General features: G+C 40.0%; 5 protein-coding genes and 1 pseudogene across 5 annotated transcripts; 1 reads left to right on the forward strand and 5 right to left on the reverse strand.

The window, feature by feature from the left end:
* Positions 1-12,964: 12,964 nt before the first annotated feature.
* On the reverse strand, positions 12,965-20,403 carry KRT39 (keratin 39). The gene is made up of 8 exons (XM_012186079.5): positions 20,375-20,403; positions 19,584-20,064; positions 18,650-18,732; positions 17,461-17,617; positions 16,582-16,743; positions 16,341-16,466; positions 14,787-15,007; positions 12,965-13,417 (listed from the first exon to the last, which is right to left on the reverse strand). The coding sequence occupies exons 1-8, from the start codon at positions 20,401-20,403 to the stop codon at positions 13,156-13,158; spliced, it is 1,521 nt and encodes a 506-aa protein (XP_012041469.2). The 3' UTR covers positions 12,965-13,155.
* A 1,219-nt stretch (positions 20,404-21,622) lies between these two features.
* Positions 21,623-22,733, forward strand: LOC101107115 (bax inhibitor 1-like; annotated as a pseudogene).
* Positions 22,734-29,929: 7,196 nt separating this feature from the next.
* Positions 29,930-36,695, reverse strand: KRT40 (keratin 40). The gene is made up of 7 exons (XM_004012877.6): positions 36,247-36,695; positions 35,329-35,411; positions 33,752-33,908; positions 32,789-32,950; positions 32,584-32,709; positions 30,936-31,156; positions 29,930-30,121 (listed from the first exon to the last, which is right to left on the reverse strand). The coding sequence occupies exons 1-7, from the start codon at positions 36,691-36,693 to the stop codon at positions 30,022-30,024; spliced, it is 1,296 nt and encodes a 431-aa protein (XP_004012926.2). The 5' UTR covers positions 36,694-36,695; the 3' UTR covers positions 29,930-30,021.
* Positions 36,696-40,829: 4,134 nt separating this feature from the next.
* On the reverse strand, positions 40,830-41,878 carry BIIIB4 (high-sulfur keratin BIIIB4 protein). The gene is given in 1 exon segment (NM_001009475.1): positions 40,830-41,878. A coding segment is annotated over 1 exon segment (297 nt). The 5' UTR covers positions 41,589-41,878; the 3' UTR covers positions 40,830-41,291.
* Positions 41,879-48,049: 6,171 nt separating this feature from the next.
* LOC101111893 (keratin, high sulfur matrix protein, IIIB3) lies at positions 48,050-48,518 on the reverse strand. The gene has a single exon (XM_004012878.6). The coding sequence runs from the start codon at positions 48,453-48,455 to the stop codon at positions 48,159-48,161; it is 297 nt and encodes a 98-aa protein (XP_004012927.3). The 5' UTR covers positions 48,456-48,518; the 3' UTR covers positions 48,050-48,158.
* A 12,688-nt stretch (positions 48,519-61,206) lies between these two features.
* Positions 61,207-61,503, reverse strand: LOC101112404 (keratin-associated protein 3-2). The gene is given in 1 exon segment (NM_001308573.1): positions 61,207-61,503. A coding segment is annotated over 1 exon segment (297 nt).
* Between the last annotated feature and the right edge of the window lie 10,238 nt (positions 61,504-71,741).

Here is a 71,741-nt window from a genome sequence, read left to right on the forward strand (position 1 = left end):
ATGAGGGAAACTGGAAAAGGCAAGGGAACAGATCCTCCTCTGAGACCTCCAGGAAGGAAAATAGTCCAGCCAACACCTTTTTTTTTTAAGCCCAGTGAAATCCATGTCAGACATCAGACTTCTGAAATAGAGAACTGTGAGACAACAAGTTTATGTTGTTTTGTGCCATAAAGTTTGTGTTAATTTGTTACAGAGGCCACAGAAAATTAATACAGCTTGTATATATGTGGGTATAACATTGCAAATAGGAATTCTAACAATTGATTTTGGCTGAAGATTAAATTAAGACTGATAGATAATTTTTCCATGTCACTTATAAAACATATATTCTCAATACACATATATAATATGGAGTTTTAAATTATTACCGTGGCAGCAAAGATGATTGCAGTGACTACTTCATAAACTCTACATTATTCAAATTATAGGCAAATTTTTTAATTTACAAATTAATTTGTGTAATATACCTCACAGAATTAGAATTTAAATCATATTAACTTGAACATTTCACAAGTGAGTTTATTGAAAAGTATAAAACTAATAAAAATCAAGGTTTTTCTTGAAGATGCAAGGTATACATGGGTACCATGATTAGGGTGGATGCAAACATGTTTTTCTTCACACCCAAGTCCACCTCCCACCTGATCTCATTCTCTGTCCACAGCTTTTTAACTCCCCTGTGGACTTTGCTCTCAGACAAACCTGAACTGTGGGTTTCTCTGTGACTAATTACTGTTTACTGCATAAGCTTCATATCATTAGTATGAAGAGATGGTGCTCTAACTGGGACAGGGGACATAATACCTGCATTCTACTCCCACTGAATATTCAGTTCTATTTGGGTGAGCTCCAAACCATCTCTTGGATTATCTCACTCTGTGGCCACCAGACCATACGTTTTTCTTCCTTATTTTTTTCTGTTTCTTCCAATTTCTCCCCTGAAGTCACAAACATAGCGTCTTCTACTTTTACTATCTAAGTCTAATATTACACTTGATTTCTTTTCTGATAACTAATGCCCCCAAACTTGCAGCCTTCATTAAACGTGATTCTGGGGATGGATTTTCAATATCCTATCCTATCTCCCCTTTCCCTGTTAATCTCAGGATGGATCAGAACCAGAAACCCCCTAGAGCTTTAGCGGCCCCTGATTGCTGATGAAGCCACAAGTCATCTGTTGGAAACATGAGTGTCATGTAGTCATTGTTTCAACCCTGTATTTATCATAAATATGAAAAGGATTAGAATGAGATTTGGTTTTGATATGCACTTCTCTAATAATTAGTGATGTTGAGCATCTTTTCAAGTGCCTCTTGGCCATCTGTTTGTCTACTTTGGAGAAATGTCTATTTAGATCTTTGGCTTATTTTTTGATTGAGTTGTTTGGTTTCTCGTGATATTGGGTTGTGTGAGCAGTTTGTATGTTTTGAGATTAATCCCTCATCCGTTGCAAATATTTTTCTCCTATTTTGAGGATTGTCTTTTCATCCTGTTTATGGTTGTCTTTGCTGTGCAAAAGCTTTTAAGTTTAATTAAGGCCCATTTGTTTATTTTTGTTTTTATTTTCATTACTGTAGCAGGTGGGTCAAAAAAGATCTTGCAGCTTGGTTCTCTGTGTTGACCTACATGAGTGGGATGGAGGAGGGCAGAGGGGGGTCCAGGAGGGAGGAGATATATATATAATACAAATAGCTGATTCACTTTGTTGTACAGCTGAAACCAGTACAACATTGCAAAGCAACTCTACCCCAATTAAAAAAAAAAAAAAAGAAATGAGATTTTCCTGATATTTCTCCAATCAAGACCTCTTGGTTTATGTCTGGTGGAGTTGAACCATTGCATGCCAATCTTCAAACAATAAACTTTAGATGAACCCAGCAAACATAGCTGCTGTGGTTAGAATGAGATGAGGTGGAGGTGCTCTTTAGAAAGGCTCTGTCTGATTACCAAGGCAAAGCGTTTCCGGGGAGACACTCTGAGCAGTCACAGTGGTCCATCTCTGTTCTCAAGCTGGCGGGTCCAGAAGCATCAGTGTACCAGAACCAGAGGGATGTCCAAGAGCTGATTCGTAGTAACCTAACTATTAAGTGACAGTTGAATGAGCTAGAATGCCAATGTAATTAATTTACCATTGAGAGATGATCCATTCTGCAGCCAGAAAATTCCTGCGTACACCTTCTTTATTGTACCTGAGTACTGGAGAAACCAGACTGTGGCGTGGAGGTTGTTCAGCAACATGGACCCAGGTGAGAGATGTTGGGTTTTCATAACGAAGCCTCGGGAACCACCCCGACTCTCCATGCGCTGTGACTGTGCTCAGTGTTGGTCTTTCATGGATTGGGCTGGTGATGGACACCACTGATTTGCTTTTAGGGGTCCCCTGCTTCAGACCTCTATGACACACACATTATTTCTTTAAACATTTATGCCTTTGATTGGGCCACAGATACTGTGTTGTCCAACTTCAGTGATTAAGCTCAGGTCTTTTGGTGTATATTAATGGAAGACTTGAATTTATTCCAATTTTAACTTGAGTGATTAATAACTGTATGACACTGAGCGAGTTGACTTCCATAAGCCTTGGTTCACTTACCAGTAAGGTGAGAATGTTAATAATAATAATAGTATTACAGGTTAGTTTTGAGATGGAGAGACAAAATTCATGTAAAGCTCTTAGTACAGTTATGCCAGGAGAATGTCCACCAGTCCTATCTGAACTGCTCTGTTACATCCGTATTCCGCAAGAGTAATCCTATTTATAGGGCTGGCTTTAAACTATTTTCCATCCTCCTCTTGGGCCATCTTCTTCCTATTGACTGCCACAGACTGTGAAGGTTGACATATTAAGGAGAAATCTTTTCCATCTGAGTTCCATAACATTCTGCAAAATAGAAGAGTTAGATCTCTATGTGGCAATCATTCACTATGTGTATGTAATACGTCAAAACAACAAAATAAATGAAAAAAAAAGAAAAAAACCAACTTGAATGCATTTAATGTTTATTAAAAAATAAAACAAAGGTTTCATCTTAAATCTAGAGCTTTCATTAGTTACGAGGATGGCTTTCCATGTCTGTACCATTGTCAGATCAACGGAAATACTTCATTAGTTCAAGTGTGGGTATTTGGCACATTGAATGTGCACTTCTCAAAGCAACGCAGTGAAGTCATACTCACAGTGTTACCAGGTACTAGGCATGCTTTCAGAGAACCGCCTATCCCTAACTTGCGTACGTGCTTTGCGTACATTAATTAGTTTCATCATCTCAACCCTATGACGTCGAAGCTATTAATAGGCAGTGGAGGTAGAGAAATTAGGTAAGTTGCCCAAGATCTCATGGTAGGTGGCAGGGAAGGGCTGGGAATCAGACCTAGCTAGTCTAACTTCAAGTATCTGTTCTTAATCAGCATGTGACTCTGCTTCTTAGCTAGAGATGGCCAAGGTTCTCTTCTGGCTTTTTCTGATGCTTTGGTAGGAGTCATGGGTTCTGAATTTTTATTCTAGTCTCTTTTTCTTGATCAAGTTACAGAGTCTTCCTGAATGCTGTAATTTTTATTTGCCTTCTACTGTGAGACTTTTCTCTGCACCCACAAAGCTATGCTGAGGGATGGGGAGGAGTGTTCTCTTGGACTGTGGTAGTTGAGGAGGAAGGCACAGTTAGTTTTTTCAGATGGGTCAGTAGAAAATGAGTTGACAAACACTTATTCTCCACTGAGATGCAGAGAGAAGACCTTTCTATTGTTACATACAAGTTAGGGATAGGCGGTTCTCTATAACCAAATACATGACTTTGGAGAAATTCAGTCCCAGGTGGGTCTTCTGGGCCTGTAGAGTTAAGTTGCTTCTCCAAGGGTGACACGTATCAAGTTAGTAGGTACAATCCTATCCAGTGTAACTCACAAGCACCTGCCAGGACCACTGGGCCATCACAAGGAGGTGTAATACCAGAGATCTTTGCCCCTGGCTTAGAATAAAGGCCTTCTTATTTTTTTCAGGGTACCAGTAGTATGTCCAAGTTGATTGTTAACCTTGTTCTAGGTAGAGAGGGAAGAGGGAGAGAGAAAAAGAGAAAGAAAGGGAAAGGAGAGAAGGAGGAGAAGACAGATGGAGAGGAAGAGAAGGGGCAAGAGAAGAAGGAAGAGGTGGAGGAACAGGAGGAGGAGGAGAATATGAAGAGAACAGTGGGAGGGCCAAGAAAACAGGTTCAGAAACTTGGCTATTGGTGACATCACCTTAATTAGAATATTTAGAAACATTGGCATATTACATATTTTCTTATGTGCATGTGAGTGGTGGTCTACGTCTTAAATATATCACCTAAGAAAGAACTGCATATATAATGTTCAACCCAAAATGATAATTCAATTAAATAAACCTTTTCAATATTGCCAGATAAGGTTGTTCCCATTTGAACTGGGTGCGTGGGTTGTTCCCATGAAACTTGTGAATCATGCATGAACACACTGGCCAGATATTTCTAGCCAGCCAAATAGCCAAAGGATTCATTTCCTATAAAGTCATTTGATCACAGTGTCGAAACAATGTATCCCAGACTTGCTTGACTGATACTAACCCATGGCACTGTCTCATGGACGCTGGCTGCCTTGGCCTAGAAACTCTTCCTAGCATGGATGGCATACCTCCTTTCTCTTTTGGGACACTTATCTTCTCTCCTGAATTTTAATCTCTCTCCCTTCCTCTCATTTGGAAAGGGCATTTGCTTTTAAAATACCATTTATTATCAAAACTTGAATTTAATTTTTTCTTTATTTTCTTTATTTTTTTTTTAAGCTCTTTATGTTGTATTCAATTATAGCCAATTAACAATATTGTGATCATTTTACGGGAACAACGAAAGGACTTGGCCGCGCATATACATGTATGCATTTCCCCCCAAACTCCCCTTCCATCCAGGCTGCCACATAACATTGAGCAGAGTTCCATGTGCCAAACAGTAGGTCCTTGTTGATTATCCATTTTAAATATAGCAGTGTGTACATGTCCATCCCAAATTCTCTAACTACCCCTTCCCCTTATTGTTCCCCTGGGCAACCATAAGTTTGTTCTTTGAAAACTTCAAATTTTAAATCAAAACAGACAGAATTAGGATAAACCGACTCAAGCAATGAGTAAGATAGTTTTCTCCACTGTTTGAGAGATGGAAATTAAGGGAATGAATAATAATAACAACATACAATTATTAGCTTGTAAAGAACTTAAAGAGCTTATTGATAGCATCAAATTGCTTTGGAAAGAAATCAGAGAGAGGAGTTGGAGGACATTTTGTCAAGCGTCATTTCCTATGTACATATGCAGAGGACTAGACACAATGAGTGACGTCAGGAATTGTAAGGGAAACTAAAGAGGTTAGAGCAGAAGATTCCTGGTGAGCATCCAGAGCATACGGAAGTCAAATGATGCTCCTAATGATTAGACCTGAATGGCACTGTCTTGTGGCCCAGGGCGGTTTCCATCAGACCCAGTTTCACCTCTATCTACTACAGATGCGACAAAGAGTGAGAAGCAGAGAGAGAGTACTGGATTCTCTTACTGACTGCGTAGTGATTGATGATGGGCCAGTCACCTTTCTCTGTGAGTTGCAGTTCCTCCATCTCTGATATGAAAAAAAAAAAACCAAAACTATTAGATGCCACAAAAACACTTTCCTAACTTTCAAAGAGATATGAGCACTCTCATGTTCATTGTGGCAGTATTCTCAATAGCCAAGAGAAAGAAACAACCATCTCTGCTCATTGATGGATGAATGTGGATGAATGTAAAAAAAAAAAAAAAATCACACACACAGACAAACACTCACACACTGAGCCTTAAAAAAGGAAATCCTTCAGTATGTGGCAACATGTCTGAACATAACACTAAATGAAATGCACAGAAGGACTGAAAATGCATAATTCCATTTATACGAATGATTTTAAATAAAGTCATCGAAACAAAGGATAGAAGTTGCCAGGGGCTTGGATGAGGGGAAAGGGAGAAGTTACTAATCAACAAGTATAAAATTTCAGCTATACAAAATAAATACGTTCTAGAAATCTACTGTATAATAATGTGTCTAACAAAACTATTGTTCACTTAAAAAATCTGTTAAGAGGGTCGATCTCATGTTAAGTGTTCTTACCATAGTAAAGTAAACTTTAAAATAAATGCACTTAATCTACGACTTTTTGGACAAAGAGAACTATCAGTGCTAATGACATGAAGACTCCTGGGATGGTTTCTCACTAGAAGCAATGACAAGCAAGCTGGAGAAAGGTGCTTCGAATGGTTGAAAAATAATCTGTTGCTGCTGTGAATTGTTTCTATTCTTGGACACTGATTACATAAAGTATCAGGTGCTATTTTGACTTTAGGGAATACCAGACCACCTGACCTGCCTCTTGAGAAATCTGTATGCAGGTCAGGAAGCAACAGTTAGAACTGGACATGGAACAACAGACTGGTTCCAAATAGGAAAAGGAGTATATCAAGGCTGTATATTGTTACCCTGCTTATTTAACTTATATGCAGAGTACATCATGAGAAATGCTGGACTGGAAGAAACACAAGCTGGAATCAAGATTGCCGGGAGAAATAGCAATAACCTCAGATATGCAGATGACACCACCCTTATGGCAGAGAGTGAAGAGGAGCTAAAAAGCCTCTTGATGGAAGTGAAAGAGGAGAGTGAAAAAGTTGGCTTAAAGCTCAACATTCAGAAAATGAAGATCATGGCATCCAGTCCCATCACTTCATGGGAAATAGATGGGGAAACAGTGGAAACAGTGTCAGACTTTATCTTTTTGGGCTCCAAAATCACTGCAGATGGTGACTGCAGCCATGACATTAAAAGACACTTACTCCTTGGAAGGAAAGTTATGACCAACTTAGATAGTATATTCAAAAGCAGAGACATTACTTTGCCAACTAAGGTCCGTCTAGTCAAGGCTATGGTTTTTCCTGTGGTCATGTATGGTTGTGAGAGTTGGACTGTGAAGAAGGCTGAGCACTGAAGAATGGCTCAAAAGAAGGCTTTTGAACTGTGGTGTTGGAGAAGACTCTTGAGAGTCCCTTGGACTGCAAGGAGATCCAACCAGTCCATTCTGAAGGAGATCAGCCCTGGTGTTCTTTGGAAGGAATGATGCTAAAGCTGAAACTCCAGTACTTTGGCCACCTCATGCGAAGAGCTGACTCATTGGAAAAGACTCTGATGCTGGGAGGGACTGGGAGCAGGAGGAGAAGGGGATGACCGAGGATGAGATGGCTGGATGGCATCACGGACTCGATGGACATGAGTCTGAGTGAACTCCAGGAGATGGTGATCAACAGGGAAGCCTGGCATGCTGCGATTCATGGGGTTGCAAAGAGTCGGACACGACTGAGCGACTGAAATGAAATGAACTGAACTGAACTGAAGGAAATCAAAGTACTTAAAATTCAGCCTTATTATTGTGTGGTGGCATTGAGTGAGTCACTTAACTTCTCTATCTGTTGGTTTTTTATTTTTTTATATTTTATTTTTTATTTTCTATACAAGTTTGAAAGCCTATTTTCCCATTGACAGTTATTACAAAATAACTTTATTTTGTTGGTTTCTTTATCTTTTATATGGGAATATTAATAGTAACTACTTTATGGTAGTGTTTTGATTAAATGAGTTAATAACACTTATTAACAGATTTATTATTGATGAACCCGCTGTATAAACAGGTGGATGGATATGTGGAGAAGGAGCTGTCTGCAAGTGTGGTCATCTAGCAAGTTCATTTCAGAACCTAAAAGAAAGCCCCCGACAAAGGTATCACGTCATCCAGAACTTTAAATCATAAGGCACTTGTCAGATAGAAAGCAGTGGCTTTTAGTTCAGCGTACATGCTTCAGCTGAGGATATTTGTTTAAATTTGCATTTCAGGGTCCCACACCTGGAGATGCTAATGCAGGAGGTCTGGGATAGGGCCCCCAAATTTGAATTTTACAGCTCTCCAGGGGATCTAGACGTAGATAGTTTCTGGGTCAACTGGAGAATTCCTGGTGGAAAGTAATGCAAGAGGTTATCACTAACCCAGTTCTTGGGGAAATTATTTTAGGCTGCTTCTTCTAACTAGAAATTTCTGTTAGTAATGGCAGTATTGATAATAATATCAACTAACAGGTACTGAATACATGCTGTTCATCAGCTACTCCTCTAAGCACTTTACATGCTCTATAGTTCATTTAATGTTCAGAATGATCTGGTACTGCTAATACCCTCCTTTCACAAATGAGGAAAGTGAGGTCCAGGAAGGGTCAATAAATAGTCTGAAGTCTCACAGTGAGGAATCAGAGGTGGGATTTGAACTCAGATTCCAGAGAACATGCTGTTTCCTGATTTATGACTGATTTTTGAGCTGTGCTAAAGTTCTACTTTAAATTTTTTGTATTTTGTTGAAGTATAGTTGGTTTAAAATGTTGTGTTTGTTTCAGGTGTACAGCAAAGTGATTCAGTTATACATAGATATATATCTATTTTTTCCATCTTCTTTTTCCTTATAGGTTGTTACAAAATACTGACTTTAGTTCCCTGTGCTATACAGTAGGTCCTTGTTGATTATTTTATATATAGTAGTATGTATCTATTAATTAAAAAATCCTTATTTATCCCTGCTCCCTTCTCCTTTGGTAACCACAAGTTTTTTTTTTTTTTTTTTAAATGAATCCCTCCTTTTCCTCTCCATTAGACCCTTATGTACTGTACTCCTGGCCTATACCTAACTAATAAAAAAACCCTTTAACTCCCTCCTGTGGCTGTATAGGATATTAATTTAGCTTCCTGGGAAAAGTCCAGACCCACTTATGACCCTTGAAAGGTTTGGCCCCTCATATACAAAGTCCAGTAGATAGTTTTACCTTTCCTTATATAGAGAAACACTTAAGAAATCCATTAGCTGTTGAGTGGTCAAATCCCCTCTTCACCACACAGTTTATAATAATTTACTTCAATCATGGAAGGCGTGTGGGAGACTTTGCTCTGAGCAGAAGGAAGATGTCCTATTTCTGGGAAAAGTTGACAATGGCATTGCCGTATCAGCCCAGAGTTTCTCTGAATCCAGCAAGGCTCCTAAACCCTGAGTCTTGTTGGAATCAAACCTCAGAGCAGACCGTGCAGCTCCAATCTTTCCTTAGTTGGTTTCCCAGTTAGTGTTGATAGTGTGTACAGGGTTGACTGGGGAGTACCTCTGAACCAGACACAAAGGAAGAAGGTATGGAAGGAAATGACATATGCCTAGATTTCAATAGAAGGAATAAAAACTCCCTTCTGCACAGCGTTTTACAGCTTACAAGACCCTTTCACCATCATTATCTCCTTTTTTAAAATTTATGGCACATTTTATTGAATATCAATGTTGTCGCTATTTGCTTAAGACATAAGTCCCCATCACCATGGGATATTTAGTGAGATCAGAGAGGAGGGAGCTTCCCTTGAAATCTTATAAGATTTCAGTTTTAATGAATTTAGGAAAAAACATTGATTTTAAGGGTCATAGACCATTTGCATGGACTAAAGTTATGTTGATCACAAGATTGTTAAGGTGATTTTCATTCAGTTCAGTTCAGTTCAGTCGCTCAGTTGTGTCCGATTCTTTGCGACCCCATGAATCGCAGCACACCAGGCCTCCCTGTTATCACCATCTCCCGGAATTCACTCAGACTCACGTCCATCGAGTTCGTGATGCCATCCAGCCATCTCATCCTTGGTTGTCCCCTTCTCCTCCTGCCCCCAATCCCTCCCAGCATCAGAGTCTTTTCCAATGAGTACACTCTTCTCATGAGGTGGCCAAAGTACTGGAGTTTCAGCTTTAGCATCATTCATTCCAAAGAAATCCCAGGGTTGATCTCCTTCAGAATGGACTGGTTGGATCTCCTTGCAGTCTCAGGGACTCTCAAGAGTCTTCTCCAACACCACAGTTCAAAAGCATCAATTTTTCGGTGCTCAGCCTTCTTCACAGTCCAACTCTCACATCCATACATGACCACAGGAAAAACCATAGCCTTGACTAGACGGACCTTAGTTGGCAAAGTAATGTCTCTGCTTTTGAATATGCTGTCTAGGTTGGTCATAACTTCTTCCAAGGAGTAAGCGTCTTTTAATGTCATGGCTGCAGTCACCATCTGCAGTGATTTCAGAGCCCAAAAAGATAAAGTCTGACACTGCTTCCACTGTTTCCCCATCTATTTCCCATGAAGTGATGGGACCGGATGCCATGATCTTAGTTTTCTGAATGTTGAGCTTTAAGCCAACTTTTTCACTCTCCTCTTTCACTTTCATTAAGAGGCTTTTTAGCTCCTCTTCACTCTCTGCCATAAGGGTGGTGTCATCTGCATATCTGAGGTTATTGCTATTTCTCTCGGCAATCTTGATTCCAGCTTGTGTTTCTTCCAGTCCAGCGTTTCTCATCATGTACTCCACATATAAGTTAAATAAGCAGGGTGACAATATACAGCCTTGACGTACTCCTTTTCCTATTTGGAACCAGTCTGTTGTTCCATGTCCAGTTCTAACTGTTGCTTCCTGACCTGCATACAGATTTCTCAAGAGGCAGGTCAGGTGGTCTGGTATCCCCATCTCTTTCAGAATTTTCCACAGTTTATTGTGATCCACATAGTCAAAGGCTTTGATTTTCATTAAAATGTGATTTTCATCATTATCTCCATTAATTCTTGCAGCTATGCAACAGACAGGGCCAAAGTTATTATGTCCTTTTTGTTCAAGGGTGCGCACACACACAAGCTGATTTAAAACTCTGTCTTGGAGTTTCTGACTCTAAACTGCATGCTCTTCCCACATTTCCATCCTTCAGTCTGAGATAGAATGCAAGGAAGTGCTGCTGCTGCTGCTGCTGCTAAGTCGCTTCAGTCCTGTCCGACTCTGAGAGACCCCATAGATGGCAGCCCACCAGGCTCCCCGTCCCTGGGATTCTCCAGGCAAGAACACTGGAGTGGGTTGCCATTTCCTTCTCCAGTGCATGAAAGTGAAAAGTGAAAGTGAAGTCGCTCAGTCGTGTCCGACTCTTAGCGACCCCATGGACTGCAGCCTTCCAGGCTCCTCCATCCATGGGATTTTCCAGGCAAGAGTACTGGAGCGGGTGCCATTGCCTTCTAGTGCTGATCAGGGGTAATTTGAGCATTCAGAGTTAAAAGAGATTATTGATAGGAAAGAGATCCCCCCTGAGAGTTCTGCAATCCATTTGCTTAGTGTAATTTGCTACTTGTCTGGAGGAAGTGTAGGGCTAAGCTATGAGCTAAACAATGCTTTCATCTTTGATGTGGCCACAGCCATCAATTGATACTGATATGTGCTCTAAGACTTCAAAGATGTTTTATTGAGTAGAACTGTGGGCTTGATCACAGGAGACCTTATTCTATTCTTTTTATCCATCAAAGCCAAACACTATTAAAACTCTAAAATCATGACTGGAGAGCTAAACTCATGCAGAAAGAATTTTAACATGAAATAAGATTGATAAAATTAGTTCTAGGGCTTATATAACAATAACATTTGCATAGTACTTTTCAGCATACAGAGCAGCTTCACATAGAAACTGCATCACATAGAAACTTCATTTGATCATCAGAACAACCCTGTGAAGCAGGCATGAATCTCACTTAACAAACAAGGGAATTAAAGTTGATGATGGCTCAAGATTTGCCAGAGACATGGTTAGAAAGAGTATAGGACTTAAGGACTTTTGACTTCACATTCTATGTGTGGGTTGAAATTATTTACTGAAACCTCTGGAAAGGTAAAAAAAAATTTTTTGTACAGACTGATTTAAACACTCTAGAGACCCTACTGTAAGAAGCTCTGATAATGGCTGGTACCTAAACGGTGCTTTCTCACACTGGGACTGCTTGCCAGCAGGAATTATTCTTGATTACTTCTCTGTAAAGTTTGTTCCTATTGAGTCCATTTCTCTATTCTGATAGATTGAAGCAAGCATCTAAGTTATTTTTTCTTGGCACCTGTCACCGGGAGATAGAGGAGCAGGGTAATGTCTTGAGATTTCCAGCCATAAGTGCTTTGTCAAACAATCAGAACTAAAGCCCATTCCCTAAAGAATAGAAAGAGAAATAGTAAATATTTAATGAAAGGATCCAAGATATTTCTTCAAAATGCTCTGGATTCACACCCCACAATGATTTCCGATTCTTGATGAAAATATTTGGAGAGCCTGATAATTTGCAAAGTTTTGGAGAATGTGTACATCTTGAAATATATTTTTGTGCATGACACTTCCCTGGCAGTCTGGTAGTGAAGACTTGGTGCTTCCAATGCAGACGGTGCGAGTTCTATTCTTAGTCCAGGGACTAAGATGTAGCATGCTATGCAGGCAGACAAAATACATACAACAAAATACATTCACACAAACAAAAATAAAAATGAGGAAAAGCTCCAGTCTTCATCTAGAAGGGGTGCACAGAGAGAACAGAGAATGGGAGATAAAGGACTTGAACATCCTCAAACCCATGAGTTGTAAAACTTAAGATTCAAGAAGCCCCAAAAATCTTGAGCAGAATAAATAAAATAAGTAAAAAAATTCAAAAAAATATTTGAGAGCAGGCAGAGTCTGTATGTGTGGATAAACAGTCATTGAGACAACAGAGGTGAATAGGATTCAGACTCATGACTATTCAAGGAAACTAAGTATTAGAGACTTTTCTCTGTTCATTCCATCCCCACATAAGCTTCTTTCTATATACAAAGAAGGAGTTTAGAAGGGAAGATTTTAACTTTTCACCTTCATGTTCTGCAGCCAAAAACAACCCTGAAACTTGTCTGACTGGCTCTAGAGAGGAATGTAAGTAAACAAGGCCTGAATAAACACAAGAGAACCTGCCCATCACCTGTGGAGTCAGGTAATGTAGGTTACCTTGTCACACCTACATATCAGTGCCTGACCTTCAGATACATGGGAAATGTGCTTCCAGAGAAATATCATTTATTGTCCTGTTGGTGGCAATGATCTAGAGAAGGAGCAGAATAAAAGATCTTATATCTAGCAATGGGGACCCGATGTAGTAGCAAGAAACTAAGTACCTCAAGGGACCGGGGGGTTCTGGCAGAAACAAGGATTGGCCTCTCTTTCATGAATGAGAGTCATTTTTATCACCTTGGGATGTCAGGCTTTGGCAGCTCTGGTGATGAAGCAAGGCTGCACGTGCTCATAAGAAGAAATGACTTTCCCATCCTTGATCTCCTCAGTGATGGTGCAGATTTTAACCAGAATTCTGGGCAGGATGCTCCAGGCACTGTGGGACTCATGTATCCCACAGGGGCCTAAGGATGACGTGTGAGCTGGGGCTGTGCATTCCATGGTCCTGGCCTTGTTGGATATGCAAGCAGAAGACTCATGCTTGATGGCACACGGGTGACAGGGAAGCCTAGGAAAAAACAGAATTTTGCTTGTGATTGAGGGAAGGCAATGGTGGCTATGGAGAAACATGGCAGTGGTTAATTTTTCAATATGTGTCGCTCGAAACAAGTACTTCCTAATACTTGTGTATTCATTTTGCACAAGCACCAGTGGAAGAAAAAGAATCAGACCAGAACCATGGGAAAGCAGCATCCTAGGTTTAGACGTGCTAGATTATGTAAGCTGCCGTTACAGCCAATGCCACAGTGTTGGATGAACAGGCCAGGCATCCAAGACGGGGGTGGAGCCCAGGTCTGGCATTTGCCAGCTGGTGACCTCAGATAAGTCAGTTAACCCTCCTGAGCTTTAGTTTTTCTTCTGTAGAATGGATATAGGGGGGACTCAACAGTGAGAAGGGACAAGTCAGAGGGCTTACTATCTGAAGAAAGGAAGTTAATCTGGTATTTTTCCTAACGAGAATGTTAGTCACAGTACTTTTGGTGACAGATCTCCATCTATGGAAGAGTCCTCAACGCTTCATCCAAGATCTCTGAAGTACCTTCTGGGTGTCTATAAGTGACTAATCTTAAAGGAATTAGAGTTAGGAGGAGTTACAAGTGAAAACTCTTTAAGAAAGCATTCTGTCTCTTTGATGGATGATTCAAGGTACTTTGGTATGTTACAGCTCCTCAGAGTGATCACATAGGTGAGCATTATGCTAATATAATGTGGACATGCCAGTGAAAAGATTGTTTCTGGGAAGGAAGTCTCCTTAGCAGTTGTAAACTAAGCCTGCATTTGGGGCATTAGTTTGGATGGAGTTGATTCAAAGAGCTCATACTCCTTATCAGTTCTTTATGAGTTGGTTAGTTTCTTATCATTAACAAAATTATAGCTTCTATAAAAGATGCTGATACACATGTGTACATGCTGCTCCTGGCCATCAAGGGCAAGTGACTGGACAAGGCTGGGAGTTTCATCCTGAGCAGAACGTTTCTCCTAAGGAAACATGGTTGTCCTATTTGATCTCATGACAGTCAGATTTTCATCTCATTGGGGAGAAACCTGTAAATCACCAGAAATGTTCATCTTTGGGGAAATTATTTTTACCCCTAGCAGTTTTTAAGACTTTAAGAAGCTAGCCAGCTTGAGGGCATCAATCTGGAGCACTGGCTCTTCAAAAACAATGCAGTTCAGCTCACTCCTCAAATTTGGACTAGGTTATGATCGTAGGCCTCCAAACGGCACAGCTCGAGAGAGAGTGGATGGAATGTTTCAGCCAAAGCTCCCCATCACTGACAAGAAGACCAAGGCGATTGTTCCCCCTTGCTGGTGGCAGCGCGCATATGTGCGTGTTTGAGCCTTTTTCTTACAGATACTGCTTTTATTTTACATACTTGCCATCTGAGCTCTCCAGAAGGCTGCGGTATGTGGCAATCTCACACTCCAGCCGGGACTTGACATCTAGCAGAATCTCGTATTCTCGGTTCTGTCTTTCCAGGGCCCCCCGGATCTCTGCCAGCTGAGCCTCTAGGTTATCGATCAGACACTGGGTCTGGGCCAGCAAGGCTGCGTAGCGGGCTTCCGTTTCTGTCAGGGCACATTCCTGGGAGTCTGTCTATCACAGAGGAGGAAAGGAGAATTTCTAATGATTACTTCCTTAAACCCAAGTCATTTGTGATCAGCATCATTTTAAACAGTGTTTTTTTTTTTTTTTTTATGACAGGTACTAATGATTCTCCAAGCCCTCTTATTACTTCCTGACCAAACAAATCTAAAAATAAAATTATCAACTATGTTAAAACTCGCTTTTGTCTTTTTTCTTTGGGCATCTCTTTAAATAATTATCTTCCTCTTCCTTAATCACCTGACAATCTCCTACCACATTCTCCTACCTAAAACAGAAAAAAAATTCCAATATATTTTACACTTAGGCATTAAAAATGCATTACCATGGCACCTTGCTTTATGAGGATTTGTACCTTAAAAAGGAAAAAAAGGAAGTGAGCAGCAGTTAGCCATAAACAATTCTCTTCACTGGAGCAATTCCTTTACATGTAAAATATGAGAGTTGAATAAAGTTCTTTCCTGATCTATCATTCTGTATGACTATATATAATGGGATTTTAGTTTTCAATAACATATGACTTGCATGATTATTCCAATTTTTACAGATGAGAAAACCGAGGCTCAGGAATTTAAATGAGTTGACTAGCTGGTGACAAAACCGGCTTTGGGGCAAGGTCTTCCTAATACCCTTCATACCAGAGCATTTAAATAATTTCCTACTTCAGGGAGGTTGTAGAATGAGGAAGAAGTGGTTCCAGCTTTGGAACCTGCATTCTGGCTCAGACTTGAATTTCTTGTGTGACTTTTAACAAGTTACTTAATGCCTCAGGAGCTCATATCTCCATCTACAAAATAAGTGAGATGAAACTTCTCTTGGATTTGACTTGGTAAAGCCACCTTAGCTCTCTGAGCCTCATCTGTAAAACTGGCTTAATAATTATGCCACTTCCTCCATAAGATTATTTTAATAAATTTGATAGTTTGTAAAAGTGTTTTGCATATAATAAAATGCTCTTATAGAGTTTCCCAAAGTGTTCCCAATAATTCCCATGGATTATCATTGCTGTGAGATGCTCTTTAAAAAAAGGAGTCTATGGTCAAATGAGTTCTAAAATGCTGAATACTATATATCCCTTTCTTGTTGATTCATGGTGAACATCAGCTTACTGAAGGCCTTTAGGAAGGTACCCTGTTTTACTTTTGCTTAATCCAGGATTTCTCTGGCTTATTTGATCACAAAGTCTTTTTTTTTTTTTGCATAGACCCTTAGGAAACAGAGAAGCTATTGTTCTAGGGACACACGTTGCGCAACACAGCACCACACAGATGTCAGGGACTATTGCCACCACTGCTGTGCTGGGCTTGGTCACTGTTTCAGGTACCATTCGGTGCTGGGCCTGCAGTTCAACCTCCAGAGCATTCATGGTGCGTCTCAGCTCAGTGATCTCCTTCTGGTAGCACTGCTGTTGCTGAGTGCTGGTCACCACCTGCTGGTTCAGCTCCTCCATCTGAAACACAGTCAAAGGCCATCAAAGGATATCATGAAGGAAAACTTGACTGTGTTTCAAGGGCCCCCTGGAAGTAGGGTTAACTTTCTGTTTTTGAATTTTTGACCCTCCCTACCTGTGTGTTGAACCACTCTTCTACATCTTTGCGGTTTGTCTCCATGATCGACTCGTATTGACATCTCATTTCTTGTAGAACCCGGTTTAGGTCAACAGAAGGGGCACTGGTCACTTCAATGTGGAGTCTGTCCCCAAGCTGGTTCTGTAAGGAACTGATTTCCTAAGGAGAGAAAAGAATGTGAAGTCACTTGATGAAGAGATGACCCTCTTGTGTTCTTGTTTCAGTCTAACAGTGAGAATTTAGCTTAAGTGCATCTGAAAGAAAGCCCACAATAAAGGAATACATGATTTACAGGTGCTATTGTATGGCAAAAACCACGACAATATTGTAAAGTAATTAGCCTCCAATTAAAATAAATAAATAAATAAACATGTTATAACGTAAGGCTGTTTCAGATACGACTGTGTGTTCAAGTATGTGCAATATTACAAGGAATTAACTAGCAAGATCAGGATTTAAAAGAATTTAGATCATTTCCATGGATAACAGGTGAAGTGACATAGAGGTGAAATTTATAATGAGAGATCATAGTCTTTATAATGCCAAAATGTCCTTATGCCAATATTGGCTTATACCAATAGTGGCAGAAGTCTGTGCAGAGTTGCCTATAAAAAGGTGGGAAACCTGTGAGCACAGGAAAATTGGGTCGCTTCCTTTTCCTGGAAAAACTAGAGAAGACAGTGGAGGCTTCAGATATTGTGTTATAGGCAACAGATTTGAAACACATTGAATCAATGAATGGTAGTAGTAGTAGATATAATCAAGGTAAAACAGAGTAGTCGCTAGTGGGGACAACTTTTGTCAAATTCAACTCAGAAAAATTGATGCTACTTTTAGAGGCTTAGTTTGTAATAACTCTGTTGGTCTTTCTCTAACCTGTTCATGGTCGTTTTTGAGGCAAAGGAGCTCCTCTTTCAGAGACTGGACTTGTGCCTCCAGGTCAGCCTTGCCCAGAGTCAGTGCATTCAGGATCTGCTGTAGGCCGTTGGCATCTGCCTCCACTAGCTGGCGTAGGGACATCTCAGCTTCGTACCTATAGAAATGAGACATGAAAAGGCATTAAAATGTAGATGGTGTAAATCAAGCCAAGAAGAACTTTCTTCTGCATTTTTCACTAGGCTTCTCATTTCTTATGTTTCTATCAGAAGTTTTATTCTCTTTAGAGGTGGAGTCATTTGAAAACATCACTACTCATTTATGCAGCCTGTGGATTCTCAAATTATACAGTTCTGCAATTTTGCAGTCCATGAGGTCGCAAAGAGTTGCAAAGAGTTGGACGTGACTGAGCAACTGAACTGAACTGAACTGAGTTATGATTCCTTAGTTTGCCAGTGATGCTCCCTTGTTATTTAAGATGAATGAGTTTATCATCCTTCTCCTTCCACTAGAGGCAGTGTAGTGTAAGTGCAAAGAGCAAAATTAAGATACAGCAAGCTTGCTGCTGCTGCTAAGTCGCTTCAGTCGTGTCCGACTCTGTGCAACCCCATAGACGGCAGCCCACCAGGCTCCACCATCCCTGGGATTCTCTAGGCAAGAATACTGGAGTGGGTTGCCATTTCCTTCTCCAATGCATGAAAGTGAAAAGTCAAAGTGAGGTCGCTCAGTCGTGTCCGACTCTTTGCGACCTCATGGACTGTAGCCTACCACGCTCCTCTGTCCATGGGATTTTCCAGGCAAGAGTACTGGAGTGGGGTGCCATTGCCTTCTCCATTAGCAAGCTTGGGTCCAAGTTTTTATTTTGCCTTGTACTAGTTTCATGCCTTGGACCCTGTTAAACCTCAGTTTTCCTACCTTAAATGGGATAGTAATACAGTAGCTCTGTCTATCTTATTGACTATTGTGCAGGTAATCAGATGTGTTCATATGTTATAAACTGTGGATACTGGGTGCATGTGGGTGGTTGTGAATCTCAGTCATTTATATTGAGTCTGGAGGTCCTCGCTGGGCTGGTGTTGACATGGCATGGGCAGGAGAGTTAGTAGACTTGGAGATGATCTTATTAGGACTGTGTTGCATCAGACGCAGGGTGAACCCTGTCATGAACGACAGAGTTGGGTGGGCTTACTTGGCTCTCAAGTCATCAGCAGTCAGTTTGGTGTTGTCAATTTGTGAAACCAGCCTGGAATTCTCAGCCTTGGTACACAAGATCTAGAATTAAGAAGTTGCACACACAAATGAGACAAACACCAAGATATCCTCCTTTAAAAGCCTCCAAGGGGCTTATGTGTGTTTGGTTAACAGGGGGAGGCTAGTTAGGCTTTTCATAGCTATGCTGGTATGCTGGGGAACTTTGGGAAGTCAGAGTTTTTTGTTATTTTCCTAAAAGATCAGCAAAAAATTACTTCAACAAAAACTTCTGTAGATGTTTTACTATCAAAGTATAAAGTTCATTGCATATTTGCATAACATACCATGGCCGACTAGAATGTTCATACTATGAGGTTGAGGCATTTTAGTTCACCAATATGTTCCCAGAGCCTAGAATAATGTCTAGTACATTGTTGCTGGTGCCCAATAAATATTTTTGAAAAAATGTAACAGAAAAAAATTCATGTTGTGTAGCAGCAGCATATCATTCAGAATGGGAAATTTAGGATTGGCATGGGAAGAAACTAGACAATTCGGAGATGATGAGATGAGCATAGAAGGAGAAAAGAGTGATGATGATTGAAAAAAATGGATAAAAGTTAAGTTGTTTAGGAACTTGTTGAAACAAAATTCATTTTCTCAGATCCCTGTTTTCTATTTTTTTGTTAAAGAAATGGCAGCAGATGTTAATACATTTTGGTCATGTGTTATCTGATAGCAGAGTATAACTCTGGAAAACGAAAAACTGTAAAACTCTAAATATTGTCTCAACAATTTCATTCAAGAAATTTTCTTATTCTACAAAATATTTTTCAGTATAAAATGAACTAAAATATTAAAGTTTAGCAAATGACTGTTGCTTCGAGAACATCAACTCACAATGTGATTATACATGTTCCTAAGAATCTTACCTTTTGCTGGAGCTCCTCAATGGTTGCATAGTAGGATAGGTAGTCAGGACATATGACCGGGAGTTCTTTGTTACATTCTTCCTGGATTTTACACTCCAATGCAGTGTTCTCTCGTTCCAGCATTTGTACCTTTTCCAGGTAGTTAGCAAGGCGATTGTTCAAGATTTTCATGGTCTCTTTCTCATTACTGTTGATGCCACCATCACACCAGCCACAGTCATCCAGAAAGGGACAGGTGTTGAAGTTGCTGATTAAGCAGAGAGGGGTGAGAGAAAAGCCAGGAGTTGGTCTGTAGTCCAGGGACTGGAGAGTTCTCAGAACATGGCCAGTTGGTTGACAGCTATTGGCTTTAAGACCACCATGCTGGCAGCTGGTGTTAGGAAGGATGGTTGTTAAATTTGTAATCCCAGAACAGCTTTGGCATGGTGTTGTGGAAGACATAGTTGTTGTACAGCCCTTGGTATCCAGAGTGTGTGCCCAGCTTTGGTTGATTTCAAAGTCTGTGGTCTCTGGGATCCAAAGCTCAAGGCAACCACGACTGAGTCTAAATTCCAAACCTCTTGGCTTTTTCCTCTTTGAAGTACTTATATAGCCTTTGCTCAAGATGGTGTCACAGTAGGCAGGAAGTTTTCCTTTCTAATGTTTATATATCAAATCCCACAGGAACATCTCATTAGTCTGCTTTTTACTTGCCTGAGAAGAGCTACTTGTCTCATAAAAATATGTGTTTAGGCTGTTACTAAGTTATTACCCATCACAACTACTACTTATCATTAGATTCAGAGCTTCACCTTATGTCTTCAAAAGGATCTGTCGTCATTATTCTAACAGCATCCATTATTAAGCAAGTGTGAGTATGTTAAGTTCATTAAGTCCTTGTTGACCTCTTCCCATGGCATTAAGCTTGATCAGGAATGAGTCCATCCTTCTTTTCCTTTCTTCTCTAAAAAGGGGGAATCTATTGATATCTAATAATTATTGGTAAACTTAGAAATCAGTATTGTATTTTGGTATGTCCAACAGAATTTCCCATTTCCATTGTTCGGACATGTTGGTCTTAAGACTCTAAGTAATTGCTGGATTTCTGTTTTAGATTTCCAGGTTGGGTTTGATTGCTAACAGGAAATTCCTTGGAAAACAGGCTGGTTACCTTTCGAGTTTCCCAAACTCACACTTTTAGTACTCAGTGTTTGTTTGTTCTATTAGATTAGCTAAAAATTTGCCTTGGTGTTGGTTTTGGTTTACGTTTGCTGTTTAAACACGATCTGTTGCAAGATAAGTGTGCTCTTTTTCAGGAATACTTAGCATTATCCTTAAGAAATACTTTATTAGCATTTTGTTCTTGATCCTTTCTGGAGGACCTAGGGGACAATAATTTCCTTACCTTTTCCAGCTTCTAGAGGCTATCCACGTTCCTTGACTTGCTGGCCCTTCCATCCTCAAAGCCAGCAATAGCCAGTCAAGTTTTTCTCACATCGCATCACTCTAACACTGACTCTTCGGCTTCCATCTTCCGCATTTAAGGAAGTACCTTTGTGATTACATTGGACTGATGTCATCTAGGATAATCTTCCTATTTTAAGGTCAGCTGATTAGTAACCTTTCTTCTCCTTTGTCATGTAGCCTAACATATTTGAAGTTTCTGGGATTAAGACATGAACATCTTTAGGGGCTTATTATTCTGCCTAACACACAATGGAAGGGAAAAAATGCAATTTACAGTAGTACCATAAAATGTAAAATACGCAAGAATAAATTTAGACAGGTATAAGATGATGCTGTTAAAGTGCTGCACTTATTATACCAGCAAATTTGGAAAACTCATCAGTGGCCACAGGACTGGAAAGGGTCCGTTTTCATTTTAATCCCAAAGGAAAGCAATGCCAAAGAATGTTCAAATTACCTTACAATTGCATTCATTTCACATGTCAGCAAGATTATGCTCAAAATCCTTCAAGCTAGGTTTCAGCAGTACATGAACTGAGAACTTCCAAATGTACAGCTGGATTTAGAAAAGGCAGAGGAGAAGCGCATCTGATGTTAGAAGAGCTGTGTGGGCTCCTGAGAGGTGAGTCAGAAGAGTGGACACTAGCGTCATGAATATGTTTGTTCGGAAGATCAACTTTGATGCACTCTTTAAATTTTCCCACATAACCCTCTCAACACAGCAGCACCTGAAGAAGGTCTATGCCAGTTTTGCCCTCTGTATGCTTGCGGCAGCCACAGGGGCCTATGTCCATGTGGTCACCCATTTCATTCAGGCTGGCCTGCTTTCTGCCTTGGGCTGTCTGGGGTTGATGATTTGGCTGATGGCAACACCTCACAGCCATGAAACTAAGCAAAAAAGACTGGGACGTCTGTCTGGATTTCCTTTCCTTACAGGAGTTGGCCTGGGCCTTGCTCTGGACTTGTGCATTGCCACCAACCCCAGCATCCTTCCCACTGCCTTCCTTGTCCCAGCAATGATCTTCACTTGCTTCACCCTGAGTGCACTCTGTGCCAGGTACCGTAACTACCTCTTTCTAGGAGGTATCTTGATATCAGCCATGAGCCTGATGCTCTTGTCTTCCCTGGGGAACCTATTCTTCGGATCTATTTGGCTTTTCCAGGCAAACTTGTATGTGGGGCTGGTGGTCACATGTGGCTTTGTCCTTTTTGATACTCAACTCATTATTGAAAAAGGCTGAAAATGGAGATGAAGATTATATCTGGCATTGTGTTGACCTCTTCTTAGATTTTATAACTCCCTTCAGAAAGCTCATGATGATCCTGGCTATGAATGGGAAGAAGAAGAAGCGAAGCAGCCATCCAGCCTTCCCCAATTTGACTTCCTTTCCCTCCGCCCCTCTTTTCCTCTTTGCACACATTACAGTTAGCATGTTCTGTGATAATGAAAAGCATCAGAAAAAAAAAAGAAAAGGCAGAGGAACCAAAGATCAAATTGCCAATATATGCTGGATCATAGAAAGAGCAAGGGAATTAAAAAAAGAAATCTACTTCTTCTTCATTGACTAAGCTAAAGCCTTTGTGTGGATCATGATAAACTGTGGAATATTGTTAATGAGATGGGAATACCAGACATCATGACCTACCTCCTGAGAAACCTGTATGTAGGATAAGAAGCAGCATTTACAACTGGACATGGAATAACAAACTGGTTCAAAATTGGGAAAGTAGTACATCAAGGCTATATATTTTCACCCTGCTTATCTATCTTACATGCAGAATACACCATGCAAAATGCTGGACTGGATGAAGCACAGCTGGAATCAAGATTGCCGGGAGAAACATCGACAACCTGAAATATGCAGATGATACCTCTTTAATGGCATGAATTGAAGAGGAACGAAAGAGTCTCTTGATGAAGGTGAAAGAGGAAAGTGAAAAAGCTGGCTTAAAACTCGACAATCAAAAATGAAGATCATGGCATCTGGTCCCATCACTTCATGGCAAATAGAAGGGGAAAATGTAAACAGTGTTAGATTTCATTTTGGGGGGGCTCAAAAATCAATGCTGATGGTGACTGCTGCCATGAAATTAAAAGATGCTTGCTCTTTGGAAGAATAGCCATGACAAACCTATACAGTGTATTAAAAAGCACAGACATCACTTTGATCACTCTGTCAACAAAGGTCCATATAGTCAAAGCTATGATTTTTCCCACAGTCATGTTTGAATGTGAGAGTTGGACCATAAAGAAGGCTGAGTGGTGAAGAATTGATGCTTTTGAACTGTGGTGTTGGAGAAGACTCTTGAGAGTCCGCTGGACAGTGAGGAGATCAAAGAAGTCAATCCTAAAGAAAATCAACCCTTAATATCCATTGGAAGGCCCGGTGCTGAAGCTGAAGCTCCAATACTTTAGCCACCTGATGTGAAGAGGTGACTCATTGGAAAAGACCCTAATACTAGGGAAGATTGAGGGAAAGAGAAGGGAGGTTGAGATGGTTGGATGGCATCACAGACTCAATGGACATGAGTTTGAGCAAACTCAGGGAGACTGTGAAGGACAGGGAAGCCTGGCATGCTGCAGTTCACGGGTTTGCAGAGTCAGACAAGACTTAGGGACTGAACAACAACAGATGTAAAAACTCTCAATGAAATATTAGCAAATTGAATTCAACAATACCTGAAAAGGATCATATACTACAAACAAATGGGATCTATCTCAGGCATGCAATGGTTCAGTATTTACCGGTCAGTCAATGTGACATACCACATTAACAAACTGAAGAATGAAAACTATATAATCACTCCAATAGACAGAGAAAATGGTTTTGAAAAAATTCAACATCCACTTATTAAAAAACTCTCAACAAAGTGGGTATAGAGGGAACATAACTCAGCAAAAATGGATCATATGTGACAAGCCCACATTTAACATTGTACTTCATGATGAACATTGAGAGTATTTCTTTTAAGATCAGGAATAAGATGAGACCCATTCTCACTACTTTTGGAAGTCTTAGCTACAACAATCAGAGAAGGAAAAGAAGTATAAGGAATCCAAATTGGAAAGGAAGAAGTAAAACTGTCACTGTTTGCAGAGGACATGTTACTATATATATTTAATATCCTGAAGAAGCACCCCAAAACTAATGAGAACTAATGAATGAATTCAGTAAAGTTGGAGATACAAAATTAATATGCAGAAATCTGTAGCATTCCTATATACTAATAGCAAACAGTCAGAAAGAGAAATTTAAAAAATAATCCCATTGAAATTACATCAGCAATAGAACGCCTGGGAATAAATTTAATCAGAAGGTGAAAGAACTGTACTCTGAAAACTATAAAACATTGATGAAAGAACTGAAGACTATGCAAACAAATGGAAATATATACTGTGCTCATGGATTGGAAGACATAAAATTATTAAATTGACATACTACCCCAAATAAAATCACTGCAGATGGTGAGTGCAGCCATGAAATTAAAAGACACTCCTTGGAAGGAAAGTTATGAACAACCTAGATAGCATATTAAAAAGCAGAGACATTACTTTGTCAACAAAGGACAGCTGGTCAAGGCTGTGGTTTTTCCAGTGGTCATGTATGGATGTGAGAGTTGGACTATAAAGAAAGCTGAGTGCCGAAGAATTAATGCTTTTGAACTGTGGTGTTGGAGAAGACTCTTGAGAGTCCCTTGGACTGCAAGGAGATCCAACCAGTCCATTCTGAAGGAGATCAGTCCTCTGGGTCGTCTCAGTGCACCAGCCCCAAGCATCCAGTATTATGCATTGAACCTGGACTGGCGACTCGTTTCATAAATGATATTATACATGTTACAATGCCATTCTTCCAAACCATCCCACCCTCTCCCTCTCCCACAGAGTCCAAAAGACTGTTCTATACATCTGCGTCTCTTTTGCTGTCTCGCAAACAGGGTTATTGTTACCATCTTTCTAAATTCCATATATATGCGTTAGTATACTGTATTGGTGTTTTTCTTTCTGGCTTACTTCACTCTGTATTAAAACAAATAAATTCATATAAAAAAATAAAGTAGATCAGTCCTGGATGTTCTTTGGAAGGAATGATGTTGAAGTTGAAACTCCAATACTTTGGCCACCTGATGTGAAGAGCTGACTCATTTGAAAAGACTCTGATGCTGGGAAAGATTGAGGGCAGCAGGAGAAGGGGATGACAGAGGATAAGATGGTTGGATGGCATCACCAAGTCAATGGGCATGGGTTTGGGTGGACTCTGGGAGTTGGTGATAGACAGGGAGGCCTGGTGTGCTGCAGTTCATGGGGTTGCAAAGAGTTGGATATGACTGAGTGACTGAACTGAACTGAACCCAAGACAAAGTAGAGATGATGCAATTGCTATATAAATACCAAATAATTTTTTCACAGAGCTGTGTAAGTAGTCGTAAATTTTGTATGGAACCACAAAAGACCCCAAATACTGAATGCAACCTTGAGAAAGAAGAACAAAGCAGTATCACATTCCCTGATTTTATTTTTTTATTTTATTTTTTTTAGTTTTTTATTTTTTAAATTTTAAAATCTTTAATTCTTACATGCATTCCCAAACATGAACCCCCTCCCACCTCCCCTCCCCATAACATCTTTCTGGGTCATCCCCATGCACCAGCCCCAAGCATGCTGCATCCTGCGTCAGACATAGACTGGCGATTCAATTCACATGATAGTATACATGTTAGACATTCCCTGATTTTAAACCATACTACAAAGCTACAGCAATCAAAACAGTACAGTATTGGCATAAAAACAGACAGATTGATCATGGGCAAAATAGAGAGCTCAGCAATAAACCCATACAGATGTAGTCAATTAATTTATTGCAAAGAATACAAGAATGAAGAAATAAATTCCTTCAATTAGTGGTGTTTGGATAACTGGATAGAGCTATGTACAAGAATGAAAACAGATCATTTTTCACAGCATATACAAAAATCAACTCAAAATGGATTAAAGACTTAAATGTAAGATCCCAAATCATAAAATTTCTAGAAGAAAAATAGGCAGTATTCTCTCTTTGAAATTGGTCTTAACGATATTATTTTTGGACATATCTCCTCAGGTAAGGGAAACAAAAGCAAAAACAAGGAAATGAGAACACATCAAACTAAAACCTTTTGTAAACCATCAAAAGTAAAGTAAACCATCAGCAAAATGTAAAGTCTGCCTAATGAGTTGGAGAAAAAATTAGCAAATGATAAATTTTTTAAGAGGTTAATATTCAAAATATAAAAATACTCAGACAAGTTGTCATTAAAAAACACAATTAAAAATTGGCAGAGAACCTGAATTGACATTGTTCCAAAAAAGACATACAGATGGTCAACAGTCACATGAAAAAAATATTCAACAAAACTAATCATCAGGGAAATGCAGATCATACTCATATTCAGATACTACCTCGAACTTATCAGAATGCCTATCATCAGAAAGACAACAAATGACAAGTTTTGGGGAGGATATGGACAGAAGGGATGTGGACAAATATAAATTGGTGCAGCCACTATGGAAAATAGTAGGGAGGTTCCTAAAAAGCCTAAAAACAGAATGCCCTGTGATTCGGAAATTTGATTTCTGCATATTTACCTGATGGAAACAAAAAGATAGAGGCACCTACATTTTCAGTGCAGCATTATTTACAATAACCAAGATAATGGAAGCAACCTAAGTGTCCACTGATAGATGAATGGATAAAGAAAATGCAATATTACTCTGCCATAAAAAAATGAAATTTGCCATTTGCAATGACAATTACAACGGATGTAATTCAGAAGACATTATGCTCAGTGAAATGTCTGAGAAAGACAAATACCATATGATCTCACTTTTGTGGTGAATATAAAAAACAAACAGAGCAAAATGAAAATAGACTTACAGATTTAGAGAACAAGTAAACTTCCCTTAGTTTATTTTGAGTATTTTCATTACTTTTTTGTTATTGTTATATCAGGAGGATGCTAAATAAAACATCTAGCACAAAATTTTAGGTCTCAAACTTGATTTTTCTTTCAACCTGTATTAACTATTATTATTATTACTGTTGTGTGCTTTATTTCTGGGTTTTTAAAAAGGTAGAAATAGAAAATTGAGAAGAACTTCTCTCCAGCTTTCTGTTTTTTTTTTTTTTTAAACTCTTCAATTTTGAAACAGTAATAGAGTCACAAGGATTTGCATAGATAGTACAAGAGATCCCATATTGCCTGATTTTCTGCAATGGTCATATGTTATTCATATGTAGCACAGTTGCAAAATCAGGAAGCTGACATGTTGATATAATGTTTGTGCTTCACTCTATATAATTTTTTTCACACATGTGGTTTCAGGTAACTACCACTGTTAAGATGTGCAACAATTCAACCAACACAAAGATCTCCTTCATGCTACATCTATTAGTTCTCCATCTCTATATTATTTCAAGAATGTCATGTAAATAGAATCATACAGTATCTGACCCTTCAAGACTACCTTTTTCTCACTCAGCATAATGACCTTAAGATTTTGAGAACATTTTGGTTGTTTGTAGTTGTTAGCTGTTATCAATAAAGCTTCTATGAACAATTGCATAATTTGTTTTGTTTTCAATCCCTTTACTTACAATTTACCTATACCATTGTATTTGAAGTGATCTTCTTGCTGAAAGCATAGAATTGTGTCATGCTTGTTCTAATCCATTCTGCCAATCTCTGTCCTTTAATTGATGTATTTAGACCTTTTCTATTTATTGTAATTATTGATATGGTAAGGCTTAAGGTCACACTTCATTTTTTGTTTTCTGTTTGTTCTCTCTGGCTTTTTCATTTTTCTTTTTCCTGCCTTCCTTGGACACATTCTAGAATTCCACTTCGATTTATCTATAATGTTTTTAAGTGTATTTCTTTGTATAGCTTTTAAAGTAATTGCTCTAGGTATTGCATTTATATAATGCATATCATAGTCTATTGGACTTGATATTTTTTTCAGTTCAAGAGAAATTTAGAAACCTTACCTCCCTTTACTTCCCTTTATTCTCCTCTTCTTGGAGCATTTTTTTTTTTTTCTGTCTGTACCAGCTGGTGTTACTGGGTTCTTGGTTTCTCCAGCTCACAGTTCCAGGGTATGTCAAGCAAAACAAAACCGCAAGTAATTCACCACTCCGTTGTTCCCTGAATAGCAGGAATCTAGATGGTTTGGATTCTTCCAACTTTCCAGAGTCTGCTTTTGTTTTATATATGACTTCCCGGGTTTCTAGCGATACTTAGGAAGAGAAATGGGGAAATACATATCTACTTTATCTTTCTGGAAGTTCTCTACTTTGCCATTTAAAAGTGTGAAAATATTCATTTTTATACTGAACCGCTGGGCTGGGAGAAGCGCAAGCTGGAATCAAGATTGCTGGGAGAAATATCAATAACCTCAGATATGCAGATGACACCACCCTTATGGCAGAAAGTGAAGAGGAGCTAAAAAGCCTCTTGATGAAAGTAAAAGAAGAGAGTGAAAAAGTTGGCTTAAAGCTCAACATTCAGAAAACTAAGATCATAGCATCTGGTCCCATCACTTCATGGGAATAGATGGGGAAACAGTGTCAGACTTTATTTTTTGGGGCTCCAAAATCACTGCGGATGATGATTGCAGCCATGAAATTAAAAGATGCTTACTCCTTGGAAGAAAAGTTATGACCAACCTAGATAGCATATTTCAAAAGCAGAGACACTGCCAACAAAGGTCGGTCTGGTCAAGGCTATGGTTTTTCCAGTAGTCATGTATGGATGTGAGAGCTGGACTGTGAAGAAAGCTGAGCACTGAAGAATTGATGCTTTTGAACTGTGGTGTTGGAGAAGACTCTGGAGAGTCCCTTGGACTGTAAGGAGGTCCAACCAGTCCATTCTAAAGGAGATCAAACCAGTCCATTCTAAAAGAGATCAGTCCTGGGTGTTGTTTGGAAGGACTGATGCTAAAGCTTAAACTCCAGTATTTTGGCCAACTCATGTGAAGAGTTGACTCATTGGAAAAGACTGATGCTGGGAGGGATTGGGGGCAGGAGGAAAAGGGGACAACAGAGGATGAGATGGCTGGATGGCATCACTGACTTGATGGACATGAGTTTGAGTGAACTCTGGGAGTTGGTGATGGACAGGGAGGCTTGGCGTGCTTCGATCCATGGAGTCACAAAAGTCATACACAACTGAGCGACTGAACTGAACTGAACTGAACATGTCCGATAACAGACCAATGTACCCTAAGGTATTTTATGAAACCACAAAATAATGATCATGAAACAATCTTATATTTTTATTAGGAAGGAAAATGCTTAGATAACATAGTGAAAAAATAGGTTAAAACTAAATGCATACGAAACTATGATTACTACCATTATAAGAAAGAAAACTGGAAGTTCCCCAAATACCAACAATGGATATTTGGGGTATGGAATTATGAGTGATTTTTCCCTTTCCTGTGCCAAATTGAAAAAAAAGGGAATCTAGTACTTTTATAATTAATATCCTCAAGTGTTTCTTCTCAGAATGATATATACACACCTATCTTCCATGATATATGACATTTTACATGAATTAGCTAATCTATTTGTATTCAAGGAGTTAAAAAATATTTTCCTTCTGGGTTTAGGCAAAATCAAACTACTGGCATTGTTTTAGACAATTATCTTGGCATCAAATGTTTATTATATTAACAGTAATGAGCTACAAGTCTGTATTTACCATTCTAAAGGAATGAAAACATTTTATTGGAGAGCAGCAAGAAAGCTTTACAGACTCCTAGAATATCACAAATAAGCAAGCAAGAGAGGAAATGACAAAACAGAGATCCTTCATGCATGCTTAGAGGACAATTTTAGAATACAAAAGCGTTCTTAACTTGAATTTCAAGTTTGGATGTCCCTGATCGAAGCACCGTCTCCTCTCAAGGATTCTGCTGGCTTCCCTTCCTCCATCTGCTGTGTTGGGTGTTTAACCTTCAGGGACAGCTGTTTTCAACTGTGCAAATTATGTACGCCGAGCATGGCTCACAAGTGTTGTTTGACGTGCTTGTTGCAGAACATGGGTTACAGGGAAGCCTGTGAAAAATCCATTTTTAACTAATCTCAACATGGAGAAGCTGGATAAAATGTCAACTCAGAAAAAAATCATGCCAAAATTTGCCCTTCAAATTATATTTTGAAGAACTCTATTTTCAGAATAACATTTGAATGAAAGAATTGCCACTTCATGTTCACTATAGCAGAGACAGTTGGATAAACCTTTATGTATTTTCTTTAGTTGGCAAATGCCATCTTATGTGTGTTACTGACTTTCCTTTTTTTCTTCTTTCAGTTTTATTGAGATATACTTGACATACAGCACTGTCTAAATTTAAGGTGTACAGCATGATTTGATTTATATACATCATGAAATGATTACCACAATAAATTTATTGAGCATCCATCAGCTCATACAGATACAAAGTAAAAGAAAAGGAAAAATATTTTTTCCTTGTGACGAGAACTCTTAGGATTTACTCTCTTAACGGCTTTTTCCAATGCCTGTTTAGGTCCCATTAGCCAAAAGTTATGCATATTTTGCCATTTGTCTAGTAGTTAAATCATTCAGTACCCTGGAATATTTCTTCAGAGTTTCCTGAAGTCAGGAGCAAAGGGAAACTCCCAGCTTGAAATGTTACATATTATATTTTTTCTGCCTTGGAAATTTAGAACATTTTGAACATTTCAATTGACATGTGACTAGCCTTGCTGCTTTTCATCACTCTTTAAGAATATCCTTTAACTCCTTTAAGGAGGTTTGAATATGGCCAGATCTTTGGGAAACAGGATGGTCCTTCAAGAGCCTCTGTGTGACTCTGGGGGATTTTAAGAGGGATTGTGTGGAACTTGCCTGCTGTCCTCGCTGTCCAGCAGCCCCCGGTACGTGTTGATCTCACACTCCAGCCGGGCCTTGGTGTCCAGCAGCACCTGATACTCCTGGTTCTGCCGCTCCAGGTCGCAGCGGATCTCAGCCAGCTGGTTCTCCACATTATCGATCAGACACTGTATCTGGGCCAGCTCCGAGCTGTACTGGGCCTCAGTCTCCGCCACGGTGCATTCCAGAGATTCTGTCTGCAGAAGGAAAGAGCGTGTAAAGAAGGTGGTTGTAGGACAGTCTCTGGGGCCAGATTGCCTGTTTTCCAACCCTGCTCTACTCTTATCTTTCCAGCTATGTGACTTTGGAAAATTACTTAGCTTCTCTGAGCCTCAGTTGTTGTTGTTGTTGCTTTTTCCAGTTTGGGCATTATTTATTTAGTATAAATACATTTTAAAAGCCCCAAATCTCCTACTATTTTACCACCCTGGAAACACCACGGTGTCAAAAGTCCTGTTAAGATCGAAGATTAACACCTGCTAGAGCCATCAGTCTGAACTCAGTTTTACTGTATAAAAAATGAAGAGTGCAAAGTACCAACCTCATAGGATGGTTGGAGGGTTAAATGAGTAAATATACATAAAGTGTCTAAAACAGTGCCTGGAAAATTTTAAAGGTAGTAAGAGTTATCATTACCACTATGGCCTCTGCGACCTATAACCTACTAGTGTAGCCTAGTGAAGATCAAAAGCATTTGAGAGAAAATGTTGTAATGGGCTCCTGGCTCCTAGTGTGGTTAAGAGAAGAGGCTCTGAGATCGAACCACTTGGATTCAGCTTCCACTTTTGCCTCTTAAAACTTGTGTGAACCCCTGTTACTTAATCTGAGCCTCAGCTTTCCTCATCTGTATAATGGGGTCAGCGGAGGGATTTACCCTATAAGGTTAGTGTGAGAATTAAATTAGCGTTGTGCCTCTCACAAGATGAATGCTCAGCTCTTATTCATTTAGACATTCTCTATAGGACCTAATGTGGCTCACACAGCAATGGAGATGCTTAGTGTAATCTTGAATACATGGTATTTTTGCTGCTTGGGTGAAGCATGGTACAGGGAAGGGTCCAGCTGAGGTGTGCATCCTGGGAAAGTTTAAGATAGTTATAGAATGTAAAGTCTGAGCATCTTCATTTTAAATGTGATGGTGAGCTTGGAAAATTGGCCCAAACCACAAAAGAGTTAGTGGGAGAAAACATTCATGAACCATGAAACCAACATCTCCAAAATTTGCAAGCAACTTATGTGGCTCAAATTTTTTTAAAAAAGAACAACCCATTCAAAAAATGGGCAGAGGACCTAAACAGACATCTCTTCAAAGGAGAGCCTTTGGTTTGTAAGTTCCTATCTCGTTCTGCTCTTTCTGTTCCCTCTCTTTGTCTCTGGAGGATGCTGCAGGATCATGCCCAAGCCCAGAAAGGAAGGTCAGGACATCCTAGTGGTACATTACAAATTGTCGACCTATCACTTCCGCTTCTAGCTGGGTAAACAGCATCCTTGAAAAAGGGAAGGAAATTCAGACCTTCTGCTGCATAAACTGTGGGTTTGTCCTTTGGGTTACAGAATAGGGGATAGTAAGTATCTTAAGCATGATTCTTCAGTGACAAAACGGAGTGGTCTTGCCCTTACATACCAGGCTCTGCTGTGCTTGAAGCTCAATTTCCAGAGCGTTGGCTGTGCGCTTCAGTTCCAAGATCTCCGTCTGGCAGCCCTGCAGCTGCTCTGCACTGGATAGCTGCTGCTGATTCAGTTCCTCTGTCTGAAATACAGGCATGATTAGAATATGCAAATTAGGCAGAAGTCTGGATGCCTGTCATTTTATTGCTCCAAGTGCCAACCTGAACAGCGAACCATTCTTCCACGTCTCTGCGGTTGTTGGCGAGCACAGTTTCATACTGACAACGCATCTCATCCAAGACTCTGTTAAGATCCGTGGTGGGGGCAGTGTTTAGCTCCACACTGAGCCGGTCGCCCAGCTGTCCACGAAGCACGTTGACCTCCTGAGTTGGAAATGGAGTAAAGAATGTGACTTGTGGGGAAAAAATTCAATTCGATATACCAACAGCACCCCATTTCTGGTTTTTGCAGTAGTGAGTAGAAGTGTGAGATTTAGATTCAGATTGCCTAGCTTGAGTCTCTTTTCATCACTCAATTTTTTCATCTGTGAAATAGGTATGATTTTACCCTTACAAGAGAGTTATTGTGAGATATATGAGAGTTCATATTCATAGAAAACACTTAAGTCCTAAGTGCACCATAAGGTCTCAATGTTAGTTACTATTATCATAAACAAATGTTCAAAGGGAAGATATACTCTGTAACACCATTCAGCTTTTCAGTTTTCAGCTTCATAAATGTAGGATAATTATATAATTCACAATTGACGATTTCAAAAGTTTATAAATGCAGAATATTAAAAAAATTAGTCTAAATATTGCATGAATCTTTTCTCCTTTATGAAATGACCTTCGCACTCTGCAATTATCAGCTTGATTTTCATACTTTATGAGTTAGAGATAAAAGTGGCATAAAACACCCAGGAAAGCTATTTGTGGAGCTACGTTCTCCCCCCAAAATAAAGGCAGGCGAAGTTCCTCCATTCGGCACTGGCCAGTGGTCATTTCACGTTTACATTCAGAGATACACCAGAATGATCAGGCTGAATAGTAACAGTGCCTAGAGTGAGTTTTTTCCACATCAGTCAACATCTACTCAAGTTCTATGAATATACTCAACATGAGCTCTCCCAGCTTAACTTTGTCACTTTGAGGGTCCTTCAGTGATTTTGCCATTTTCCTTACCTCTTCATGGCTTTTCTTAAGGCAAAGGAGATCATCCTTCAGAGACTCTACATGGGCCTCCAGATCAGATCTGCATACAGTCAGCTCTCCCAGAATCCCATGCAGGCCACTAATGTCAGTCTCTACCAGCTGGCGAAGAGAGAGTTCAGATTCGTACCTTTTACAGCAAAAGAGATACAGCCAATGCTTACTCTGCTGGACACTGAGAAAAGTGCTGAGCCCTACAGCTGAGGGACACATGACATCAAGGAACCCACATGCCATAATTTCTTCTACATCCAAATCATGAAAAATTCAAGCTTTGTGAGCATTCTTAGCTTGAAAAAATATTATAAAGGGAATCCTTGTGATGTGTGCATGTAGGTATGTGAGAGAAGAAGCGGAAGAGCCTACCATATGTTAAGTTCGAATTCAGATCTGGTCTTACTCTAGCTTGTACTTGCTTCTAAGTCCACAATACAAGCAGCTCATACAGCTCAATATCAGAGAAACAAATAGTCCAGTCAAACAAAATGCGCAGACTTAAACAGACATTTTTCCAAATAAGACATACAAATGGCCAATAAACACATGAAAAGATACTCTACATCTCTCATTATTAGAAAAATGTAAGTCAAAACTACAATGAGGCATCACTTCACACCAATCAGAATGGCTATCATCGAAAAAATGATAAGCAATAAATGCTGGAGAGGATATGCAGAAAACGGAACCTATGGCACTGTTGGTGGGAATATAAATTGGTATGGCTGCTATGGAGAACAGTATGGAGATTCCTTAACAAACTAGGAATAAAGCCCCCATATGACCCAGCAATCCCACTACCAGGTATACACTCTGAGAAAACCACAGTTCAAAAAGACAGATGCACGCCAGTGTTCATGGCAGCACTATTTACTGCGACTAGGACATGGAAGCAACCTTGACTTCCATTGACAGATGAGTGGATAAAGATACATACATTGATACACACATACATAAAGATACATACATGTACATGCATGTATGTAAAGATACATACATACATTGAGATAATACGTACAAATGGAATATTACCCAACCATAAAAAGGAAAAAAATGAGTCAGTTGTAGTGAGATGGATAAACCAATAGCCTATTATACAGAGGGAATCATTAATAAGTCAGAAAGAGAAAAACAAATACTGTATATTAATGCATATATATATATGGAATCTAAAAAAATAGTACTGATGAACCTATTTACAGAGAGGAAATGGAGATGCAGATGTAGAGAATGGTCTGGTGGACACAGCAAGGGGAAGGAAAGGGTAGGACAAGCTGAGAAAGTGACTTTGACATATACGTACTATCATGGGGAAAATAAATAGCTCATGGGAAGCTGCTGTATAACACAGGGAGCCCAGCCTTGTGCTCTGCGGTGACCTAGAGGGGTGGAATTGAGGCAAGAGAGGCTCAAGATAAAGGGGATATATATATATATTATATATATTATATATATATATAATTATGATTGGTTCATGTTGACATATGGCAGAGACTACCACAAGATTGTAAAGCAATTTCTTGCAAGGAAAAAAAAGTTCAAATTAAACTTACTTTGACCTAAAGTCATCAGCAGCCAGTTTGCAGTTGTCAAGCTGTACAGCAAGTCTACAATTTTCTGCCTTCGTACACAAGATCTGGGAAGAAAGTTACTATGTCATGAATGGTTCTTTGAAAGAAACCCACATATCTACTCATTTAATAACTATGCCAGGGTTTATCTTTTAAAAGTCTTTATAAGAAAATATAGGCCTTCAGCCTGCTTTTACTGACCATATCATTTCATGAAGGAAAAAGGAGGGCCAATTTATAAACAAAATAGAGAAATAAAAAGGTTGTTGTTTTTTTTTTAATGACTTAAAAACATTTTTGCAGTATTCCTTGGCCACTGAACTTAGGTAGATTTCTCTCTAGGAGTTTATATTATGACTACATCTCCACCCATGATAATAAAAATTTATCAGTAAGAAAAAGACATAATTACCAGGTAAAATTATATGGTTAAAAGATGACATTTCCATATCTATGTTAAATAATGTACTTGTACAGTGTTACACGCAGAAATAATTTTAGATATCACACTGCTTTTCCTCAAGGTAAATTTAGGGATAAGCGGGTTTATTGTGGTCATTTAGTAATTAGCGGCAGCATACAGGCTAGCGCTGATGTTTACTGACTTTTTCCCCCTCTATTCTTTTGGGCCATGCCGCATGGCACGTGGGGTCTTAGTCCCCCACCAGGGATGGAACCTAAGCCCGCTGCAGTGGAAGCACAGTGTCTGAACCATTGGACCACCGGTCACCCTGTTTGCTGGCTTTTTGTCCAGTACCCTTGCCTCTACATCACATTCCCCCTGGGAAGCCCCTCCCCTTTCCCTGGTTTCCCTCCACAGAACAGACTCTTGTAGTAGTAGAAACATAAAGCACATCACAGAGTGGGAAGGTGGAACATTAGGGTGATGGGATACTAGACCTTTTGCTGGAGATCTTCAATGGTGTCGAAGTAACACTGATAATCAGGGCACACCAACGGGACATCCTCTTCACTCTGTTCCCGGATCCTGCATTCCAACTCAGCATTCAACTCCTCCAGCCCGCGCACCTTCTCCAGATAGCTGGCGAGCCTGTCATTCAGGAACTGCATCGTCTCCTTCTCGTTACTGTTGAATGCACCGTCCTCACACCAGGCACAGTTCCCCAGCACGCCCGGAATATTACAGCTCCCCGCAAAGCAGGACGGTGGGAGGCACCCAGTTGGCAGACGAGACCCGGATAGAAAGCTGGGGGTCTGGCAGCTGGATGTAGCACAGGCGCTGGGGAGACAAGTGGTTGCCGCGGAACAGGTTGAGGCAAGCGCACAATCAGAAGCCCTGGCACTGGATTCAGAAGAGCAGCCCGTGGGGGAACAGTCAGAAGCCATTCTATCAGAAGTGAAGGGCAAAGACTAGTTGCAAAACTCCAACTGCCCGCCTCCAAAACTCTCATTCCCTCCCGAGACTTTTATATATACCCCACTTCAAATGGGTATTTACAGACTACACAGGATGTTTTCCGGTGCATTTTTCATATGAACATTCATTAGTGTTGTTTATTTGCTGAAGAAGAGTTTTATGCTTCGTAAAAGAGCCATAACTTCAGGTTTCTAAATAAAGACACCATCTCCATGTGCCAATAGGATAAAGCACTTGTTTCAGAAAATCTTCACAGGAAGCATTGTCCTTTTGACAGAATAAGGAAAGAAAGAGAAAATTTGGGCAATCAGTAATTATAGATACAACTGATTACACATAAAGGAAATCATATCCCTACAGATTTTGATCCTGTGCATTGAAAACTGCTCGTCTTCTTTTGAAATTAATGTTACAACTCATTTAAATGCTATTTATTTGTTTGTGCCCCCACCATAAAAGTGTTCTGTGTGATTAGCCATCTTCAATGCTTTTTGTGGTCTTGCTGTGCTCACATGGTGGAGGACTGAGTGTATACTGAATTTGAAGTGTGTGTGTGAGAACCATACATGCCCATGTGCAAACTGAAAAGTCACTTTACATAACTGATGGGCATCACTTTTGCCCTACATGCCAAAATATAAATTGGTTATCAAAACGTGGAGTTGTAATCTTTGATTTCCTGAAACTTGCCTTCTCTACTTTTCCTATGCTTCACTTTTATATCAGAGATACTGATTTTTCATCTGTATCTCTAATAAGAATGAAATATGAATTCTGTTATAATTTTTTAGTCTCAGGAAGCTAAACCTTCGTTAACTACACTTCAGTATAGAAGGAAGAAAGTTACAAAAGGCATTTCTTCTGGGACATGGAAGCTGTTTTCTCAGATTTACTAATTTATTTAATTTTGAAGGCCTCAATTTCATGAAAATTAAATATGCTGGAACTTGGGAATAAAAGTCTTTTGTATGAGTTCCAGCAATTCCATTGGATGAACTCCCTGGGGCAGTACTGAATGGATAGGGATCTGAGATGTAAGTTTTCTGGGTTCTTTCTTAAGTTTTATCTCCAATTTTCAGTTTTCTTGCCTTTGATTGTGGTATTTATTTCATTTTAAAAAGTGTACAGAGAAAATTGTCTGCAGAATGTTAAAGATCTTTATGGGGTGGGTAGCCCATTACTCCGACAAAGTTAAAATTTTCATGATCCAGAATAAACAATTATTTTTTAACTCTGAGTACTTCTTCCTTAAATAGCTGATAATGGGAAAACAACCAACCAACCAAAACCAAACCTGGAGACTTAAGATAGAGGATTAAAATAGTCTCTTAGAATTTATTATTCATTGAGCAAAGTTGGTTTTGATTTTAGTAATTCTCCTTATATTTCAACACTATGCTAAGAGTTCTTAATTGTATAGAAATTAGACATCCTTTTACTCTTTGATACCCTCTTTTTAATGTGGGTTTTCCCCTCATTAAAAAAATATATTCTATTGATCTTTGTTAATTCAGCAGTTTGACTATGATATATCTAAATGGTGTGTGTGTGTGTGTGTGTGTGTGTGTGTGTGTGTGTGTGTGTTTAGGTTGTATTTATCCTGTTTGAGATTCTTGAATTTGTGATTTACTGAAATATATCACTAAATTTGGAAAATTTTCAGCTTCCCCTCCCCCAATTTTTCCTGCCCCATTTTCACTTGCTTATCATTCTGGAACTCGGATTTCATGCATATTGGACTACTTGACACTGGCCCAGAAGATTTAGTTGGCATTTTCTATTCTGGTATTAATGTTGACTTTTTAAAATTACAATCTTAGTTCTAGAATTTTCATTTGCTTTATTATTAACTTATCAAATAGAATTAAAATTTTTTACTTTTTCTGGTGATATTCCTCATCTTGTCCATTCTTTTCCCTTTTGTTCATCCTTCCCTTTAAATCCATGAAAATATTGATAATATCTGCTTTAAGATATTGTCTGCTAATTCTAACATCTATATATCTATGGATCTATTTCTATTGGCAGGCTTTTTCTCTTGTTAATAGGTGAAATTTTCTTGCTTCTTCACATGTCTGGAAATTTTAAATTATATGCTATCCATTTTAGATGATACATTTTAGGAAATTTCAATTATGTTGCAGAGTTTTGAGTGCTGGGCTTTGTTCTGACAAGACGTCAAACCTCTGGAAGATCCCCTTGCTCCTCTCAGGTTAGGTTTTAGGTTTTTCCAGGGCAGGTATGATTCATGTGTTCTCTTCCCAAGGTTGTGATCCTTATTCTTTTGGTGTGTTCTTCTGGAATACCAGTAGAATCCCCAAGGTACACAAAGAGCTTTGGCCCCTCTGGATAGTCCATTAGTACTGAATGACTTCTGGTATTTCCAGTCAGCTCTTTATCCCTCAAAAGCCCTTCTGTGCCAAGCTCATAGAATTTCATTCCGTGCGTGTGAAAAACAGCCTTCTGTTGACTGCCATCTTTCACACAGCCTTCCTCACCTTCCCTGATGTATCTACTTCCTTCTAGAACACAATCCCGAATTCCAGTTGCCTAAACTTCATTTGCTTCCCTGGTGGCTCAGACGATAAAGAATCCACTGCAGGGCAGGAGGCCTGGGTTCGATCCCTGAGTTGGGAAGATCCCCTGGAGGAGGGCATGACAACCCTCTCCAGTACCCTTGCCTGGAGAATCCCCATGGACAGAGGAGCCTGGTGGGAAGTCCGTGGGGTCACAAAGAGCCGGACACGACTGAGCGACTAAGCACAGCAGAGCACAGACTCCATTTAGATATGCCACTTGTGTTTTGACATTTCTAGAGCTGTCCTTTTTAAACTGGTGACCTTACGCTACTGCCTAGTATCTCTCGACATCTTTTCCATACTCTTTTGATCTCCAGCTTCAGTCAACTTGTATTTGACTATGTCTTTTTTCCTTTTTATCACTTAAATCTTAATTTCTTAATTGTTCTCAATTTTTCCATACCACAGCACTTCTCTAATGCACATTTTGGACTCACATTTTTTAAAGTGAAGTATAGTTAATTTACAAAGTTGTGTTAATTTCAAGTTTATAGCAGTTATACATACATATATGTGTGTGGGCTAAGTTGCTTCAGTTGTGTTCCTCTCTTTGTGACCCAAGGGACTGTAGCCTGTCAGGCTCCGCTGTCCATGAGATTCTCCAGGCAAGAACACTGGAGTAGATTGCCATGCCCTTCTCCAGGGGATCTTTCTGACCCAGGAATTGAACCTGTGTCTCTTATGTCTCCTGCATTAGCAGGCAAGTTCTTCACCACTAGCACCACCTGGGAAGCCCCTGCATAGAAATACATTCTTTTTCAAATTCTTTTCCATTATAGTTTATTCAATATTTTGAGTATCGATTCCTGTGCTATACAGTATAATTCATATATTTTTATTAAAATAAAATGCTGCTAAGTCGCTTCAGTCGTGTCTGACTCTGTGCGACCCCATAGATGGCAGCCCACCAGGCTTCCCAGTCCCTGGGATTCTTCAGGCAAGAACACTGGAGTGGGTTGCCATTTCCTTCTCCAATGCATGAGAGTGAAAAGTGGAAATGAAGTCGCCCGGTCGTGTCCGATTCCTAGCGACCCCATGGACTGCAGCCCACTAGGCTCCTCTGTCCATGGGATTTTCCAGGCAAGAGTACTGGAGTGGGGTGCCATTGCCTTCTCTGAAATAGAATGCTAGAGTTCAATAAATAATTGTTAATTGTATGAAGGAGTGAGTGGATATTGTGTGTATATCTGCCTTAATTTCCAGACAATCAGTTCATTTTTAGCAGGGATGGTAAAACACAAGGTACATAATAGGTACTTAATATGTTTATTGAATGAATAATATTGCTATATATTTTTTGCACAAATAGATCTAATCTAGATTAGTTGATCTATTAGGTCATATTTGGTCTTTGGATCATATTTGGTGTTTCCCAATCTACCTTAAACCATTTTAGAGGAAGGACAAGTCAGGGAAATTATGCTGATATCCTGGACCATTTTATATGCAACACCATTTAGTTTTCTTAAAACAACAAGAACAACAAAAGCAAGAAGTATTTGTCTGTACCGCCACTCTTTTCAGTTCTGCAGATGTTCTCAGTTTCTTAAAATGCTGACCTTTGGAGTTAAGAAATACATTCGATGTGTTAACAAAAATAAATGGAAATACCTATAGACATTTATGTTATGCCAGAGATGTAAACTTTATTAGAATAATCATGAAGAAGCTCCTCAATTTCCAGAAAGATACGATTCAAGACTGGAAACAGAATTCCCAAAGCACCAAAGAAAGATACAATTTAACACGAAGGAACTGAACAACGCTGGGAAACCTGTAGGCATCTACCTACTCCAGCTGTCCTTGTTCACTGATGTCCACTACACGGCCATCGAAAGTCTCTTGGTTTGTTTTTTGTGAGGGTTGTCTGTGATAATGCCTTGTTCCAACTTTGAAAGCGGAGACATAATTAGTCGCAGGTACTGAGACAGGTGAGCACTAAAGCTTCTGGGTTGACTCTGTCAGGCACTGGGTGAGGCAGCCGTCGGTCAGCAGCAGCTTGGGATGCAGGGCTCACAGCTGGGCTGAGTGTAGGTTGTGAGGTTGATGCTTTCCAGGCCTGGGGTGGGCTGGGAAGAGTTGAGCAGGAAGCAGGTGGGCACAGAGGGCTGAGGAATGTGGCAAGGTGGGGGGCGGTTGTCACAGCAGGTTGGCTCCAGGAACCAGACTGTGTGTGGGCAGGTGCTGGGCAGGCAGACTCCACATCTGCAGAATTTGTCAGAGGAGCAGATGGTGGTGGCTGGGCTGGTGGGGACGCTGCAGCAGAGGCGGGCACAGCAAGCCATGGTGTTGGGAAGCTGTGTTTTTTATTGATTTGGTTTAAAGAAGACGAGTCTCCTGGGGTGAGAATGTCTCTTTCTGCTCTGAGGCTCTTATATACCCTCTCCAGTGGGTGTTGGTCCAACCGGAAGGCTTCTTTCCTGTTGTTGTTTATGTTAGTGTACCCATTATCCTTTGACTGGTTTGACATTTAGATGCTTGTAAAGAGTCTTTATTTTCCTAATTAACCTTTGTTTGAGTTCACTGCTAAATCTGAACAAATTACTCTTGCTATTTGTCACTGGAACACAAGCTTTATGAGGTATCGTCAGTGGCTTCTGCTATTATAATTCCAGCATCAGCCCTGATGGGGAATATGCGTGACAGTACAGCTGTAGGGTGTAGGTATTTTCCCTCGTACTGGTCAGTTTTTATTTTCTTTACCTTTATCTGTTATCAATTGGTTTGATGAACTATTTTTCTTTTAAAGATAATTTATTTTTAGTAACTCTCTTTTAGCTTTGGGGACTTTAATAAATTAACTGACTTTTAATTGATGTATAATATACATGTAACATTGTATTAGTAGCATTGTAGTGTTGGGATTTTTGAAGATCTAATTTACATTAATATGGAGACCCACACTATTATCCCATTTTTGTTGTGAAATATTGCATATTCATTAAAAAGTTCAGACTATATAGAAATGGATAAAGAAATTATCCACAACATGTTATCGTTAAGAGAAATTCTCTATCAGTGTTTATATATATCCCTCTAGCCATTTTTCTATATACTTGCTTATCATTTTATGATGCCACTGGAATCACGTTGTATATACCATTCCATAACTTGCATTTTCACTTAAGTATATATTTTCATGATCTTATATTCTTAACTATATTTGATAACATTATTTTAAGTATTTCCTAGTGTTCATCACATAGTTGTACTTCTAAATTGCTTAGAAATCTCATGTATTAATCATTTAAATGCTTTGCAACTTTTCTTCTAAGATAATTGTGGCAATAGTAACAACTGTGTACATAAATCTTTATGCACGTGTCTGATCATTTCAGAAAGAGGACTGATTATTGGATAGAATTATTGGAGCAAATGTTAATTAATTTTTAAGACCTTTGATATTCATTGCCATACTTCTCTCTAGAATCATTTTATTTAGCCACTTTTTCTTATTTACATATTCCCAACTGCTATTTGGAAATTCCTGTTTCTGTATACTTTGATGGATATTTTATTTTAAAAAGTGTGTGTCAATTTGTCAGGAGAAAATGAAATTCCATTGTTACAGTATTTGTATTTCTTTCATAACTATTAGGTTAAAACATTCCTTCATATACACATTGGCCATGTATATTTCTGTCGAAAACTGGCTTGTTTTGTTTCTTTCTCTACCGAGTGTGGGAAAGTTGAATTGTTAGCTTATATCTAAACACTAAGTAGAAGAATAATTTCACTACCAATATTCCTATCAATGGAAAGCGAAGTTAAAGACCTATGTTAATCTATCCACAATCGATTTTGTTCATTGTTTTTTTTTTTCCCCCAAAGTAGTACGTTTTCTCCCCAAGTGCAATGCAGCTGTGGTAAGGAAGACCTGTATTCTAGTTCCAGTAGACCATTTAGACTTCAAGCATAGTCCAGCATAAAGAGCGAGCACAGTGCAGACTCCTGTCCAGGGTCATCCCGACAACTCAAACCATTTCCTCTCAGCTTGGATTCACTCATCCTTCAAGTCATGGTTCTCCTCTCTTCCTTGAAGTCTACCTGTATCTCAGTGCATGATGGTGGGAAAGTGTGTGGTTTTTTCCTGCAGAGGGTGTGGATTCAAGAGGACCCCGTTAAGAGTTACAATTGGTCACTGTACTGCTGGCTACCTTTCTTGCTATGGCAAGCAATTAACTTTTTGGAAGCTCATCTTTCTCCTCTGTAAAATAAGGATACTTATATCTACATTCTTCAACTCTGGAGATTATTGTGAGGCTCGAATGAGATAAAAATGGATTAAAATCCATAGATGAAGTGCAATGCAAAGGCAAATTATTGTCATTATCTAAGCAAGTTACAGATCAAACGCAGGGGAAGAGGAAGGCGGAGAAACCAAGTTAAAGAGCAACCTTACAGGAAACAGCAAAATTTACCTAAAAGTTCACACCTACAGTTAGAGAAAATGGCTGGCACAGAAATGAATACATTTCAAATTTTAAAAAGTTCTCTATGGCTCTGCTTGAAATAAAGTGTTCATGATCTTTACTGATGTCCCTGGATTTCCCCCAGATGAATCTTTGAATGCATACCTGCCAAATTGCTCACCCTTTTACTCAGGACAGATTAATATTTTTTTGCAGTATTTACAAAATAATTCAGTAGGTATTTATTGAGCTGCTACCATATGCCAGAAACTGTGATTATACAAAAGTGAACAAAATTAACATCATCCCTGCTTTCAGGAAACTTAGGGTCTGGAGGAAGGTTTGTCATACGTATACGTCTTATGTCATAATGTATTATTATAAGTTACTGTTGTTATAATTTATGAAGGAAAAGAAAAGACTGGGTTCCAAGGATAAAAAATAAGCTGAAGGAAAGTATTTTGACATTTTAAAGAAAAGTATTATAAAGGAGTTTTCAGACTCTTGCAGTTAGAATTTCATGGCAGAAAAATATCAGTCTCTTACTTAGAATGCATATTAGTTTGAATCAACCTTGTGAGGATAAAGGAATTGTTGCTATTCTGTGTGGAATAGTATGTTTCTAGAACTAGAAATAAGACTTAGCATTACAGACTAGAAAATCATAAAATACCAAGTTTATGAATAAACTCATCTTTTATTGAAAGGACTTGTACTTCATTAAAGTTTATTTTCTCTGCAATTGTCTAAGAGACCTGGGAATAACTCTCCTTTGTTTTTAAATTAGGATCATGAATCCTAGACAGGTAAGATGATTTACCTTAAGTAGCCTGGTGACCGACTTGTTAAGAACTAAATATAGGACCTACTGGGACTGAGTTACCTTTAATGTGGTTTAAAATGTAAGTTTAGAGTATGTGTTAGAGATATTAAACATACTTTATTTTTAGAAAGAAAAGGTACCCTTTTCCTTCAAGCAAGTGCAGGAAAAACATGGTGATCCTTGATGAATTTCAACAGTTTGAAAACCTACACACACACGTACATGCACACCCACTCACGAACTTGTCTGGTTTTTGTTTTTTTTGAAATATAGTTGTGTCAATCTCTGCTGTACAGCAAAGTGACTCAGTTATACACAGACATTCTTTTTTAATGTTGTTTTATATTATGGTTTATCATAGGATACTGAACATAGTTCCCTGTGCTATACCGTGGGAATGTTTTGCTCATCATCCTACATGTGATAGTTTACATCTGCAAATCCCAACTCCCAGTCCTTCCCTCCCCACTCCCCTTCCCCTTGGTGACCACAAGTCTGTTCTCTATGTCTGTGAGTCTAGAACTTGCCCAGTTTTAATAACACCTTTTTACAGTCAGTAGGGGTGTATGTGACAGTAAAGATACCAAGATTGATCATAAGAAGTAACAGAAATAAGAAGTAAAATATGCTTGTTAGTCTCTCGCTTCAAATTTCTCCCTGCTTCGAGGGTTCAGCCTGAACCTCCCTGCTGGGGGCCCACTTCAGGGTCTTTGCATTTCTTCTTTCTCTTTGGCCCCAGCCTCTCCCATCTTCAAGGTGTCCATGAGTTAGTAAGCTCCTGTTCTGCTCTTCACCTCTTCCACCTCGTCATCTCTTCTTTTTTTTAAATTCTGCCTCATCATCTCTTAATGCTTAGCTTGGATAGCTTGAAGCCTTTTCATAACTGTCCCTCACCCTGACACTGAGTCACCAGATAAATCTGGGTTTTAGTTACTCTGTCTGTGTGCTTGCCTGGCATACTGCTCACAGCTCTGTCACGGCAGAGATTCCATGGCATTCTAATTACATTCATACAACATACACGGAACACCTGTGCTGTGATTGTAATAACTTGTCTGTCTCCTTCACCAGATTTGAGAGGAAGGTGAGGGAACTTTAGATAATAACATTTCTTTAATCTTTATACTGTTAGTATGGATTTGAAGCCTGGCACAGGGGAGGCATGCAAGAAATGGTGGCCAAGTGAATGAGCAAATGGACGAAATCCTTTGTTGACTGGGTCCTGGATTGTGTTCCATCTACCCTACAGCTTCTAACTTTTGTTCATTCGAAGTTGAACTTCTAATAAACTTGTGGGATCCTCTGAGAAATTCTTCTCTGGAGAGAGTGACAGGGACAATGAGGACATTTAAAAACATTTATTTAAAGGCATTTGCTTCTCCCCTTCCTTGCTCGTTTTGTTTTTCCCATGGATGCTTTTGGTTCTAGCTCAATGCTTTATCAGAGTTTGACATGTACCTTAATGTATATATTTTAATAGTTATATATAAATATTTAATATATACTTTTATATAATCTATTCTAAAATATATTTATGTATATGTAATCTAAGGCTGGGAAAAATAATCTGTGCAAGATAAAAAAAGTAGGTTGGTAAAATGAAGTAAAATTAAGTAGTAGATTAAACCATGTTTAATCAGACTTTAGCTCTAGCCCTCAGACAATCACCTGGAAAATACTGCTGTTCTGTTCATTACTGGGGTAGTGTTGTGGCAGGGAGAAGGATATTCCTATTGCCCTACTACTAGAATGGACCACTGTAAGTTTTCTCCAAGGAAAAATGAAGTCAAAATGGTAGGCTCACTATATGACCCGGTTCTTAGAACTGAATATCTGCCACTTTTAATCTATAAGCCTATATATATATCCTTGTCCATTACAGCTGGATTGGATGATTTTGTTAAAGATTTTTATACTTTTATTTCTTTTTCATATTGTAAGTTAATGTCATACCTGTGTTTATTAAATTTCTGGCTCTGTTAGCACTGGGGGTTCTGTGATGTGATAGAAAGAATTGGGCTTTAAAGTCAAACAGATATACAAGGAGCTGAATCCTGGAATTTTTTAATAACTTTGTGACTTTGAGAATGTTGAATCACTCTTAAAGCTTCATTTTTCTTTTTATGCTAATCACTGCAGTTGGTGACTGCAGCCATGAAATTAAAAGACGCTTACTCCTTGGAAGAAAAGTTATGACCAACCTAGATAGCATAATCAAAACCAGAGACATTACTTTGCTGACTAAGGTCCGTCTAGTCAAGGCTATTGTTTTTCCAGTGGTCATGTATGGATGTGAGAGTTGGACTGTGAAGAAGGCTGAGCACCAAAGAATTGATGCTTTTGAACTGTGGTGTTGGAGAAGACTCTTGAGAGTCCCTTGGACTGCAAGGAGATCCAACCAGTCCATTCTGAGGGAGATCAACCCTGGGATTTCTTTGAAAGGACTGATGCTAAAGCTGAAACTCCAGTACTTTGGCCACCTCATGTGAAGAGTTGACTCATTGGAAAAGACTCTGATGCTGGGAGGGATTGGGGGCAGGAGAAGAAGGGGACGACAGAGGATGAGATGGCTGGATGGCATCACTGACTTGATGGACATGAGTCTGAGTGAACTCCGGGAGTTGGTGATGAACAGGGAGGCCTGGCGGGCTGCGATTCATGGGGTCACAAAGAGTTGGACATGACTGAGCGACTGAACTGAACTGAACTGAACTGAAGGGTTACATGAGTTAATACATGTGATCTACCTGGCAAAGTGTAGGTAAGTAAACGTCTCACCCCCAGATTGTGTTTGTCTGAGGAAGAGAAAAGAGGGTGAATATAAAGATAAGCAGTTTAAAGTTAGCAAGCCATGTTAGCAAGCTAGTTTTAGTCATTCCTCTGAGATTCTTTTTTAAAAATTATCTTTCCTTTATTTTTAAAATATTTTTTAAAATTTAAATTTATTTATTTTATTCACTTTTTTCTTTTTTTAAAAATTTTTATTTTTACTTTATTTTACTTTACAATATTGTATTGGTTTTGCCATACATCAACATGAATCTGCCATGGGTGTACATGTGTTCCCAATCCTGAACTCCCCTCCGACTTCCCTCCCCATACCATCCCTCTGTGTCATCCCAGTGCACCAGCCCCTAGCATCTTGTATCCTGCATTGAACCTAGACTGGCTATTCGTTTCTTATATGATATTATACATGTTTCAGTGCCATTCTCCCAAATGAGAGAAATATACCAAAAACTCTAACATAAATGAAAAACACAGTTTGCCACAGAAACAAAGTTTATTGGAAAACCATCAAAAGTTATTTTTCCTCTATGAAAATGCCCAATACAAGATATGCGACCCAAGAAGCAACATGACCAAGAAAATAGAGTCTGAGGTCTTATAGATTTCACTACTATTTTGATAATAGATGACCTCTATCTATCCAAATGAACCAAAGGGTTACTCAGCCAAATAAGCGTATTTTAAAACATTTTCTTTCCATGAAATGAAAGTTAGGTTTCCATATCTATGCCATCTGATCTACATCACTATCTGATAAACTATTGAAGAAAGTAAATATCAAATAGATAGCTTCTGTGTTATTATCAGGCACTGAGTGAGTCAGCCGTCGGTCAGCAGCAGCTTGGGATGCAGGGCTCACAGCTGGACTGAGTGTAGGTTGTGAGGTTGATGCTTTCCAGGCCTGGGGTGGGCTGGGAAGAGTTGAGCAGGAAGCAGGTGGGCACACAGGGCTGAGGAACGTGGTAAGGTGGGGGGCGGCTGTCACAGCAGGTTGGCTCCAGCAACCAGACTGTGTGTGGGCAGGTGCTAGGCAGGCAGACTCCACATCTGCAGAATTTGTCAGAGGAGCAGATGGTGGTGGCTGGGCTGGTGGGGACGCTGCAGCAGAGGCGGGCACAGCAAGCCATGGTGTTGGAAATCTGGTTTGCTTTCGGTTTCTAGGAAAGAAAGGTGAGGTTTCTAGGATGAAATGTCTCTTCTCACTTTGGGACTCTTATATACTCCTCTCGTTGAGTGTCGGTCCAATCAGAAGACATCCTCTTATTTGCATTTATGCCGCCCTTTTCCACTAAGATTCTCTAATCAGTTTGGTATTTACTTGTCCATTAAGAGTTCCTGAGCTTATTAGGGTAGTCATGTTTTTGACTCATTGACTTGTCATTAGATGATCATTTTTAACTTTACAGGGTTCTGGAATGCCAAATCTTGCATGAATTATGGAGAATGAATCCAAGTGACAATTCAGCTAGTTTCAGAGGCTAAATTATTCTCTTCATTCCCCCCCATAATTTTAAATACTATGCTTAACACGATATGATTTTTAATGAATAATTTCAGAATATGCAGTTTGATTAACTGGATCAAGACATAGCTCCTTACAGGTGAATGTTGCATGTGACTATATGCATATATACATCACAGATATATTTGCCTTATTTATTGATGGTAAAATTCAGTTTCTATTGAGCAAGCAAGGTGACAGCCAGAATAGACTAAGATGAAGCCCTTTTCATTATTTTTAATAAAGCTATAGTCAGTTTCCAAAGATTGTATTACTCTATGGACTTGTTTAGGCTTCCCTGGTGGCTCAGACGGTAAAGCGTCTGCCTACAATGCCAGAGACCCAGGTTTGATCCCTAGGTCGGGAAGATCCTCTGGAGCAGGAAGCAACCCACTCCAGTACACTTGCCTGGAAAATCCCATGGACGGAGGAGCCTGGTAGGCTCCAGTCTATGGGGTCGCAAAGAGTCGGACACGACTGAGCGACTTCACTTCATGGACTTGTTTGAAAAACAGTTTCAGCGCACCAGCCCCAAGCATCCAGTATCATGCATCGAACCTGGACTGGCGACTTGTTTCATATATGATATTATACATGTTTCAATGCCATTCTCCCAAATCATCCCCCCCTCGCCCTCTCCCACAGAGTCCAAGAGACTGTTCTATACATCTGTGTCTCTTTTGCTGTCTCGCATGCAGGGTTATCGTTGCCATCTTTCTAAATTCCAGAGGGATGGTACGGGGAGGAAGGAGGGAGGGGTGTTCAGGATGGGGAACACGTGTATACCTGTGGCGGATTCATGTTGAGGTATGGCAAAACCAATACAATATTGTAAAGTAATTAACCTCCAATTAAAATAAACAAATTTATATTAAAAAAAGAACAACAGAAATAAAAACAGTCTCCATTCTCAAAGTTGTACCAGTGTTGTAGGGAGTCAAAGTCTGAATCCACTGGAAAAGATTCACCCAGGGCTGTTTTTTATTATTGTTAAATATACCACTATAAGAAAATCACCTCAGTCTTCATTCATTTTCACAGGAATTATGTACTTTAAAATGAGATGCAGGAAAGAAGATATCATAAGATTCACAAAATCGCAGTGGGTTTGATTTGATCCAATGTGGTTTAACACCATGGCCTTCATAGAAATCATTGTTTTCACTGGCTTATTTCCTTACTTTGTTTTCCTACAATCTAATCTTCCTTTGAGGAATACCTTCCACACATTCTTTGCCTCGATTCACCTTGGATTGCCTTACTGTAAGTTGGCAGATCAGGAAGTTGAACCAAGTAGTCTCCAATGTGTAATATACTATGATTCTAACATTTCTACATACATCCCCCATGATCAGCACAAAATTATTCAGAAAGTAGAATCTAAATTACATAATGTTAAATAGCAAATGTACAGAATCTGTTGTCTAAATTACACATTTGTTGAATAAACACATTATACAGAATCTGTTGTCTCTGAGGAGACATTAGGGAAGACCAACCTAGCCTGCCTAAAAGAGAAAGAAGTTGGCTAAAATAAAATCAGTGGGAAATACTAAGTGTCACTGGTTAGTAAACCATATATTTTGAGAACAAACCATATATGTTTGTGAAGTTGGTTTGATTTTGACTTAAATATTGATGTTTATCATAAAACACATCAAATAGAAATGAAGGTTGGAGTCTCCTAGGTACTTTATGACAATATTTTTTCTTTTGTCCTTCCTCCATTTGCTGCTTCTCAAATCCTACTTGTCCCTCAAACTCCAGCTTGAATATCCTTCATGAAGAAATTTTAGGTGGTTCTTCTAGATGTTTTCATTCTCTGCTCTTACATTTTATTCTACTGTATATTGCAGTTTCTCATCTGTATTTGTCTTCCTTACTCCAAAGGTAACTCTTTGAAAGTAGGAATTGTGTCTTAATCTTCTTTGTCTCTGTCAAGCACTTAGGACAATGCCTGGAACACAAGCATTTAATAAATGTCTACTGAACTGCATTAAATAACAGATGAGAATGAAAAACTGTATGTATCTATTTTTAGAATAGCCTCTAATAATAATATAAAATATTACATAATCAGAGTGCCATTTTATTTGTGAAGGGCTTTACAGTTGTCTGTTTTGGTTTACATTCAAAAACTGTTCTGTTTTACATTCAAAGCTTCACCTAAACTAAACAATGAAAAAAAAATGTGGCTCAGCTCAGTGTTTGGGGTCTCTTCTGCAAGTTTGTTGATCTCTAATTGCCAATTTCTTAGCCTCTTTAGGGATGTAAGTGAGTTACTTACAGAGGCAGGGAAAAAATTAAAATTAAAAATAGATACTGACCTTGGAATTTAAAGTGATTCTAAACTTAGAGTTTAATATAATATCTTTTATTATCCAGGCAGTTTTCTTCACATATTTACCTATCCCTGTGCGACCTCTTTTTGGCTATGAGATTTATGTTGATTTCATCAGAAAGTGTAATTCTGCTGGACATATTTATGGGTTCATGATGCATACATGTGTCAAGAGTCGGGTTATTATGGCATTAGACATTGAGACAGCCCATGGTTTGGGAAAGAGTGGTGTTTATTTAAATTAAGGAGGCCCATGATAGCATTTTTTCCACTTCTGATTTGAAATCATTGTTCAAAACGTAGAACACTTCTGCAAAGCTGAGCAGCTCTTGATGACAGTTGCAGTCCCTTAGGGCAACGCGGGCAAAGCTCATTGAGATTGTCTTTGGCTAGTAGGATTTTGCTTCACCCTCACAGGGCTGGACGCAGGTTGTGACAGAGATTCCGCTCAGGTTTGGAGTAGGGTGGCAGCTGTTGAGCAGCCAACAGGTTGGCACGTAGGAGTCGGGCACGCAGGAGTCAGGCACACAGCAGGGTGGGTGGCAGGTATCACAGCAGGTGGGCTGAAGGAGCCTGATCTCGTGTGGGCAGGTGCTGGGCAGGCAGGCTCCACACTGACAGCGTACATCCGAGGAGCAGATGGTGGTGGGGGGCCCGGTGGGCACGCTGTAGCATCCCTGGAGACGAGACTCACAGCAAGACATAGAGACAAAGGATCAGGCAGATGTTTGTTGCAAAGGAAGCTGATCTACTAAGTCCTCGGTGAGTCTTTTATAGCGATCCAGCTCAGGGAACGTGGCTCCCTTCCATCAGAATGCTTCCTGTTGTTGTTTGTCTAATCCCCTACAAATAAGTCACTAACTTATTTATCTGCCACAGGACGAGCACTCCTTCAGTTTTATTTGGTTGTTGCTACACTTGAACTTGCTTCCTACTGTAGTTTCAAAATGGTGTTGATATAGGTTCCCTACGTACTTAACCGTGGTAAATACATCAGTATTTACTCTGACTTTCCTCTTTTTTTACCAACCAGAACGTGTTCTTACAAATGATCACTCCTGGGTGTGAAGAGTTAGAAGTGACTTCTCTTAGAAGTAAGAAATGATCCCTCTCAAAAGATATGCCCTGGGCTTCCCAGGTGGTGCTAGTGGTAAGAACCCGCCTGCCAATGCAGGCAACATAAAGAGACGCAGGTTCAGTCTCTAGGTTGGGAAGATCCCCTGGAGGAGGGCACAGCAACCCACTCCAGTACTCTTGCCTGTAGAATCGCATGGCCAGAGGAGCCAGGCAGGCTACAGTCCATGGGGTCGAAAAGATCGGACATGACTGAGCGACTTAGGACATAGCACACAGCAGGGATATATTTGGGAAGTCAAAATCCGTGGGATTTTTTTCCCCTCAGCAGATTCACCTTGCTATCTTTTCATGGATTTGAGACAATAAACAAATATCGAGTATAGGTAACATGATTTTGATTAGAGAGTTCAGCGCCTGCTAGATGATTTTCTATTGTTTCACTGCATTATCTATATGTGCAATTATGCATAAATATAAATAAACTCTCAGTTTCAGAAAGGATGCCATTTTTTCAGCCGGAAGTCAGAGCATATTAAAATATAGGTTTGTGAGTCTATATGTGGCCTGAAAAATAAATTTGGCTTTCTTTGCAAAGCAGCATGAAAAGTTCTTTTTAAATTTTTTTTAAGGAAAGCTAAACTGTGAACCTGTTCATTCCATTTTCCAAAACTGCTGCCTAAGCTGATAATCACTGTCTTATCAGACAGGAACCTTTAAAAATTCCCTTCCATTTTACTTCAGTTATGGTGTTAACAAGTCATAGCTAAAGCTAGTATGTGACTAGAGTAAAGGAGACAGATCAGCAAAACCATTTGTTATAAGTCAAGTAGTTATTGATTCTCTAACATATTCTGAAGAGTCTGGTAGAGATTAAAAAAAAAAAAATAGAAGACATGGTGCCTGCCCACAAGGAGTATGTGGGTCTGATGGAAAGGCTAGAGATTCCTTTGCAAATGGTTCAAACAACATAATTTAGTATATGACAGTGAAATGAAAGAGATTCAGGGGTACTTTTGAATCATGACTAGCACTTACATGCTATGAGGCCTAGATCAAGTTATCAGACTTTTTGGGCTTTAGTTTTCTCAACTACAAATTTGGGGAAAATAGAATCACCTGTTATAGTCTTATTAGTAGTATTAGTATTAAAGACCAAGTGAGAATTAATCAGGCAAATCATTCATCACTGTGCTTATTAGATAAGTCTAATAAATAGCAGTTTCTCCTCCAGGGACTGTGAGAACTCCCACAAGATGAAATGTGATGAAAAAGGGCTGAAATGACCAGAAGTCTTCATGGACGATTTGGAATAAGTTGTTTTGATGAGGAACACTTAGAAAAGAGGTAAGTGCTTTTGGGGCAAGGAAAACAGTGAGTTCTGTGATGCTGTTGTGCCCCTACTCTCTGCATGGTCCCAGCAGAACTGGCCAGGCCATCCTTTTTACCTCTATTGTATCCTATATCCACCCAAAACACTTCGTTACATTGTTTTTGTACACATGTTGGTTCCCTTTACTAGGATGTAATCTCCTTTAAAGCAGGAACTATGTCTCACTTTTCCTGGTTTCTTTGTTACCTAGCATAGAACCTGAATCACCAGATGGAATCTGGTGCCTGGAACACATGGAATAAACATTTAAGGAAGTTTGGAAAATAATCATAACTGGCATTTATGAAGGCTTCTGTATTAAGTGTGGTCAGGAAAATAAGCAAACAGGAACATCCTCACGCAGTAGGTATTTCAACAGAGAGAGTCTGAAGATAGGGAACTGGTTTGCATAGGTATGGGAGGACTGAGAAAGAAAAAAAACACACACAGGTAATGAACACAAGAAGCAGCTATAAGCTAGAGAGCTGGGAATGAAGAGAAGACGCTGAGGATGAGTGGACCTAGGAGCTTGGAAGAGTAGTCCTGTGGGGCTGGGCTCAGGCCCCAGGTGTGCCCCGCTCCTGCTCTTAACTCAGAAGCTCAGAGGAAAGGTCCTGTGGGGCCAGGGCTTGGATCTCTGTGGAAAGGAGATGGTGGGAGGAGGTCACGCCCTTGCTGACTCTGGTTTTTCTGAAGAAGTTAAACAATATATATATATATATATATATATATATATATATATATATATATTTGAAGATTAAAGAAGCTAGGAGAACCTGCTGCTGCTGCCAAATGTAAGACTATTGCTGGGGCAACAAGACCTTTCTTTCCTCCTCTCATCTTGCAGACTCCTTCTAGCACCCTCTATAGGTGGAGTCTAGTACAAAACCAATACTGAGGGGTTTCCCTCCTACCTGAGTCCGTGAAGAGTCTGCCTGCAATGCAGAGGACTCAGGTTCGATTTCTGGGTCAGGAAGATCCCCTGGAGAAGGAAATGGCAACCCACTCCATTCTCCAGGCAAGTATTCCCATGGACAGAGGAGCCTGGCAGGCTACAGTCTTTGGGGTTGCAAGAGTCGGACACGACTGAACTACTAAGCACACGGTACATAATAGAAACCAATCAAAGGAGAAACCTTCCTCATTCCAGCATCAGAGAGTATTAATAGTAAACGGTATACTTCAGTTCAGTTCAGTTCAGTCGCTCAGTCGTGTCTGACTCTTTGCGACCCCATGAATTGCAGCACGCCAGGCCTCCCTGTCCATCACCAACTCCCGGAGTTCACTCAAACTCATGTCCATTGAGTCGGTGATGCCATCCAGCCATCTCATCCTCTGTCATCCTCTTCTCCTCCTGTCTCCAATCCCTCCCATCATCAGAGTCTTTTCCAATGAGTCAACTCTTCGCATGAGGTGGCCAAAGTACTGGAGCTTCAGCTTTAGCATCATTCCTTCCAAAAGAACACCCAGGGCTGATCTCCTTCAGAATGGACTGCTTGGATCTCCTTGCAGTCCAAGGGACTCTCCAGAGTCTTCTCCAACACCGCAGTTCAAAAGCATCAATTCTTCAGTGCTCAGCTTTCTTCACAGTCCAACTCTCACATCCATGCATGACCACAGGAAAAACTGTAGCCTTGACTAGATGGACCTTTGTCGGCAAAGTAATGTCTCTGCTTTTGAATATGCTATCTAGGTTGGTCATAAATTTCCTTCCAAGGAGTAAGCGTCTTTTAATTTTATGGGTGCAGTCACCATCTGCAGTGATTTTGGAGCCCCCCAAAATAAAGTCTGACACTGTTTCCACTGTTTCCCCATCTGTTTCCCATGAAGTGATGGGACCAGATGCCGTGATCTCCATTTTCTGAACTGACAGTCAGTATACAGTTTTCTAAGGGCTGGATGTGTTTCAATAAACTTAATTTTCACTACAGTTTTAAGATTTATATACTTTTTTAGAATTAGCTTTTTATTTTTGAATAATTTTAGATTTGCAGAAAGGTAATCGGAGAAGGCAATGGCACCCCACTCCAGTACTCTTGCCTGGAAAATCCCATGGACAGAGGAGCCTGGTAGGCTGCAGTCCATGGGGTCTTGAAGAGTTGGACACGACTGAGCGACTTCTCTTTCACTTTTCACTTTCATGCACTGGAGAAGGAAATGGCAACCCACTCCAGTGTTCTTGCCTGGAGAATCCCAGGGACGGGGGAGCCTGGTGGGCTGCCATCTATGGGGTCGCACAGAGTCGGACACGACTGAAGCGACTTAGCAGCAGCAGCAAAGATAGTACTGCATTCCTATCTATTTCTCACTCAAGTTCCCTTTAATGATTACATTTTATGATACCATTGTGCATTTGTCAAGATTAAGGTACATCACTATTAATTAAACTTCAGACATTAGTCACCTGTTGCTAGTTTTTCCACTAATGTCCTTTGTTCCTGAATCTAGTCTGAGACACCACATTACATTTAGTCATCGTGTCTCCTTGGTTTCCTCTGGTTTGTGATAATTTCTCAGTCTTTTCTGGGTTTTCATGATCTGGGTAGGTTTGTGGTGTACTGGCCAGATATTTTTCAGGGTACTCACTGGTTTTAATCTTAGCATCTGAGAAACCAGAGGCATAGGGAAATTAAATGGCATGGCCAAGCACCCAAAACTAGTCAGTGATAGAGTCTGTGCTGCGCTTAGTTGTGTCTGGCTCTTTGTGACCCCACGGACTTTCCGCCAGGCTCCTCTGCCCATGGGGATTCTCCAGGCAAGAATACCAGAGTGGGTTGCCATGCCCTCCTCCAGGGGATCCTCCCAACCTAGGGATCGAACCCAGGTCTCCTGCATTGCAGTCGGATTCTTTACCATCTGAGCCATCAGGGAAGCCCAAGAGGTACCATTTAGAGCAAGACAGTCTGGTTTCAGAGACCTTTCTCTTGACCCCTGAATAGGGGGAATTGCTCCGACTAGAGTACAGGATTCATGTTGCCCAAGACAAGTACCAGGTAGTGTTTGATGAAGATGGTTGTACCAGATTATTGAGGGTCTTGGAGTCACACTGAAGAATTTAGACTTGATTCGTTAAGAAACAAAAATCTTGTCACCAAAGAGTTATGAGTAACTCAATTCAGCCAATATTTATATAGAAATAGAAATCTATTCTGACAGAAGTATAGTTTGTGTGGAGGAAGAGGCATGGGATACTTGACTCAAGGTCAGCGAGGAGACTGGCTGTGATCATAAGTGTGGTGATCAGAGTCTAAGTTAGGCTACAGTCCATCCATAAAGATAGAAACAAAGACCTGGAGGCCAGATCTTTGAAAGAAAATGAAATGATTTGATTTTCTATTCTATTATCAAGGGTAAACTATCTTTAAGGGGAGTTTGTTTTATCTTAAACTAAGTCACTGAAACTCACCAGAAAATTGAAATCTGAGTTGCCAAACATTCTACATTTTAATGCAGGGTTAATGAACCAGTCTGTATTTTTCCTGTGCTGATGTTGCTCATTGGTATTTAAAGTCTGACTTAAAGAAACATGATTTGTTTTCACCTTTGAAACATAAGCAGTTTTTCCTAGACTCATTGTGTATACTCATTTTATCTTAAGCTATAACAACCACAGAGAAAACTGTTGCCATATACAACCAAATAGACAATCTAGAAGCGTGTGTTGTCAAGTAGAGCATGTATTGTCAAGTAGCATGTACTTTCTCCTGGATAAAGAGAGCTGTGTGTGGTCGTGTTTCTCTTGGGCATGTTGCTGTCTGCAGAGGAGGCAGATGCTTTGGTATAGTAGAAAGAGGAAGGACTCTGAATTCAGATAGCTCTTCTGTCGCTATTTATTTAACTTTTGCAAGTAATTTCTCCATCTCAGCTTTCTCACCTATAGAGTCGGAAGAATAACAGTAGCTGCCTGTTAGTTTTTTTTGTTAGGGATAAATGAGATAAGGCACATATTAGAGTGTGCAGGATATACTCACCAAAGATTAGCCATTATGACTGAAGGAGGTAAAAGTAATACAGTAAGATAGGGTTGATAAGCAGCATGGAGTATCTGTTACTTAAAATGTTTCTAGATAACCTAGAATCACAGAGTGTTCAAGCTGAAAGTGATTTTAGAGAGCACTTGGTCAACCAACCCATTTTACTGATGGAGGACCTGAGACCCAAAGAGTTTAAGTGACTTGATCAGGGTTACAGAAGCAGCCTGAGGCAGAGCCAGAACTGGAACACATATCACCTGATTTACATTTGGGGCTTTTTAGCTAGCCAAGGGCCCTTGAATGACTAAAGGCCCACAGTGGTAATAAAAGGACTCTGAGAGTTAGTTTTGATATTAAAAATAAAACCTAAATATTTATCCCTTATAAGCATGTATGAAAACATCAAACTCCTTTGTTTTTGGCTGAAAACATCAAACTCCTTTGCCAACTCCTGGTGGGTTGGCATAGTGCCAATGGTTATCCTGTAGTAAAGCCTAAAATTCAGAACATATTACAAAGCAACAGTAATCAAAACAGTATAGTACTGGTAGAAAAACAGGCACATAGGTCAGTGGAATGGACTAGAGAGCCCAGAAACAAATCCACACATTTATGGTCAATTAATCTATAACAAAGGAGGCAAGAATCCACAGTGGAGAAAAGACAGTCTCTTCAATAAATGGTGCAAAGAAAGCTGGACAGGTGACATTATTAGCAGAACATTCTCCAACACTGTATTTAAAAAAAAATAAACTCAAAGTGGATTAGAGACCTAAATGAAAGACCAGAAAACATAAAACTTCTGGCAAAGATCTGCAGAAAAGGGAACCCTTGTTCAATATTGTTGGGTATATAAATTGATGCAGCCACTCAGGAAAACAACATGAAGGTTCCCCCCAAAACCAAAACTAGAACTACCATATAACCCACCAGTTCTACTCCTGGATATATAGCCAAAGAAAACGAAAACATTAATTTGAAAAACAATGCACCACAATGTTCATAGGGGCATTATTTACAATAGCCAAGATATGGAAGAAACTTAGTGTCCATCAACAGATGAATGGATAAAGAAGATATGGTATATAGGGAAACAATGAAATACTACTCAAGCATAAAAAAGAATGAAAAATTTGCCATTTGCAACAACACAGATGGACTTGGAGTGTAATATACTTAATGAAATAACTCAGAGAATGGCAAATACTGTTTGATATCACTTACATGTGGAATCTAAAAAATAAACTGGTGGATATAACAAAAAAAGAAACAGATACACAGATAAGGAGAACAAGCTAGTGGTCACCAATGAGAGGGAAGTGGAAAGGAAAAAGAAAGGGCAGGAGACTGAGGTACAAACTACTCTGTATAAAATAAATGAGCTTATTGTTGTTCAGTTGCTAAGCTGAATTTGACTCTTTGGGACCCCATGGACTACAGCACACCAGGCTTCCCTGTCCTTCACTGTCTCCCAGAGTTTGCTCAGATTCATGTCCATTAGGTCAGTGATGATATCTAACCATCTCATCCTCTGCCACCTCTTTCTCCTTTAGCTCTCCATCTTTCCCAGCATCAGGATCTTCTCCAATGAATCTGCTCTTCATAACAGGTGGCCAAAGTTTTGGAGATTCATTGCCTGTCTTTCCAATGAATATGCAGTGTTGATTTTCTTTAGGATTGACTGGTTTGATCTTCTTGCAGTCCAAGGGACTCTCAAGAGTCTTCTCCAGCACCATCATTTGAAAGCATCAATTCTTCAGCACTCAGCCTTCTTTATGTTCAACTCTCAAATCTGTACATGACTATTGGAAAAACCATAGCTTTGACTATGCAAATAAATCTTTGTCAGCAAAGTGATGTCTGTGCTTTTTAATATGCTGTCTGGTTTTATCATAGCTTTCTTTCCAAAAAGCGAATGTCTTTGAATTTCATGGCTATAGTTACTGTCAGAAGTGGTTTTGGAGCCCAAGAAAATAACATCTGTCATTGCTGACACTTTTTCTCCTTCTGTTTGACCTAAAGTGATGGGACTGGATGCCATGATCTTAGTTTCTCGAGTGTTGAGTTTTAAGCCAGTTTTTTTCACTCCTCTCTTTTACCCTCAACAAGAGGCTCTTTAGTTCCTCTTCATTTTCGGTCATTAGAGTGGTATCATTTGCATATCTGAGGTTGTTGATATTTCTCCAGGCAATTGATTCCAGCTTGTAATTCATCCAATCTGGCATTTCACATGATGTACTATGCATAGAAGTTAAATAAACAGGGCAACAATATACAGCCTTGTCGTACTCCTTTCCCAATTTTAAACCAGTCAGTTGTCCATGTAAGTCTCTAACGTTGCTTCTTGGCCCATGTATAGGTTTCTCAGGAGATAGGTAAGGTGATCTGGTATTCCCATCTCTTTAAGAATGTTCCACAGTTTGTTGTGATCCACATAGTCAAAGGCTTTTGTGTAGTCAGTGAAGCAAAAGTGGGTGATTTTCTGGAATTCTCTTGCTTTCTCTGTGATCCAAAAAAATGTTGGCAATTTGATCTCTGGTTCTTTTGCCTTTTCTAAGCCAAACTTGTACATCTGGAAGTTCTTGGTTCAAACACTATTGAAGCTTAGCTTGAAGAATTTTGAGCATAACCTTACTGGCATGTGAAATGAGCCTAATTTTATGATAGTTTGAACATTCATTGGCATTGCCGTTTTTTGGGATTGGAATGAAAACGGATTTTTTTCCAGTCTTGTGGCCACTGCTGAGTTTTCCAAATATGCTGACATATTGAGTGCAACACTTAAACAGCATCATCTTTTAGGATTTGAAATAGCTCAGCTGCAATTTCATTACCTTTACTAGCTTTGTTTGTAGTAATGCTTCTTAAGGCCCACTTGACTTCACACTCCAGGATGTCTGGCTCTAGCTGAGTGACCACACCTTTGTGGTTATCTGGGTCATTAAGACCTTTTTTTGTGTAGTTCTGTGTACCAAGTACTATGTGTAAAATAAATAAGCTACAAGACTATATTGTACAGCACAGGAAATATAGCCTATATTTTATCATAACTATAAGTGAAGTATAACTTTTAAAATTTGAGTTACTATGTTGCATACTTGAAACTCATATAATATTGCAAAGCAAGCATATCTCAGTTTTAAAAAAGAGTGGGAATCCAAACAATAACCTGTTGAATTTTTTACTTTTCAGCCCATCACAAAGAAGCAGTATCTAATTTTTCAATGATTCCACCAATGAGAGCTCTCATTCTGCTGGGATAAATCTTGGGCAGTATGATGAGTTCAAGTTTAGGTAGGCATTTCACTTTCCCTAAGAAGAAACACAGGAACAAATAATCACAAAACCATATTTGCTAGGTAAGAATGAAGTTTATTGTTGAATAGTCAAAATGGTTCATTTCCAAAGAATAGTGATAGAATCTAAAAGACAGGAAGAAGGTCTCCAATTCTATGCAAAAGAAGAAAGAATCAAGAAGTTGGGCAAATGCATGAAAACACTGCCCAGGCTATTGGGATTGATTTAATTTGATGTAGGTAATAGTGAGTGTTGAAGGCCAGATGACGCATTAAGACTTGAGCAGCTCATCACTGAACCCGTGCAAAGATGTGGCTGTTTAACAGCGGGGCTCGCAGACATTTTCACAGCCAGGCTGAATGAAGGTCGTCAGGTTGATCCCGCTCAGTCCAGGAGTGGGGTGGGAAGAGTTGAGCAGAAAGCAAGTTGGCACATAGGTGTCAGGCACATAGCAGGGCACGGGGGAGTTGTCACAGCAAGTGGGCTGGAGGAGGCTGATGTCGTGTGGGCAGGTGCTGGGCAGGCAGACTCCACACCGACAGAATTTGTCAGAGGAGCAGATGGTGGTGGCAGGACCAGTGCGGACGCTGCAGCAGCGGGGAGCGCAGCAAGCCATGGTGTCAGGAGCTGGGTTTTGTTGGGTTGATGAGAGAAGTCTTGGTGTCTCGATGCTTCTGTCTTCTTCCCTGGTTCTTATATACCCACCTCCCAGGGCGTCAGCCTATTACCGAGATTTTTCCCCCATGTTTCAGTTTATAGTTATCTCCATAAAAGCAGCTAATTACTTAAGTGTTTATTACTTAAGACATACTCCTCACCTCATAAAAAGGGTTTAGATTGTTTTGTTGTCAAATTAGAGCTCTTTCCATTGGCTGTTTGTCACTGCGTGGACATTTCATTTCGGTCTTCAAAGGAACTGAGTTATTATCTTCTAATCATTGTACATCACTAACAATGACCTGGCATGCTAGGTATCTGCAGATGGTTTTCACATTTTCTTGCCTACTTTTCAGATGGAGAGAGAGCTAAGCTTTTCAATTGCTGTTCTACCAGAAACCAAACATTCTTTATGATGAATCAGCCCTCTGGCTGAAAAAGTTATACTATTTTAAGATTTCACATGGCTCCAAGAGACTGTGTGAACAGATGGAATTAACAGGGAAAGAGATTCTGGTTCTGTGTTAATGACCACTTTTTTTAAAAAATAGAGCTGTAACAAATGATTTGCTCTCCATTCCCTTCATTTGTGTTTTGAATGAAAACTTGTCAGGGGCATGTAGGTGAGTTCAGATCTGCATGAGTGACAGTGATGGAGACTCTTTAAAATTCTATCTGAACATGGTATGAATTAATATTATTTATGGCCCCCAAACTAAACATATTGGGCCATTTAGAGGCTGAATGGTGCAGTAGTTCCTAAAATGAGTTTCATGAACTCTTGTTTCAAAGAACATTAAAGGGTCCTCTGGTAAATAAGTTTGGGAAATACTGAATTCTTTGCTGTATTGACCTTTCAGAGCCTTTAATATGCTAAAGTACTTTGTGACTTTTCTTTCTTTTTTTTATTTAAATTTATTTGGCCGTGCCAGATTTTAGTTGTGGCATCTAGTTTCCTGGCTAGAGATCGAGCCAAGGCCCCCTGCACTGGAGGGCAGTCTTTACCGCTGGACCACCAGGGAAGTCCCATGACTTTTCAATAAAGAGATACAGCATGTATTTTTCTCCACACTTATTTGACCATAGAATCATTTTTATTTGTTAGTTTTCATAGATTAGTGTTCTATGGAGTACACATAGGGAGATCCCCCAGTTACACTTAAATCACTAGAATCTTAAAAATAAAATTATTTAAATAAGTAAAGGCATGAAACTTAGAATGCTATTTTAGCATTCTTTTAAAGGAGGAAAAATATTAAGGTGGTAAATCTTTAGAAATATTTTCCTTTGAAATCTTTTTAAAAATACATTCTCTTGACTCATCCTCAAACAAAATGACTCAGCCTCTAAAATGAAGTAGAAAATTGTACAACATAGAGGAGTCAGAAGCTTAAAGAGATGCAGATTAATACAATGAAGGATCCAAAAGATACTCAATGTGAAAACTGCTTTTATTTTAGCCATCTTCTTACTAGAATGATTTTGTGATTTTGGATCACTCTGCTAGAATTGTTTGCTGTCCACATCACTTCAGTAGGTATCAGTCAAACACTCATTGCTTGAGCACCTGCTGTAAATCAGGGATTATGCAAAAAAGATGCAAATATTTTCCTGCCTTTGAGGAGGCCATAGGAGAGGTCACAGAGAAATAAACTGACAAGTGCCAGATAACACAAGTTGTGCATCCAGGGTTTCTGGATAAGATGTGGGAGTTTAGAGGTTGGAGCCCCTGCCTTTCCCTGGAAGATGTAGGGAGCACTTGGTGAAAATGGAACGTTTATGTGGGTCTTGAAGAACGAACAGGAACTTTACAAGTAAAAGGGAATAGGAAGGGAATTTCAGCAAGCAAAGTAGAGAAACAAAACGCCGTGGTGTTTTTCTTGGGATGGCAAAAAGTGTCAGTTGGTTAAAGCACAGATTTTGAATCTCCTGTAGGGAGGCACTGGAGGAGAATAATGGGATATGAAGTTGCAAAGGTGGCTTATCACCACAGTAGGAAGAATTGGCATTGCGCTTAAGTGTCCTAAACTTAGGATTCTTAATTCCATCTTGTTGACAATGGACATTAAAAGGTTTTGAACATGTATATGCCATGATTGGATATGCGTTTTAGAAAGATGAGTAGTTTCTGGTGTAGGCTTAATGTCATCGTCATCATCATTGCTAAGTGTCAAGCTTTGTGCTGTACACATACTCTATGATTCTCACCAACGCTTATGACATACGCAGTGTTACTCTCCCTGCCATTTGCAGATGAGGAATCCAGGGCATGGAGAGGCTAGGTAACTAGTAAGTGAGTAAGTGAAGGAGCTGGCCTTTGAAGCCAAGCAGTCTGGCTCTAATTGCCCTGCTCTTAATCACTATGCCGTGCTCCCTCTCACTGTGGGCGTGTTGTTCTAACGAGAGTGAAGAATGCCCTTAAGGTTAGTTGCGTGTAAGAACGATGGGAGGATGGGGCCAGGTTATTTAAGTTCTTGAGACCGTAAGGTTTTAGAACCTATTTTCTTAACCAACATACTATGCTGTAGAAAGGAGACAATTTGAAGGCAGGAACAATGGTTGGGAGCTACTTGATTACCCTGAAGGAGTGATGAGGAGGGCATGATTTCTGGCTTAGAGAGTATCATAATTGGTGGGAACAGAGAAAAGGGGATATATATGGGATTCCTCCACACATCAGCTTTCTAAGGTCCACTGTTTGGGGAGGGGGGGCATACCGGTTTCCACAATAAAGCAAATATTCTTCTTTTTAAAATTAACTAGAATATTCTAATCTTACTCTCCACTAATAGTTAGCATTTATTGAATATATACCATGTGCCAAGCATAGTGCTAAGTATTTTTTTTTTTTTTATTGAGAAGGCCATTGTCAGTCCAATAAAGGCCTTCAAAGAACAGATTTTTCCAAAGATACCGAAGATGATAGTATTTAATTCAGTGTCCAGGGGAGAGAGACTGAATTCTCTGGATCTAATTTTCTCTTTTTTTTTTTTTTGATTTTTTATTCTTTATTCATCTCCTTTTATTTTTTTTATTTTATTTTTTTATTTTTTTTTAATTTTAAAATCTTTAATTCTTACATGCACGTCTTCTTCCTTATTTCTTAACTCCCTGATGAGATCAAGACAATTACTACACCCATTTTTCAGATGTTAAAACTGAGAGTGGGGGTATTAAATAATAATTTAAAGTGTAGAACTAGCAAATGATGGCTCATCTAACAGCAGTACTTCACACTTATTAATAAAATCAGTATTCTGTGGAATTAACTTTTATATAATTATAAATTAGTCATTCTTTTTTTTTTCATTTAATAATTCATTCAGCAAAACATCTAGCACCATGTTAGGTGCTAAGCACATAGATATAAGCAGGTCAGCTAAGGTTCTTCTTGTTATGGTTCATTGGTTGACATGGTTCATGTCTTGACATGGTTCATGTCTTGACATGGTTCATGTCCTGTAAGGTTCATTCTAGTGGAGGATACAGATAACACAAATGTAAACAGAAGAATAAATAACAACTGCAGACAGTGACAAGTGCCTGAAGGAAGTAAAACAGAGTAATGTGACAGAGAGTAATTGGGAGATAGTTCAGGGAGTGTACCTGTTGGGATTAGGTGGTCAGGGATGGTCTTTGCCAGGAGGATAGAGAAAGGGAAAGGTTGAAATCTGCAATAATGAGGTAGGTAGGTACAGGCCGGGAAGGATTTTGTCAGTTGTTCTGCCGAGTTTAGATCTTATTCTAAGGGCATTGAGAATCTACTGGATAATTTTCAGCAGGGAGAGATCAGATGAGTTATGTTCTATAGAAAACAAACTGCAGCAGGGCCAAAGTGGGAACGGGCGGAATAAGTATGTGGTCCAGGTGAAAGGATGAACAGTGATGTCAGTGCTTAGTGAACTAGTAAGAGGCGGTAGAGTCTGGGAGGCAATTTTGAAAGTAGAGATGGTAGGTTAAATTGATCAAGGGTCGTGTTTAGGTGTCAGGTTTTTCTCCTAGGTGAGAGGGCACCTGAACCAAAAAGCAGCTGTCTGGAGTGGTAGGGGAGAGGGTCTGTGATGAACTCAGAGTGGGAACTGCAGAGAGGGAGCAGGGCTGAAGATTTGGAAGCTCCAATACATAGATGAAATACGTGCTTGCTACCAACTTGCTGGACTGTGATAAAAGGTCAGTAGTATGTGTGTTAGTCACTGCTTGTTGTGAGTCTGTGGGAACCTTACTAGCATCCACCTCCCAACAACTCGGTGCATTTCTGGGTTGCTGTCGGGAAACCCCTCCCAAGACAGTACCTCCTGTAGGCAGGGATGTCAGTGGTGGGAGGGTTCACACTTCATGGCAACCCGATTTTCTTTAAGCCCAATGAAGTGCTTCATCCCTTCACAAAAGCAGGATACAGATATCTTTCCACTTTGTCATCCTAATAAAAATGCTTGCAAGTAAAAACACTTGGTCTTTACTTCCTGAATTGCAAGATCTTTAAAATTTCTGGAAACTCCTTTATGACATGGGTTGGAAGAAAGAATGATTGGTATCAGGACTGCCATTGATGTCCATCTTTTGAAACATTGCAGAAAGTGCACTGTAGGAAAAAAGCAGATTAGCCAAAATGGCATGGTCATGCTCTCATGCCCCATGGCCTCTCCCTCCTGCCCCACATTTGGTAAATAATGATTGTGTAGGAGCTGAGCTCACCTGCAGCGCTGTGCATGCGTGGCTGAGGTTTATGTAACAGCTGAGATCACTGATAGGACTGCACATGTACATCAGGTTCTCATTTCGACTTGGCTTCCTCGGTGTGGGACCCCTGGAGCCCTAGCTGCTGCTACACTGGGGCTACACTGGAGTGACACCAAGATTATGTTAGATGAGGCTGTGTTAGAGCTCCGCTATGGCTGTGCTTGGTTGCTCAGTCGTGTCTGACTCTTGCGACCCCACAGACTGTAGCCTGCCAGGTTCCTCTGTCCATGGGATTCTCTAGGCAAGAATGCTGGAGTGGGTTGCCATTTCCTTCTTCAGGAGATCTTCCCAACCCAGGAATCGAACCCGGTCTCCTGTATCGCAGGCAGTTTCTTTACTGATTGAGCTGCAAGGGAAGCCCCCTAGCCGTTACGGCTATGTTATGGTTACATCGTGGCTACTGCTATGGCAGCTGCATCAGCCAGGAGAGAGGCTGTGTTATGGCTGCCGTGTCAGCCAGGAGAGATTAAACTGTGTCTGCAGGTCCTACGGCTCCTTGAGTCTCCTTCCAGCCTCTTAGCTGGTGCCTTGCCTACCCTGGGTTCAGCGAGCAGTGCAGACAACGTGAACAGCAAGACGATTGACATAGTTGGCAGCATACCCAGCAGATAGGGGAGCCTGAGGCTCCACTGGGTGGAGGAAGCCAGTGGCTATGAGATAGCATGTGGTCCCATGTGGCTGCGATCCTCTCCATGTGGGCTCCAGTGTAAGACTGGGAGGTGGTAGACGAGTCACCAGATAGCAGCGAAAAATCGTTAGAGGCGGTGAGTTCCCGTTTGCCGAACAAGGTGACATGGACTGCCGCTGGAACCTTGGGGTGGATTCCCTTGGCTGCCCTGAAGGTGAATATGGATAGCGCTCTCCATGATGCCATGCCAGAGCGCAATGTGCAGAGATGCTTGGAAGAACTGGAGCAACATATATTGGCATCAGAGCAGAACCCTGTGGCCCTGAAGAACCCAGCATCTCTGACAGTGAGGCAGTGACTGAAGGTGACAATGAGCATTATGAGACTGTGGGTCCCTGCTTGGCAGTGAGGCCTGTTGGGCAGCAGAAAGTGAAGGATGAGCAGTCTACAGCCCAGGGGAGACATCCTCAAGAAACCCCCAGTGTGACCGAGCAAGACATATCGACCATATACTCTGGCGGAGTTGGTAGACTCGGGTATGCAATTTTGGCAAAAGCAAGGGGAACACTTGGCAGCATGGCTCTTGAAACTTTGGGACACAGAGGTGGACAGTATCATATGTGTTGGGGATGAAATAGAACGGGTTGGCATCTATAACCACTCACTCCTCATTGAGACAAAAGTTTCAGAATGCTAGGCGGCTCATGCAGTCAGTCAGTCAGTCAGGTCAGTCGCTCAGCCGTGTCCGACTCTTGGCGACTCCATGAATCGCAGCACACCAGGCCTCCCTGTCCATCACCAACTCCCGGAGTTCACTCAGACTCACATCCATCGAGTCGGTGATGCCATCCAGCCATCTCATCCTCTGTCGTCCCCTTCTCCTCCTGCCCCCAATCCCTCCCAGCGTCTGTGCCTAAACCAAAGGCCCATCCTCATGGAATGGATCCTCTAGTGGCTCAAATGGTAAAGAATCTGCCTGAAATGTGGGAGGCCTGGGTTTGATCGCTGGGGTGGGAAAATATCCTGGAGGAGAGCAAGGCAACCCATTCTAGTATTCTTGCCTGGAGAATCCCTATGGACAGAGGATGCTGTCAGTCTACAGTCCGTGGGGTTGCAAAGAGTCGGACATGACTGAGAGACCGAGAACAGCAGATGGAATGGATTAACGCTGCCATCCATACCGTGTGGTCGAACACAGGGGAGCTCCTGGATATACTGTGAGCACATGGCATACCTATGCCAAGTTGACCCACGTGGTGAGAGAACTGGGCACGAAGCAGCAGATATTTAACCCAAGTACCCAAGGCCCATATGACAAACGTTTTACTGGCGGCATTTGAGGCACCAATTTGAACAATGCCCTGTCTACCATTTTCAGATCCCTGACTGCTATTCTTGTGCCCTTTGTGGGGCACCCTATCTATAAGGTGACCTTGATGGTGGCTAGCCTGGGAGAAATAGAGGGATGGCAGTGGGCAAAGGGGATTAGTTGTGTGAAGACCCCAAGTTCAGCTCAGTTCAGTCACTCAGTCGTGTCCAACTCTTTGAGACCCCATGAATCACAGCATGCCAGGCATCCCATCACCAACTCCCGGAGTTCACTCAGACTCTCGTCCATTGAGTCAGTGATGCTATCCAGCCACCTCATCCTCTGTCATTCCCTTCTCCTTCTGCCCCCAATCACTCCCAGCATCAGAGTCTTTTCCAATGAGTCAACTCTTTGCATGAGGTGGCCAAAGTACTGGAGTTTCAGCTTTAGCATCAGTCCTTCCAAAGAAATACCAGGGTTGATCTCCCTCAGAATGGACTGGTTGGATCGCCTTGAAGTCCAAGGGACTCTCCAGAGTCTTCTCCAACACCACAGTTCCAAAGCATCAATTCTTCGGCGCTCAGCCTTCTTCACAGTCCAACTCTCACATCCATACATGACTACTGGAAAAACCATAGCCTTGACTACACAGACCTTAGTCAGCAAAGTAATGTCTCTGCTTTTGAATATGCTGTCTAGGTTGGTCATAACTTTCCTTCCAAGGAGTAAGTGTTTTTTAATTTCATGGTTGCAATCACCATCTGCAGTGATTTTGGAGCCCCCCCAAAATAAAGTCTGACTCTGTTTCCACTGTTTCCCCATCTATTTCCCATGGAGTGATGGGACCGGATGCCATGATCTTCGTTTTCTGAATGTTGAGCTTTAGGCCAACTTTTTGCTCTCCTCTTTCACTTTCATCAAGAGGCTTTTTAGCTCCTCTTCACTCTCTGCCGTAAAGGTGGTACCATCTGCATATCTGAGGTTATTGCTATTTCTCCAGGCAATCTTGATTCCAGCTTGTGTTTCTTCCAGTCCAGCGTTTCTCATGATGTACTCTGCATATAAGTTAAATAAGCAGGGTGACAATATACAGCCTTGACGCACTCCTTTTCCTATTTGGAACCAGTCTGTTGTTCCATGTCCAGTTCTAACTGTTGCTTCCTGACCTGCATACAGATTTTTCAAGAGGCAGGTCAGGTGGTCTGTATTCTCATCTCTTTCAGAATTTTCCACAGTTTATTGTGATCCACACAGTCAAAGGCTTTGGCATAGTCAATAAAACAGAAATAGATGTTTTTCTGGAACTCTCTTGCTTTTTCCATGATCCAGCAGATGATGGCAATTTGATCTCTGGTTCCTCTGCCTTTTCTAAAACCAGCTTGAACATCAGGAAGTTCACAGTTCATGTATTGCTGAAGCCTGGCTTGGAGAATTTTGAGCATTACTTTACTAGCGTGTGAGATGAGTGCAATTGTGCAGTAGTTTGAGCATTCTTTGGCATTGCCTTTCTTTGGGATTGGAATGAAAACTGACCTTTTCCAGTCCTGTGGCCACTGCTGAGTTTTCCAAATTTGCTGGCATATTGAGCGCAGCACTTTCACAGCATCATCTTTCAGGATTTGAAAGAGCTCAATTGGAATTCCTTCACCTCCACTAGCTTTGTTTGTAGTGATGCTTTCTAAGGCCCACATGACTTCACATTCCAGGATGTCTGGCTCTAAATGAGTGATCACTAATAGAGTTTTGCCAAGAAAATGCACTGGTCATAGCAAACACCCTCTTCCAACAACATAAGAGAAGACTCTACACATGGATATCACCAGATGGTCAACACCGAAATCAGATTGATTATATTCTCTGCAGCAAAAGTTGGAGAAGCTCTATACAGTCAACAAAAACAAGACCAGGAGCTGACTGTGGCTCAGATCATGAACCTCTTATTACCAAATTCAGACTGAAATTGAAGAAAGCTGGGAAAACCACAAGACCATTCAGGTATGACCTAACTCAAATCCCTTATGATTATACAGTGGAAGTGAGAAATAGATTTAAGGGCCTAGATCTGATAGATAGAGTGCCTGATGAACTATGGAATGAGGTTCGTGACATTGTACAGGAGACAGGGATCAAGACCATCCCCATGGAAAAGAAATGCAAAAAAGCAAAATGGCTGTCTGGGGAAGGCTTACAAATAGCTGTGAAAAGAAGAGAAGCAAAAAGCCAAGGAGAATATATTCAGAAATACAAAGGAAAAACATCATTTTTCTCTTAAAGGCCATGCATTACGCTGATCTCTAACTCTTCCTGTTGAAGAGGCAATCTGATAAGTAATTTTGTTATAGAAAAGAAAGAAAGTATATAAACAAGTCACACATTATGCAACCATCGATCCCATAAATTATTTTATATTATGTAATGATACATTGATTTTGTATAAAATTAAAGACAAATAATTTTGTCAAATAGCTTTACTATGAAAAGGATTGTCAAAGATTTTCATATTTACTTTCTGGGGAATCTGGGACATATTATAAAATGCATCTTCTATGGAGAGCTTTGGAAAAAAGAAATAAAAAAGACTGACATAATTCTTTCTAGATTTTTAACCTGCACTGAAAATTATTCTCAAATTGATTTCATTCAAATGGAAAAAATGTGGTTTTGCCACTTGAGGACAGATGATATTGGCTATATTTGTGTATGTATATGGCCTAACCTGGAGGAAAGCATGGTGACCCATTCCAGTATTCTTGTCTGGAGAATCCGATGGACAGAGCAGCCTGGCAGGTTACAGTCTGTAGGGTTGCACAGAGTTGGACATGACCAAAGTGACTTACCTCACATGCATAAGACCTAACGGAGGTGGCTCTTCTGCCCTGTCTCACTTGGACACATATGTTCCCATTGCAACATGCCAGAGTAGCTCTCACAGCACTCACCCAGCATGAGCCAGCTTCTGTTGGAAGCGTTGCCTATGTTTCTTGGGGATCTTAGGTTTTCAGTTTAATTCTCATGTATTACTGTAAGATATAGAATATGCAGGTAGTAACAGAGAATTATATGTAGTTAAGCAAAGCCTAAATATATTTGCTAACTAACATTAACCTTACAGTTAATGGGGTTACAAAGAGTCAGACACAACTGAGCAGCTGAACTGAACTGAACATTAACCTGACTCAGAAAAATGAAACTTGAACGCCTAATATATTCCAGGCACTGGGAAAATAAAAATTTCATGCTACTATGAACAAAACTTATTGTAACAAACATAACAAAACTACTATAACAAAAATTACTATGTCAAGTAAACTATTGAAATATTTGAACTTATAATCATTCTATAGTAAACCTTAGACTTTTTTTGTCCATGGAATTATTTGCTAATAACAGTTGTATCTTATGATTTTATTTTGAATCAGAGATGTTTTTGTTCATTGGTTAGACAAATTTTAATACGAAATTGAAGGAAATAACCACTGGTTTTCCAAAGAGCTCCTACAGTACTTGAAAAAATTTTAAT

This window comes from Ovis aries, chromosome 11 (assembly GCF_016772045.2).
Source record: "Ovis aries strain OAR_USU_Benz2616 breed Rambouillet chromosome 11, ARS-UI_Ramb_v3.0, whole genome shotgun sequence".
NCBI lineage: Eukaryota > Metazoa > Chordata > Mammalia > Artiodactyla > Bovidae > Ovis > Ovis aries.

What these genes read in the sequence shown, in the direction of transcription:
- KRT39 (XM_012186079.5), bottom strand. Translation starts at nt 20,403, where the DNA reads ATGACGACAGATCCTTTTGAAGACATAAG. An exon ending in TTGAGGAGCTCCAGCAAAAG is followed by an intron (nt 18,733 to 19,583) that starts GTAAGATTCTTA and finishes TCTTAATTCTAG; the next exon opens with ATCTTGTGTACCAAGGCTGA. An exon ending in TCAAAAACGACCATGAACAG is followed by an intron (nt 16,744 to 17,460) that starts GTTAGAGAAAGA and finishes TTCTCTCCTTAG; the next exon opens with GAAATCAGTTCCTTACAGAA.
- KRT40 (XM_004012877.6), bottom strand. Translation starts at nt 36,693, where the DNA reads ATGGCTTCTGACTGTTCCCCCACGGGCTGCTCTTCTGAATCCAGTGCC. An exon ending in TTGAAGATCTCCAGCAAAAG is followed by an intron (nt 35,412 to 36,246) that starts GTCTAGTATCCC and finishes CTTTCTTCCCAG; the next exon opens with ATCTTGTGTACGAAGGCAGA. An exon ending in AAGAATGGTTCGCTGTTCAG is followed by an intron (nt 32,710 to 32,788) that starts GTTGGCACTTGG and finishes CCTGTATTTCAG; the next exon opens with ACAGAGGAACTGAATCAGCA.
- LOC101111893 (XM_004012878.6), bottom strand. Translation starts at nt 48,455, where the DNA reads ATGGCTTGCTGTGCCCGCCTCTGCTGCAGCGTCCCCACCAGCCCAGCC.